A 57067-nucleotide genomic window follows, 5' to 3' on the forward strand; every position below is an offset into this window, starting at 1 on the left:
TATCCTTGATGAAAACCTGCTCCAGAGTGCTCAGGACCTCAGACTGGGGGTGAAGGTTCACCTTCCAACAGGACAACCACCCTAAGCACACAGCCAAGACAACGCAGGAGTGGCTTCAGGACAAGCCTCTGAATGTCCTTGAGTGGCCCAGCAAGAGCCCGGACTTGAACCCGATCGAACATCTCTGGAAAGACCTGAAAATACAGTGGCTTGCGAAAGTATTCACCCCCCTTGGCATTTTTCCTATTTTGTTGCCTTACAACCTGGAATTAAAATGGATTTTTGGGGGGTTTGTATCATTTGATTTACACAACATGCCTACCACTTTGAAGATGCAAAATATATTTTCTTGTGAAACAAACAAGAAATAAGACAAAAAAACAGAACTTGAGGGTGCATAACTATTCACCCCCCCAAAGTCAATACTTTGCAGAGCCACCTTTTGCAGCAATTACAGCTGCAAGTCTCTTGGGGTATGTCTCTATAAGCTTGGCACATCTAGCCACTGGGATTTTTTCCCATTCTTCAAGGCAAAACTGCTCCAGCTCCTTCAAGTTGGATGGGTTCCGCTGGTGTACAGTGGGGAAATAAAGTATTTAGTCAGCCACCAATTGTGCAAGTCTTCCCATTTAAAAAGATGAGAGAGGCCTGTAATTTTCATCATAGGTACACGTCAACTATGACAGACAAATTGAGAGAAAAAAATTCCAGAAAATCACATTGTAGGATTTTTAATGAATTTATTTGCAAATTATGGTGGAAAATAAGTATTTGGTCACCTACAAACAAGCAAGACTTCTGGCTCTCACAGACCTGTAACTTCTTCTTTATGAGGCTCCTCTGTCCTCCACTCGTTACCTGTATTAATGGCACCTGTTTGAACTTGTTATCAGTATAAAAGACACCTGTCCACAACCTCAAACAGTCACACTCCAAACTCCACTATGGCCAAGACCAAAGAGCTGTCAAAGGACACCAGAAACAAAATTGTAGACCTGCACCAGGCTGGGAAGACTGAATCTGCAATAGGTAAGCAGCTTGGTTTGAAGAAATCAACTGTGGGAGCAATTATTCTGAAATGGAAGACATACAAGACCACTGATAATCTCCCTTGATCTGGGGCTCCACGCAAGATCTCACCCCGTGGGGTCAAAATGATCACAAGAACGGTGAGCAAAAATCCCAGAACCACACGTGGGGACCTAGTGAATGACCTGCAGAGAGCTGGGACCAAAGTAACAAAGCCTACCATCAGTAACACACTACGCCGCCAGGGACTCAAATACTGCAGTGCCAGACGTGTCCCCCTGCTTAAGCCAGTTCATGTCCAGACCCGTCTGAAGTTTGCTAGAGTGCATTTGGATGATCCAGAAGAGGATTGGGAGAATGTCATATGGTCAGATGAAACCAAAATAGAACTTTTTGGTAAAAACTCAACTCGTCGTGTTTGGAGGACAAAGAATGCTGAGTTGCATCCAAAGAACACCATACCTACTGTGAAGCATGGGGGTGGAAACATCATGCTTTGGGGCTGTTTTTCTGCAAAGGGACCAGGACGACTGATCCGTGTAAAGGAAAGAATGAATGGGGCCATGTATCGTGAGATTTTGAGTGAAAACCTCCTTCCATCAGCAAGGGCATTGAAGATGAAACGTGGCTGGGTCTTTCAGCATGACAATGATCCCAAACACACCGCTCAGGCAACGAAGGAGTGGCTTCGTAAGAAGCATTTCAAGGTCCTGGAGTGGCTTAGCCAGTCTCCAGATCTCAACCCCATAGAAAATCTTTGGAGGGAGTTGAAAGTCCGTGTTGCCCAGCGACAGCCCCAAAACATCACTGCTCTAGAGGAGATCTGCATGGAGGAATGGGCCAAAATACCAGCAACAGTGTGTGAAAACCTTGTGAAGAGTTACAGAAAATGTTTGACCTGTGTCATTGCCAACAAAGGGTATATAACAAAGTATTGAGAAACTTTTGTTATTGACCAAATACTTATTTTCCACCATAATTTGCAAATAAATTCATTAAAAATCCTACAATGTGATTTTCTGGATTTTTTTCCCTCATTTTGTCTGTCATAGTTGACGTTTACCTATGATGAAAATTACAGGCCTCTCTCATCTTTTTAAGTGGGAGAACTTGCACAATTGGTGGCTGACTAAATACTTTTTTTCCCCACTGTACATTAATCTTTAAGTTATCCCACAGATTCTCAATTTGATTGAGGTCTGGGCTTTGACTAGGCCATGCCAAGACATTTAAATGTTTCACCTTAAACCACTCAAGTGTTGCTTTAGCAGTATGCTTAGTGTCATTGTCCTGCTGAAAGGTGAACCTCCATCCCAGTCTCAAATCTCTGGAAGACTGAAACAGGTTTCCCTCAAGAATTTCCCTGTAATAAGCGCCAGCCATCATTACTTCAATTCTGACCAGTTTCCCAGTCCTTGCTGATGAAAAACATCCCCACAGCATGATGCTGCCACCACCATGCTTCACTGTGGGGATGGTGTTCTCGGGGTGATGAGAGGTGTTGGGTTTGCACCAGACATTTTCCTTGATGGCCAAAAAGCTCTATTTTAGTTTCATCTGACCAGAGTACCTTCTTCCATATGTTTGGGGAGTCTCCCACATGGCTTTTGGTGAACACCAAACGTGTTTGCTTATTTTTGTCTTTAAGCAATGGCTTAGCTCTTTGTAGTGTACGGCTTAAAGTGGTCCTATGGACAGATTCTCAAATTTACATTTACGTCATTTAGCAGACGCTCTTATCCAGAGCGACTTACAAATTGGTGCATTCACCTTATAGCCAGTGGGATAACCACTTTTTTTTTTGGGGGGGGGGGGTAGGGGGGGGGGGGGGGGGGTAGAAGGATTACTTTATCCTATCCCAGGTGTTCCTTAAAGAGGTGGGGTTTCAAATGTCTCCGGAAGGTGGTGAGTGACTCCGCTGTCCTGGCGTCGTGAGGGAGCTTGTTCCACCATTGGGGTGCCAGAGCAGCGAACAGTTTTGACTGGGCTGAGCGGGAACTGTGCTTCAGCAGAGGTAGGGGAGCCAGCAGGCCAGAGGTGGATGAACGCAATGCCCTCGTTTGGGTGTAGGGACTGATCAGAGCCTGAAGGTACGGAGGTGCCGTTCCCCTAAAAGCTCCGTAGGCAAGCACCATGGTCTTGTAGCAGATGCGAGCTTCAACTGGAAGCCAGTGTAGTGTGCGGAGGAGCAGGGTGACGTGAGAGAACTTGGGAAGGTTGAACACCAGAAGGGCTGCGGCATTCTGGATGAGTTGTAGGGGTTTAATGGCACAGGCAGGGAGCCCAGCCAACTGCGAGTTGCAGTAATCCAGACGGGAGATGACAAGTGCCTGGATTAGGACCTGTGCTGCTTCCTGTGTAAGGCAGGGTCGTACTCTCCGAATGTTGTAGAGCATGAAACTACAGGATCGGGTCACAGCCTTGATGTTAGCGGAGAACGACAGGGTGTTGTCCAGGGTCACGCCAAGGCTCTTCGCACTCTGGGAGGAGGACACAACGGAGTTGTCAACCGTGATGGCGAGATCATGGAACGGGCAGTCCTTCCCCGGGAGGAAGAGCAGCTCCGTCTTGCCAAGGTTCAGCATGAGGTGGTGATCCGTCATCCATACTGATATGTCTGCCAGACATGCAGAGATGCGATTCGCCACCTGGTTATCAGAAGGGGGAAAGGAGAAGATTAGTTGTGTGTCGTCTGCGTAGCAATGATAGGAGAGGCCATGTGAGGATATGACAGAGCCAAGTGACTTGGTGTATAGCGAGAATAGGAGAGGGCCTAGAACTGAGTGGTGAGAGCACGTGGTGCGGAGACAGCTTCTCGCCACGCCACTTGGTAGGAGCGACCGGTCAGGTAGGACGCAATCCAAGAGTGAGCCGCGCCGGAGATGCTCAGCTTGGAGAGGGTGGAGAGGAGGATCTGATGGTTCACAGTATCAAAGGCAGCAGACAGGTCTAGAAGGACAAGAGCAGAGGAGAGAGAGTTAGGTTTAGCAGTGCGGAGAGCCTCCGTGACACAGAGAAGAGCAGTCTCAGTTGAATGACCAGTCTTGAAACCTGACTGGTTTGGATCAAGAAGGTCATTCTGAGAGAGATAGCAAGAGAGTTGGCTAAAGACGGCACGCTCAATAGTTAAGACGGCACGCTCAATAGTTTTGGAGAGAAAAGAAAGAAGGGATACTGGTCTGTAGTTGTTGACATCAGAGGGATCGAGTGTTGGTTTTTTGAAAAGGGGTGCAACTCTCGCTCTCTTGAAGACGGAAGGGACATAGCCAGCGGTCAAGGATGAGTTGATCAGCGAGGTGAGGTAAGGGAGAAGGTCACCGGAGATGGTCTGGAGAAGAGAGGAGGGGATAGGGTCAAACGGGCAGGTTGTTGGGCGGCCGGCCATCACCAATCTCTGCTGTGGAGCTTTGCAGCTCCTTCAGGATTATCTTTGGTCTCTTTGTTGCCTCTCTGATTAATGCCCTTCTTGCCTGGTCCGTGAGTTTTGGTGGGCGGCCATCTCTTGGCAGGTTTGTTGTGGTGCCATATTCATTCTATTTTTTAATACTGGATTTAATGGTGCTCCATGGAATGTTCAAAGTTCTGGATATTTTTTTATAACTCCAACCTGATCTGTACTTCTCCACAACTTTGTCCCTGATCTGTTTGGACAGGTCCTTGGTCTTCATGGTGCCACTTGCTTGGTGGTGCCCCTTGCTTAGTGGTGTTGCAGACTTTGGGTCCTTTCAGAACAGGTGTATATATACTGAGATCATTTAACAGATCATGTGACACTAAGATTGCACACAGGTGGACTTTATATAACTAATTATGTGACTTCTGAAGGTAATTGGTTGCACCAGATCTTATTTAGGGGCTTCATAGCAAAGGGGGTGAATACATACTGTACAGTCGTGGTATTGGTCTTCACAAAGTTTGCTGCTTCAGTGTTTTTAGATCTTTTTCTCAGATGTTACTATGGGATACTGAAGTATAATTACAAGCATTCCATAAGTTTTAAAGGCTTTTATTGACAATTACATTAAGTTTATGCAAAGAGTCAATATTTGCAGTGTTGACCCTTCTTTTTCAAGAACTCTGCAATCTGCCCTGGAATGTTGTCAATTAACTTCTGGGCCACATCCTGACTGATGGCAGCCCATGCTTGCATAATCAATGCTTGGAGTTTGTCAGAATTTGTGGGTTTTTGTTTGTCCACCCGCCTCTTGAGGATTGACCACAAATTCTCAATGGGATTAAGGATTAAGGTCTGGGGAGTTTCCTGGCCATGGACCCAAAATGTTGATGTTTTGTTCCCCGAGTGACTTAGTTATCACTTTTGCCTTATGGCAAGGTGCTCCATCATGCTGGAAAAGGCATTGTTCGTCAACAAACTGTTATTGGATGGTTGGGAGAAGTTGCTCTCGGAGGATGTGTTGGTACCATACTTTATTCATGGCTGTGTTCTTAGGCAGAATTGTGAGTGAGCCCACTCCCTTGGCTGAGAAGCAACCCCACACATGAATGGTCTCAGGATGCTTTACTGTTGGCCTGACACAGGACTGATGGTAGCGCTCACCTTGTCTTCTCCGGACAAGCTTTTTTACAGATGCCCCAAACAATCGGAATGGGGATTCATCAGAGAAAATGACTTTACCGCAGTCCTCAGCAGTCCAATCCCTGTACCTTTTGCAGGATATCAGTCTGTCCCTGATGTTTTTCCTGGAGAGAAGTGGCTTCCTCGCTGCCCTTCTTGACACCAGGCCATCCTCGAAAAGTATTCGCCTCACTGTGCGTGCAGAATGCCTCACACCTGCCTGCTGCCATTCCTGAGCAAGCTCTGCGCTGGTGGTGCCCCGATCCCACAGATGAATCAACTTTAGGAGATGGTCCTGGCGCTTGCTGGACTTTCTTGGGCACCCTGAAGTTTCATCACAACAATTGAACCTCTCTCCTTGAAGTCCTTGATGATCCGATAAATGGTTGATTTAGGTGCAATCTTACTAGCAGCAATATCATTGCCTGTGAATACTTTTGTGCAAAGAAAATATCTGATTTTCCATTTTAGTACCCTCAACACACAGCGTCGCCTCAAGTGGGTATACATTTGTTTTATTTGATTATTATTGATACATTATCAGAAAGCCTAAATCTTCCCCAAAAATAGGATGGAATATAAATAAATAAAAAGAATATACAATAATAAATCACCAAAATAAGTTCTATAAATATTTGTATTTTACAAAATGTCTCTAACAGTTGGAAAGGAAGAGGTTGATATAAATCCCCTCTGTTACAAACCAAATGTCTCTAACAGTTGGAAAGGAAGAGGTTGATATAAATCCCCTCTGTTACAAACCAAATGTCTCTAACAGTTGGAAAGGAAGAGGTTGATATAAATCCCCTCTGTTACAAACCAAATGTCTCTAACAGTTGGAAAGGAAGAGGTTTATATAAATCCCCTCTGTTACAAACCAAATGTCTCTAACAGTTGGAAAGGAAGAGGTTTATATAAATCCCCTCTGTTACAAACCAAATGGCTCTAACAGTTGGAGAGGAAGAGGTTGATATAAATCCCCTCTGTTACAAACCAAATGTTAGACTAGAAACATGGGGTAATAATGACTAGATGATTGTTTCCAGTGGAGATTAGTTTATGAATTGCCTGGCTTGGCTGGGGGACAGTGGATGTATAGGAATAATTCAAATTGAACTTTTAACAGGCTTTACCTGCGATTTTCTAACGGCTATCAACAAATCAGAATCCAGAATCCAAATTGACCATTTTATAATGAGGGATCTAGTCTGGATTAAACCTCATAGGAAAACAGTTTAATCATGTATAGGTTTCATTCATGTCTCTCTGTTTAATAAAATAATCTGTTTATCTTTGGCAGGAGAGAAACCAGACTCTCACTCTGACAGCGGGAAGAGTCCTTCAGGGAATCCAGACCCAGAGATTCCCAAACCAGCGACACAACACAACTGCTCCCAGTGTGGAACGAGTTTTAAGTGGTTATGTAAGCTCAAAGAACATGAGAAAACACACACAGGAGAAAAGCTCTTCCAATGCTCCCAGTGTGAAAAGAGATTTACCAGGTTAGGAAATCTGAAAAGGCATGAAGGAATAGCGCACACCGGAGAAAAACCCTACCACTGCTCTCAGTTAGGGTATCTGCAAAACCATGAGAAAATACACTCTGGAGAGAAGCCTTACCCCTGTTCCCACTGTGGAAATAGTTTTACACGGTTAAGGCACCTGAAAGAGCATGAGAAAACACACACAGGAGAGAAGCCTTTCCAATGCTCCCAGTGTGGAAAGGGTTTTATAGCGTTAGGGCACCTGAAAGCGCATGAGAGAATACACACAGGAGAGAAGCCTTTCCAATGCTCCCAGTGTGGAAAGAGTTTTAACCAGTCATCACATCTGAAAGAGCATGAGAGAACACACACAGGAGAGAAGCCTTTCCAATGCTCCCAGTGTGGAAAGGGTTTTATAGCGTTAGGGCGCCTGAAAGCGCATGAGAGAATACACACAGGAGAGAAGCCTTTCCAATGCTCCCAGTGTGGAAAGAGTTTTACACGGTTGGGGAACCTGAATGAACATCAAACAATACACACAGGAGAGAAGCCTCACCATTGCTCCCACTGTGGAAAGAGTTTTGGCCGGATAGGGAGCCTTAAAGAGCATGAAAGGACACATACAGGAGAAAAGCCTTTCCAATGTTCCCAGTGTGGAATGAGTTTCACCCATTTAGTGAACCTGAAAAATCATGAAGGAATACACACAGGAGTGGAGAAGACCTACCACTGCTCTCAGTGTGGAAAGAGTTTTACCCAGTTATGGAACCTGAAGAAACATAAGAGAATACACTCTGGAGAGAAGCCTTACCTCTGTTCACATTGTGGAAATCAATTTAGGTGGTCATGGGACCTGAAGGAGCATGAGAGGACACACACACGGGAGAAATCTTAACATTGCTCCTTGTGCGGAAAGGATTTTACAAAGTTAGGGAACCTAAAAGAGCATAAGAAGTAACACACAGGAGAAAAGCCTTACCAATGCTCCCTGTGTGGAAATACTTTTACCCAATTAGGAGGCCTGAAATATCACAAGAGGACACACACACAAAAAAATACCTACCACTGTTCTCAGTGTCAAAAGACATTTACCCTGTTAGGGAACCTGAAAAAACATGAGAGAATAGACACACTCAGGTGAGGATAAGACCGTCCACTGCTCCCAGTGTGGAAACAGTATAGGTCAGTTAGGGAACCTGAAAGAGCATAAAAAACATACAGCAGAGAAGCCGTAAGACTGCTCTAGTTGTGGAAAGACATTTTCCCAGTCAGAGGACCTGAAATCACATGACAGAATAGAGGATGTGTTGTGAAATGTGTGTTTTATTTATGCCACATGAAATCATATTGTTTAAATGAAATCATATATTGATGGAACACAATTATGAACCCTTAGGTGTTCATTTTAATATGATTTGGATATTTTCAAATGTTAATTATAAATGGATGAGTAGAATGTGTATTTTCTTTATTCTAAGCTTAACCTCTCATGGGCGTGGCCAAAGAGCTCTATTTTCATGTCATCAGACCACGCCTCCGATTCTAATCCAAGTGCCAATGCCGTTTAGCAAACTCCATTCGTTTACAATTTGTTGGATGACGGTAGTGCGTTTTGGCATCAAAATAAGGATGCAGAAGCAGAAAAGAACCCCAAACCTACTGTCAAATATGGTGGTAGATCTCTGATGTTATGGGGCTATTCTGCTTCCACTGGTCCTGGGGCCCTTGTTAAGGTCAATGGCATCATCAACTCTACCAAGTACCAGAACATTTTAGCCAAAACACCTGTTTGCCTCTGCCAGGAGGCTGAAACTTGGCCTCAAGTGGATCTTCCAGCAAGACAATAAGTCCAAGCAAACATCAAAATCCATAAACAAATTACACTCCGTTCTCTCTGAGCTGTGCAGCTTTCCCAGTACTGCCGCGCAGAAGAAATACCAGCCCACGTAGAGATGCACGAGATTGAACTTCACTGAACTTTTTACTTTGGCCCGTTAGCCCGTTTCCCTCTACTGTGGGGATTGTGATTATTAGCCCCTTTCAATGCAACATACCAGAACAATCGAACTATGCAAGACTTAGTCTGTGCTTTTGTTTTAGGCAGAGAGCATCGGAGGAGGATTCAGTTGCACTGAAAAGACAGGAGCGGCCCTGAGTAGTACTTATTCTGAGATCAAAGCATGTAGCTGCACATTTGTTCATATTCTTTGCTAGTTATTGAGTTATTAGCCCAGTGCTAGCTCATTTCTGGATCAGCCATGGCGAGTGATGGCTTCCTACGTGTACATTTCTAGCCATCTTTGAAATGCAAGTAAGATAAAATAGCTTCTTTTATATCTTAAAGGGAGGCTTTTTTTTATTTATTTTTATTTTTGACTGTAATATATGGGTATGGGAATAATAATGAGTTTTATTTTATAAAGTGGTTTCTTGCGTCATACATTCCAACAACATTTTCAGTCACCTACTTGTCTGAAGGCTAAAAGGGTTCATGTCAAGCCCTGCATGTTTTCATAAGTCCCATGGAATGTAGCCTACATTGGACACCACACATTGGCTGCTACTGTAGGCTGAATGATAGAACAGCTATTTCCATGTTAAAATGTTATGGGATGCATTTTCTCTATGGTTTTTGATGGTAGGCCACTCTGGTAGGCCTACATTATGATCAAATAGCCACAGTAGCCTACTGGGCCACTGTTAAAACTGGAACTTAAAGCGGATACAGCCTCAGTGTTCACAGTAAACGCGCGGCGCAACGTTAAAGTTTGCACTCAGCAGACCTAAACTTTGCTCAGTGCCTACATTTTTTGGAGGTAACTTGCTCTGGTGAGAAGCCTTACCATTCTAATGTGGAAAGAGTTTTAACCAGTTTAGACCATTTTAAAATTACACGAGAGGACACAGGAGAAAAGCCCTACCACTGCTCCCAGTGTGAAGCGTTTCACCCAGTTACAGCAACTACAATCACAATACAGGACACACACACAGGACAATCTACCACTGCTCTCATTGTGGAAAGACATTTTCCCAGTCAGAGGACCTGAAATCACACGAGAGGATAGGGAGGCTGTGTTCTGACTTATGTTTTTGACTGAGAATGAATGTTTTTGTTTATGCCACATTAAATCATATTGTTTATGGTTATACCTTTCTATCTAATTTTTGATTGAGAATTGATGTTGTATATATGAAAGCTTGCTCAAAAATAGGCCAACATTTTGTTTGTCATCTCAAGACATGGTCATATCTAAATTCATATAAAGTATATTTTATTATTATGAACTTAGTGATTGGATACAAGAATAACCCTTAAATGTTGTTTATTATGGATATTGCCCGTCAGTGTCGTTTTGATATTGGAAAAAAATTAAATCCTCATCAATCTACACACAATACCCCATAATGACAAAAAACAGAAATACCTTATTTACATAAGTATTCAGACACTTTGCTATGAGACTCGAAATTGAGCTCAGATGCATCCTGTTTCCATTGATCATCCTTGAGATGTTTCTACAACTTGATTGGAGCCCACCTGTGGTAAATTCAATTGATTGGACATGATTTGGAAAGGCACACACCTGTTTATATAAGGTCCCATAGTTGACAGTGTATGTCAGAGCAAAAACCAAGCCATGAGATCGAAGGAATTGTCCGTTGAGCTCCGAAACAGGATTGTGTCGAGGCACAGATCTGGGGAAGGGTACCAAAACATTTCTGCATGATTTGAAGATCCCCAAGAACACAGTGGCCTCCATCATTCTTAAATGGAATAAGTTTGGAACCACCAAGACTCTTCCTAGAGCAAACTGAGCAATCAGGGGAGAAGGGCCTTGGTCAGGGAGGTGACCAATCAGGGGAGAAGGGCCTTGGTCAGGGAGGTGACCAACAACCCGATGGTCACTCTGACATGGTGGTGTCAGCATCATGCTGTGGGGATGTTTTTCAGTGGCAGGGACTGGGAGACTAGTCAGGATCGAGGGAAAGATGAACAGAGCAAAGTACAGAGAGATCCTTGATGAAAACCTGGTCCAAACCGCCCGGCCAAACTGAGCAATCGGGGGAGAAGGGCCTTGGTCGGGGAGGTCACCAAGAGCTCCATAGTTCCTCTGTGGAGATGGGAGAACCTTCCAGAAGGACAACCAATTCTGCAGCACTCCACCAACCAGGCCTTTATGGTAGAGTGGCCAGACGGAAGCCGCTCCTCCGTAAAAGGCACACGACAGCCCGCTTGGAGTTTGCCAAAAGTCACCTAAAGACTCTCAGACCATGAGAAACAAGATTCTCTGGTCTGATGAAAACAAGATTGAACTCTTTGGTCTGAATGCCAAGCGTCAAGTCTGGAAGAAACCTCCCACCATCCCTACGGTGAAGCATGGTGGTGTCAGCATCATTCTGTGGGGATGTTTTTCAGTGGCAGGGAGACTAGTCAGGATCGAGGGAAAGATGAACGGAGCAAATTACTGAGATATCCTTGATGAAAACCTGCTCCAGAGTGCTCAGGACCTCAGACTGGGGGTGAAGGTTCACCTTCCAACAGGACAACCACCCTAAGCACACAGCCAAGACAACGCAGGAGTGGCTTCAGGACAAGCCTCTGAATGTCCTTGAGTGGCCCAGCAAGAGCCCGGACTTGAACCCGATCGAACATCTCTTTAAAGACCTGAAAATACAGTGGCTTGCGAAAGTATTCACCCCCCTTGGCATTTTTCCTATTTTGTTGCCTTACAACCTGGAATTAAAATGGATTTTTGGGGGGTTTGTATCATTTGATTTACACAACATGCCTACCACTTTGAAGATGCAAAATATATTTTCTTGTGAAACAAACAAGAAATAAGACAAAAAAACAGAACTTGAGGGTGCATAACTATTCACCCCCCCAAAGTCAATACTTTGCAGAGCCACCTTTTGCAGCAATTACAGCTGCAAGTCTCTTGGGGTATGTCTCTATAAGCTTGGCACATCTAGCCACTGGGATTTTTTCCCATTCTTCAAGGCAAAACTGCTCCAACTCCTTCAAGTTGGATGGGTTCCGCTGGTGTACAGTGGGGAAAAAAAGTATTTAGTCAGCCACCAATTGTGCAAGTCTTCCCACTTAAAAAGATGAGAGAGGCCTGTAATTTTCATCATAGGTACACGTCAACTATGACAGACAAATTGAGAGAGAAAAATTCCAGAAAATCACATTGTAGTATTTTTAATGAATTTATTTGCAAATTATGGTGGAAAATAAGTATTTGGTCACCTACAAACAAGCAAGACTTCTGGCTCTCACAGACCTGTAACTTCTTCTTTATGAGGCTCCTCTGTCCTCCACTCGTTACCTGTATTAATGGCACCTGTTTGAACTTGTTATCAGTATAAAAGACACCTGTCCACAACCTCAAACAGTCACACTCCAAACTCCACTATGGCCAAGACCAAAGAGCTGTCAAAGGACACCAGAAACAAAATTGTAGACCTGCACCAGGCTGGGAAGACTGAATCTGCAATAGGTAAGCAGCTTGGTTTGAAGAAATCAACTGTGGGAGCAATTATTTTGAAATGGAAGACATACAAGACCACTGATAATCTCCCTTGATCTGGGGCTCCACGCAAGATCTCACCCCGTGGGGTCAAAATGATCACAAGAACGGTGAGCAAAAATCCCAGAACCACACGTGGGGACCTAGTGAATGACCTGCAGAGAGCTGGGACCAAAGTAACAAAGCCTACCATCAGTAACACACTACGCCGCCAGGGACTCAAATACTGCAGTGCCAGACGTGTCCCCCTGCTTAAGCCAGTTCATGTCCAGACCCGTCTGAAGTTTGCTAGAGTGCATTTGGATGATCCAGAAGAGGATTGGGAGAATGTCATATGGTCAGATGAAACCAAAATATTACTTTTTGGTAAAAACTCAACTCGTCGTGTTTGGAGGACAAAGAATGCTGAGTTGCATCCAAAGAACACCATACCTACTGTGAAGCATGGGGGTGGAAACATCATGCTTTGGGGCTGTTTTTCTGCAAAGGGACCAGAACGACTGATCCGTGTAAAGGAAAGAATGAATGGGGCCATGTATCGTGAGATTTTGAGTGAAAACCTCCTTCCATCAGCAAGGGCATTGAAGATGAAACGTGGCTGGGTCTTTCAGCATGACAATGATCCCAAACACACCGCTCAGGCAACGAAGGAGTGGCTTCGTAAGAAGCATTTCAAGGTCCTGGAGTGGCTTAGCCAGTCTCCAGATCTCAACCCCATAGAAAATCTTTGGAGGGAGTTGAAAGTCCGTGTTGCCCAGCGACAGCCCCAAAACATCACTGCTCTAGAGGAGATCTGCATGGAGGAATGGGCCAAAATACCAGCAACAGTGTGTGAAAACCTTGTGAAGAGTTACAGAAAACGTTTGACCTGTGTCATTGCCAACAAAGGGTATATAACAAAGTATTGAGAAACTTTTGTTATTGACCAAATACTTATTTTCCACCATAATTTGCAAATAAATTCATTAAAAATCCTACAATGTGATTTTCTGGATTTTTTTTCCTCATTTTGTCTGTCATAGTTGACGTGTACCTATGATGAAAATTACAGGCCTCTCTCATCTTTTTAAGTGGGAGAACTTGCACAATTGGTGGCTGACTAAATACTTTTTTTCCCCACTGTACATTAATCTTTAAGTTATCCCACAGATTCTCAATTTGATTGAGGTCTGGGCTTTGACTAGGCCATGCCAAGACATTTAAATGTTTCACCTTAAACCACTCAAGTGTTGCTTTAGCAGTATGCTTAGTGTCATTGTCCTGCTGAAAGGTGAACCTCCATCCCAGTCTCAAATCTCTGGAAGACTGAAACAGGTTTCCCTCAAGAATTTCCCTGTAATAAGCGCCAGCCATCATTACTTCAATTCTGACCAGTTTCCCAGTCCTTGCTGATGAAAAACATCCCCACAGCATGATGCTGCCACCACCATGCTTCACTGTGGGGATGGTGTTCTCGGGGTGATGAGAGGTGTTGGGTTTGCACCAGACATTTTCCTTGATGGCCAAAAAGCTCTATTTTAGTTTCATCTGACCAGAGTACCTTCTTCCATATGTTTGGGGAGTCTCCCACATGGCTTTTGGTGAACACCAAACGTGTTTGCTTATTTTTGTCTTTAAGCAATGGCTTAGCTCTTTGTAGTGTATGGCTTAAAGTGGTCCTATGGACAGATTCTCAAATTTACATTTATGTCATTTAGCAGACGCTCTTATCCAGAGCGACTTACAAATTGGTGCATTCACCTTATAGCCAGTGGGATAACCACTTTTTTTTTGGGGGGGGGGGGGGTTAGAAGGATTACTTTATCCTATCCCAGGTGTTCCTTAAAGAGGTGGGGTTTCAAATGTCTCCGGAAGGTGGTGAGTGACTCCGCTGTCCTGGCGTCGTGAGGGAGCTTGTTCCACCATTGGGGTGCCAGAGCAGCGAACAGTTTTGACTGGGCTGAGCGGGAACTGTGCTTCAGCAGAGGTAGGGGAGCCAGCAGGCCAGAGGTGGATGAACGCAATGCCCTCGTTTGGGTGTAGGGACTGATCAGAGCCTGAAGGTACGGAGGTGCCGTTCCCCTCAAAGCTCCGTAGGCAAGCACCATGGACTTGTAGCAGATGCGAGCTTCAACTGGAAGCCAGTGTTGTGTGCGGAGGAGCAGGGTGACGTGAGAGAACTTGGGAAGGTTGAACACCAGACGGGCTGCGGCATTCTGGATGAGTTGTAGGGGTTTAATGGCACAGGCAGGGAGCCCAGCCAACTGCGAGTTGCAGTAATCCAGACGGGAGATGACAAGTGCCTGGATTAGGACCTGTGCTGCTTCCTGTGTAAGGCAGGGTCGTACTCTCCGAATGTTGTAGAGCATGAAACTACAGGATCGGGTCACAGCCTTGATGTTAGCGGAGAACGACAGGGTGTTGTCCAGGGTCACGCCAAGGCTCTTCGCACTCTGGGAGGAGGACACAACAGAGTTGTCAACCGTGATGGCGAGATCATGGACGGGCAGTCCTTCCCCGGGAGGAAGAGCAGCTCCGTCTTGCCAAGGTTCAGCATGAGGTGGTGATCCGTCATCCATACTGATATGTCTGCCAGACATGCAGAGATGCGATTCGCCACCTGGTTATCAGAAGGGGGAAAGGAGAAGATTAGTTGTGTGTCGTCTGCGTAGCAATGATAGGAGAGGCCATGTGAGGATATGACAGAGCCAAGTGACTTGGTGTATAGCGAGAATAGGAGAGGGCCTAGAACTGAGTGGTGAGAGCACGTGGTGCGGAGACAGCTTCTCGCCACGCCACTTGGTAGGAGCGACCGGTCAGGTAGGACGCAATCCAAGAGTGAGCCGCGCCGGAGATGCCCAGCTCGGAGAGGGTGGAGAGGAGGATCTGATGGTTCACAGTATCAAAGGCAGCAGACAGGTCTAGAAGGACAAGAGCAGAGGAGAGAGAGTTAGGTTTAGCAGTGCGGAGAGCCTCCGTGACACAGAGAAGAGCAGTCTCAGTTGAATGACCAGTCTTGAAACCTGACTGGTTTGGATCAAGAAGGTCATTCTGAGAGAGATAGCAAGAGAGTTGGCTAAAGACGGCACGCTCAATAGTTTTGGAGAGAAAAGAAAGAAGGGATACTGGTCTGTAGTTGTTGACATCAGAGGGATCGAGTGTTGGTTTTTTGAAAAGGGGTGCAACTCTCGCTCTCTTGAAGACGGAAGGGACATAGCCAGCGGTCAAGGATGAGTTGATCAGCGAGGTGAGGTAAGGGAGAAGGTCACCGGAGATGGTCTGGAGAAGAGAGGAGGGGATAGGGTCAAACGGGCAGGTTGTTGGGCGGCCGGCCATCACCAATCTCTGCTGTGGAGCTTTGCAGCTCCTTCAGGATTATCTTTGGTCTCTTTGTTGCCTCTCTGATTAATGCCCTTCTTGCCTGGTCCGTGAGTTTTGGTGGGCGGCCATCTCTTGGCAGGTTTGTTGTGGTGCCATATTCATTCTATTTTTTAATACTGGATTTAATGGTGCTCCATGGAATGTTCAAAGTTCTGGATATTTTTTTATAACTCCAACCTGATCTGTACTTCTCCACAACTTTGTCCCTGATCTGTTTGGACAGGTCCTTGGTCTTCATGGTGCCACTTGCTTGGTGGTGCCCCTTGCTTAGTGGTGTTGCAGACTTTGGGTCCTTTCAGAACAGGTGTATATATACTGAGATCATTTAATAGATCATGTGACACTAAGATTGCACACAGGTGGACTTTATATAACTAATTATGTGACTTCTGAAGGTAATTGGTTGCACCAGATCTTATTTAGGGGCTTCATAGCAAAGGGGGTGAATACATACTGTACAGTCGTGGTATTGGTCTTCACAAAGTTTGCTGCTTCAGTGTTTTTAGATCTTTTTCTCAGATGTTACTATGGGATACTGAAGTATAATTACAAGCATTCCATAAGTTTTAAAGGCTTTTATTGACAATTACATTAAGTTTATGCAAAGAGTCAATATTTGCAGTGTTGACCCTTCTTTTTCAAGAACTCTGCAATCTGCCCTGGAGTGTTGTCAATTAACTTCTGGGCCACATCCTGACTGATGGCAGCCCATGCTTGCATAATCAATGCTTGGAGTTTGTCAGAATTTGTGGGTTTTTGTTTGTCCACCCGCCTCTTGAGGATTGACCACAAATTCTCAATGGGATTAAGGATTAAGGTCTGGGGAGTTTCCTGGCCATGGACCCAAAATGTTGATGTTTCGTTCCCCGAGTGACTTAGTTATCACTTTTGCCTTATGGCAAGGTGCTCCATCATGCTGGAAAAGGCATTGTTCGTCAACAAACTGTTATTGGATGGTTGGGAGAAGTTGCTCTCGGAGGATGTGTTGGTACCATACTTTATTCATGGCTGTGTTCTTAGGCAGAATTGTGAGTGAGCCCACTCCCTTGGCTGAGAAGCAACCCCACACATGAATGGTCTCAGGATGCTTTACTGTTGGCCTGACACAGGACTGATGGTAGCGCTCACCTTGTCTTCTCCGGACAAGCTTTTTTACAGATGCCCCAAACAATCGGAATGGGGATTCATCAGAGAAAATGACTTTACCGCAGTCCTCAGCAGTCCAATCCCTGTACCTTTTGCAGGATATCAGTCTGTCCCTGATGTTTTTCCTGGAGAGAAGTGGCTTCCTCGCTGCCCTTCTTGACACCAGGCCATCCTCGAAAAGTATTCGCCTCACTGTGCGTGCAGAATGCCTCACACCTGCCTGCTGCCATTCCTGAGCAAGCTCTGCGCTGGTGGTGCCCCGATCCCACAGATGAATCAACTTTAGGAGATGGTCCTGGCGCTTGCTGGACTTTCTTGGGCACCCTGAAGTTTCATCACAACAATTGAACCTCTCTCCTTGAAGTCCTTGATGATCCGATAAATGGTTGATTTAGGTGCAATCTTACTAGCAGCAATATCATTGCCTGTGAATACTTTTGTGCAAAGAAAATATCTGATTTTCCATTTTAGTACCCTCAACACACAGCGTCGCCTCAAGTGGGTTTACATTTGTTTTATTTGATTATTATTGATACATTATCAGAAAGCCTAAATCTTCCCCAAAAATAGGATGGAATATAAATAAATAAAAAGAATATACAATAATAAATCACCAAAATAAGTTCTATAAATATTTGTATTTTACAAAATGGCTCTAACAGTTGGAAAGGAAGAGGTTGATATAAATCCCCTCTGTTACAAACCAAATGTTAGACTAGAAACATGGGGTAATAATGACTAGATGATTGGTTCCAGTGGAGATTAGTTTATGAATTGCCTGGCTTGGCTGGGGGACAGTGGATGTATAGGGATAATTCAAATGGAACTTTTAACAGGCTTTACCTGCGATTTTCTAACGGCTATCAACAAATCAGAATCCAGAATCCAAATTGACCATTTTATAATGAGGGATCTAGTCTGGATTAAACCTCATAGGAAAACAGTTTAATCATGTATAGGTTTCATTCATGTCTCTCTGTTTAATAAAATAATCTGTTTATCTTTGGCAGGAGAGAAACCAGACTCTCACTCTGACAGCGGGAAGAGTCCTTCAGGGAATCCAGACCCAGAGATTCCCAAACCAGCGACACAACACAACTGCTCCCAGTGTGGAACGAGTTTTAAGTGGTTATATAAGCTCAAAGAGCATGAGAAAACACACAGGAGAAAAGCTCTTCCAATGCTCCCAGTGTGAAAAGAGATTTACCCGGTTAGGAAATCTGAAAAGGCATGAAGGAGTAATACACACCGGAGAAAAACCCTACCACTGCTCTCAGTTAGGGGATCTGCAAAACCATGAGAAAATACACTCTGGAGAGAAGCCTTACCCCTGTTCCCACTGTGGAAATAGTTTTACACGGTTAAGGCACCTGAAAGAGCATGAGAGGATACACACAGGAGAGAAGCCTTTCCAATGCTCCCAGTGTGGAAAGGGTTTTATAGCGTTAGGGCGCCTGAAAGCGCATGAGAGAATACACACAGGAGAGAAGCCTTTCCAATGCTCCCAGTGTGGAAAGAGTTTTAACCAGTCATCACATCTGAAAGAGCATGAGAGAACACACACAGGAGAGAAGCCTTTCCAATGCTCCCAGTGTGGAAAGGGTTTTATAGCATTAGGGCGCCTGAAAGCGCATGAGAGGATACACACAGGAGAGAAGCCTTTCCAATGCTCCCAGTGTGGAAAGGGTTTTACATGGTTAAGGCACCTGAAAGAGCATGAAAGAATACACTCTGGAGAGAACCCTTACCTCTGTTCCCATTGTGGAAATCATTTTAGGTGTTTAGGGGACCTGAAGGAGCATGAGAGGACACACACAGGAGAGAAACCGTACCATTGCTCCCTGTGTGGAAATGATTTTACCAAGTTAGGGAACCTCAAAGAACATGAGAGGAAACACACAGGAGAAAAGCCTTACCACTGCTCCCAGTGTGGAAAGAGATTTTCAAGATCACCGGACCTTAAAAAGCACGAGAGGACACACACAGGAGAAAAGCCTTACCACTGCTCCCAGTGTGGAAAGAGTTTTGCTGACTTAGATAGCCTGAACATACATAAGATAATACACTCTAAAGAGAAACCTTACCATTGTTCCCAGTGTGGAAAAAGTTTTACCAAGCTTGGGAACTTGAAAAGGCATGAGAACATACACACACAGGGGAGGATAAGCTCACGGTTTGGAAAGAGTTTTAGTCAGGGAACCTAATTGTGGAAAGACGTTTTCCCAGACAGAGGACCTGAATTCACATGACAGAATAGAGAGGCTGTGTTCTGACTGATGTTTGACTGTTATTTTATGCCACATTAAATCATATTGTTTATATGAAATCTTACTCAAAAATAGGCTTACTTTTGTTTTAGTTTTTTTCCTCTGGAGACATGATCATGTCTAAAATCAAATTATAATTAAAACATTTTTAATGATGGATTTGGGATTGATTGAATTCAACTATAAACCCTTCATGTCCATTATATGGTTTGGATATTTTAAAATGTAAATTATTAATTGGATGAATAATGGATCTATAAGCAACGATTTTACATTTAAACAGGTTCTCCAGCACAAAATGTGTATCAGCCAATTAAAATCGTTGATGAACTGAAGTTCCACAATTTTTTTCATACTAAACGCAGCTCAGTACTGTTACACCATGTAGGAGCAGTTTGGACCTACTCAGTACTGGTACACCATGTAGGAGCAGTTTGGACCTACTCAGTACTGGTACACCATGTAGGAGCAGTTTGGACCTACTCAGTACTGGTACACCATGTAGGAGCAGTTTGGACCTACTCAGTACTGTTACACCATGTAGGAGCAGTTTGGACCTACTCAGTACTGGTACACCGTGTAGGAGCAGGTTGGACCTAGCTGCCTTAGTATGGGAGGTTGTTTTAAATTCTCACTCATTAAAGATATTCATTAATCAACACATGCTTCTCTTTGTACGTCTCAATATAATATTATTTAATGAAATAAATGAAAAATCAACTTTTTGTCTCAAAATAAAATGAACATTTCCCTTGACTGTGTTACCCTTCCCACCCAGCAGATGGCGATGTGCCTGTTTCAGGCGATGCTGCCAGTGTGACGTAAAATCTAGTGGACGGGACGCTTCTTCAACAACAACAACAACAACAGCTAGTCAGCCACCTTCATAGCCAAAAAACATTGAAGCTCTTTTCACTCTTTCGGTGTATATTAGCCACTGTGTTTTAAACACACTTGTCGTATCTACTTGCTAGTTACCCTATTTAATATTTACGTTGTTGTTAGTCAGCTAGCTGGCTGGGTAAATTAGCAGTAGCCTAGTCACTAATGCTAACTAGCTAGCTAGCTAACATCCCCGACCATGAGCTCACTAAGCTACTCTCCTCCTGCTAAAGAAGAGGAGGTCTGCTGGACGGAGAAAGAAGCTCTGGGGCTGAACATTGTCGTGAAAGAGGAGAAGGAAGAGGAGGATGTTACAGTAAAAAAAGAAGTAGAGGTTGAGGCTGTTACCGTGAAAGAAGAAGAGAACGACGTTAAATTGACCGAAGATGAAGAAGCTTTTAGATTGAAAGAGGAGGAGGATGTCACAGTGAAAGAAGAGGGAGACGCGTTCAGAGTGAAAGAGGAGGAGGGGGAGATGACTGTCGCAGTGAAAGAAGAGGAAGACATTTTTCGAATAAAGGAAGAGGGGGAGATTACTGTCACATTGGAAGAAGAAGAAGAGACTGGAGATCTGATTAACAACAGTGAGTAATATATTAAAAACAGGAGCACAAACTCTGCAGTTGTTGAACCGATGTGTGGTTTTAAAGGGCCATTCTAATAAAGGTCTAAACTTTAATATGTTGTTTTGTAGGAATTGTTAAACCTACAAAGAGTGGGGGGCGGCCAACAAAACGTTAATGGATCAAATGCTTCACATTATATATTTCACTACCTTTGTAAACATCTGAATATCTCTTTCTGTAGTGCTTTACTCAGTGTCTGTGCTTGACATCACATAAAAGCATAAAACAACTCGTGTGTGACTCGTGTCAAGACAAAGAAGGATCATTTTGATCTGGATTAAATTTATAAAAAAATAATTACTACAGGTTATTTAAAATCCTTAAGAGTTTATTGACGCACCCGTGCGTCAATCTAAGTAACATAATTAAAAATAATCTCCATCAAAATCCGTCAGTTGAAGCTAGAGATATTGAGACGCAGCATGGGCTGAGTCTTAATCCACCACATCTGCCTATGTTGGCCTTCTGCAACTGCGGTGGAAGGTGCCCGAGCTACAGCGATGTTTGTCAGACCATGATACATCCCGAAAATCGATCTTCTCACAAAAACGTCTGTAGCGTCCGAACGGTTTGGCCTAAAAAACTATTATGGAAAAGGGACTATTTTCTTCCGTTTTGCTCCACAACCCCCTCGTCTGAAGGTAACCCGTACAAACAAATGGAAGTAAGGGGTTAAATATTTGTCCAAAAATATTTCCTGAGTTTTCTTATATCTCCTAGATATGGGACAGACAGTGGATGAATCAAAATGACCCTCCATTGTTAAAACAGTGGATGAATCAAATGACCCTCCATCGTTAAGACAGTGGATGAATCAAATGACCCTCCATCGTTAAGACAGTGGATGAATCAAATGCGTTATTATCTAAATATTGAACAAAATGTGGGCTACAGAGAGAAACAGAATAGTTCAATTTGAAGCCATATGGCATAAAATATTACAAGCACTGTAGAAATTCAAAGGATGAGGAAGGAGAGAAAATCTGATTGTGAGACAGACAGGATGGGTGGATATGGTGGGAACATGTGGGTCTGAGCAGGTGGGATGTCAATGTTTTGTAGTAAATGTTTAGTTGTCAATTGTCTTTGTCTAAGTATGTCGTTGTAGTCAGAAAAATACAATATAATCTTTCAAAAACATAGTTATCTATTTAAAAATAAATATCCCAAGTAGAGATATTTACGGGTCCAAAAGACAGTTCGAAATTAATTTAGCCAACGAAATAATTTCTACAAAATGAAACAAAACATACATAAAGAACTGGTTTAGATTCTTAAATAGACCTACAATAATAATAATAATAAAACAAATCATAAATACGAAAATAAATAATACGAATTTGAGAAATTGCATCAAACCTGAATAGTGAGTTGAACAAAGTTCTCATCTTTTTCAGCTAAAACGTTTCTAAGAATAGAAAAATCTGTCGATGTGCCCTTGAGCAAGGCACTTAACCCTAATCAAATCATCAAATCAAATTGTATTGGCCACATGCGCCAAATACAACAGGTGCAGACATTACAGTGAAATGCTTACTTACAGCCCTTAACCAACAGTGCATTTATTTTTAATAAAAAAGTAGAATAAAACAACAAAAAAGTGTTGAGAAAAAAAGAGCAGAAGTAAAATAAAATAACAGTAGGGAGGCTATATATACAGGGGGGTACCGGTGCAGAGTCAATGTGCGGGGGCACCGGCTAGTTGAGGTAGTTGAAGTAATATGTACATGTGGGTAGAGTTAAAGTGACTATGCATAAATAATTAACAGAGTAGCAGCAGCGTAAAAAGATGGGGTGGGGGGGCAGTGCAAATAGTCCGGGTAGCCATGATTAGCTGTTCAGGAGTCTTATGGCTTGGGGGTAGAAGCTGTTGAGAAGCCTTTTGGACCTAGACTTGACACTCCGGTACCGCTTGCCGTGCGGTAGCAGAGAGAACAGTCTATGACTAGGGTGGCTGGAGTCTTTCACAATTTTGAGGGCCTTCCTCTGTAAGTCGCTCTGGATAAGAGCATCTGCTAAAATGACTAAAAAAATAATAATAACAAAAATAAACCATTCCCCTTGTCGGCTTCTTTTCACTATAATCTTTCTCCTCTACCTGTCGTTTTAGTATAAGGAAAAAGGCCTCCATCTTCGCAATGAACAGTAACCTAGGCCAAGGCTCCATTCACTCGCTCCCTCTCTCTCCTCAGCAGCAGGCGCACGTGACGTGAGCAGCCGGAACCAGTTTCAGCTGGACATAAGCTGTACGTTTTATGGTGTTGCAATGGTCTGAAACAGATAACAAGCTCCACGCGGTCATCAGGAGGGGTCCAGTCGGTAAATACATTTTAATACCCCAGACTCATGGCAATTATATCAGATCCAAGACAAAAGTCAGAATTTAGGACCCGGATCCCGGGTCGGATCTAGGAATTCCGGGTCTGTTAGAATTATGCAGACCTCTAGCACCAACTCTGTAAAGTACAAATGAACAATAAAAGGGGACATGAATAGCCATGCTAGCCCAATGACGACGTGTGCAGAGAAAAGTACAGCCACTAGCTAGCATGTACAGCATTCACAAATCAACAGATACAAAGTTAATGACTGAAATTAATACATATCACAATATCATGGTGGGAAACCATTATAAAACACTGGTAGTAATATCAGGAATGGAACTATTCAGATTCTGGAACTATTTAGATTCTGGAACTATACAGATTCTGGAACTATACAGATTCTGGAACTATACAGATTCTGGAACTATACAGATTCTGGAATTATTTAGATTCTGGAACTATACAGATTCTGGAACTATTTAGATTCTGTAACTATTCAGATTCTGGAACTATACAGATTCTGGAACTATTTCGATTCTGGAACTATTTCGATTCTGGAACTATTCAGATTCTGGAACTATTCAGATTCTGGAACTATACAGATTCTGGAACTATACAGATTCTGGAACTATTCAGATTCTGGAACTATACAGATTCTGGAACTATACAGATTCTGGAACTATACAGATTCTGGAACTATTCAGATTCTGGAACTATTCAGATTCTGGAACTATTCAGATTCTGGAACTATACAGATTCTGGAACTATTCAGATTCTGGAACTATTTAGATTCTGGAACTATTTAGATTCTGGAACTATACAGATTCTGGAACTATTCAGATTCTGGAACTATTTAGATTCTGGGGAATTATATCAAATGAAATTCAACACATGGACTGTTTCAACGTATTTCTGAAGTCTCCAAAAAAACAAACATTTCAATTTATTATACTAAAAATGTCAAGGGTTTGTCACACAGTTCCTTAACTGTTTAATGGTAAAGCAAGCATGTATCCAGGTAAGCATTGACAGATTCCAATGGCAAACATAAAGATGGCAGAACAATTCAATGTGCCAATAAATCAGCACAATAAACTTTTTTTATTTCTTTATTTTTGGGGCGTCTTGAAGCTAAAGTTGTTAATGACGATACTAAATAAGGAGTAACGTGGAGGAATGTCCAATACGGCCAATTTAGCAAAAAAAGGAATTAGTGGTAAGTGCAGAGGGCTGCCATCTTTACGCGTCTCCGCCATTGATATTGATGGTATAAAGGTACAAATATTATGAAAATTATAAAAATCTTGAAATCAGTCATGACAAATAAAGGGACATTCCGTATACAAATAAACACTTTCCATCCAATGGTATACACAATAAGCATTTATATATTATTCTAGACACGTTCAATACCTGTATATTCAACAATAAACCAACCAAAATATCTACTAATACATTTTCTTTCTGATACAAAAATGTTTCTAATAATCCTGTTTACGTGGACACATCTGCCTGATGGCACTCTGATCAATTATGTACCATTCTAGCCCCATCTTAACTTAACCCCTTATGTACCATTCTAGACCCATCTTAACTTAACCCCTTATGTACCATTCTAGACCCATCTTAACTTAACCCCTTATGTACCATTCTAGACCCATCTTAACTTAACCCCTTATGTACCATTCTAGCCCCATCTTAATTTAACCCCTTATGTACCATTCTAGCCCCATCTTAACTTAACCCCTTATGTACCATTCTAGCCCCATCTTAACTTAACCCCTTATGTACCATTCTAGCCCCATCTTAACTTAACCCCTTATGTACCATTCTAGCACCATCTTACAGGCATTACCCATGAATCATGACTATCAACCAATCACCATCCAGGATCCAAATTTATGGTTTTATAATGAGGGATCTAGTCTGGATTAAACCTCATAGGAAGAAGAGCAGGAGATTGCATTTAGATATCTCACTGTTTAACTAAATACTCTGTCTTTGGCAGGAGAGAGACCAGACTCTCACTCTGACAGACGCAAGAAGAGTTCTTCGGGGGAACCAGACCCAGAGACGGCCAAACCAGTGAGACGACACCACTGCTCCCAGTGTAGTTTGAGTTTTAAGTGGTTATGGAAGCTGAAACAGCATGAGGGGACACACACATGGGAGAAACCACACCCCTGCTCCCAGTGTGGAAAGAGATTTACCCAGTTAGGGAGCCTGAAAAAGCATAAAGGAATACACACAGGAGAAAAGCCTTTCCAATGTTCCCAGTGTGGAAATAGATTTTCAGGTTTACAGCACCTAAAATCACATGAGATGACGCACACAGGGGAGAAACCACACCATTGTGCCCTGTGTGGAAAGGATTTTACCCAGTTAGGGAACCTAAAAAAACATGAGATGAAACACACAGGCGAAAAGCCTTTCCAATGTTCCCAGTGTGGAAAAAGATTTTCACGATCACAGGAACTAAAATCACATGAGAGGACACACACGGGGGATAAACCACACCACTGCTCCCATTGTGGAAAGGGTTTTACCCAGTTAGGGAGCCTGAACAAACATAAGAGAATACACTCTGGAGAAAAGCCTTACCACTGCGCCCAGTGTGGAAAGCGTTTTACCCAGTTAGGGAGCCTGAACAACCATAAAATAATACACACAGAAGAAAAGCCTTTCCAATGTTCCCAGTGTGGAAAGAGATTTTCACGATCACATGACCTAAAATCACACAAGAGGACGCACACAGGGGAGAAACCGCACCACTGCTCCCATTGTGAAAAGAGTTTTACCCAGTTAGGAAGCCTGAACAAACATAAGAAGAGAATACACTCTGGAGAGAAATCTTAACATACTTTCCTGGACAGAGGACCTTAAATCACATGAGAGAATAGAGAGGCTGTGTTCTGACTTATTTATTTATTTTTTATGATATAGTCCCCTGTAGCTCAACTGGTAGAGCATGGCACTTGCAACGCCAGGGTTGTGGGATCTTTTCCCACGGGGGGCCAGTATGAAAATGTATTGACTCACTAACTGTAAGGATAAGAGCATCTGCTAAAATGACTAAAATGTAAAAAATATGAAATCTTACTCAGAAATAGGCTTACTTTTGTTTGAATTTTTTCCTCTCGAGACATGATCACGTCTAAAATCAAATTACAATTTTAAAAAGTTTAATTTGGATTGATGGAATACAAGTACTGTATGAACCCTCAGATGTTCATTATATGATTTGGATATTTAAAACATGTAAATGATTAAATTGATGAATCCAATGTGTATTTCTTGATTTTAACCTTGAAACCTCTTTAAGTTAGTTATTGTGTTTCGTTGACTTCATCTGTGTTCTAGTTTTCAAGCTAAAGATGGATGGAAACTACTGTGTTCTGACTTATGTTTTTTATTTTTAGTAATGAAATCATGTTTATATGAAAAATAGGCTTTTACTTTTGTTTTAGTTTCCTCTCAAGAATGTCTCAAATCAATTTACTATTTTTATTAATAATTTGGATTGATAGAATACGAGTACTGTATGAACCGTCAGATGGTCATTATATGATTTTGATATTAAAAATTTTAAATAATAAAATAGATTAGTAGAATGTGTATTTCTTGATTTTAACCTTGAAATCTCATGAATGTAGTTGTTGTGTTTCATTGAGTTAATTTGTGTAGTCTTCTCTTCAAGCTAAAGGTGTATGAAAATTTGATTACGTTGTTCTGATAACGTTGACAATTTTTTGACATGAAGAACACTCACTACCTCATGAATGTTCCCAAAAGTATTATTCCATCATGTAAGAGGTGCTGATTGTATAAAGCATTTTATTAATGCAACTTATTTTTTAATATAAATCTGAAAATAAATAGCATGTGGAACGCCATTAGTGAATGTTCATTATATATATATATTATTATATTATATACATCCATGTATTGTTACAGTGGCTTGTGAAAGTATTCACCCCATCCCCCCCCCCCCCCCCCCCCTTGGCATTTTTCCTATTTTTTTTGCCTTACAACCTGGAATACAAATTGATTTTTTGGGGGGTTGTATCATTTGACTTACACAGCATGCCTACCACTTTGAAGATGCAAAATAAGTTTTGGGGTGAAACAAACAAGAAATAAGACAAAAGATTCTCGATTGGATTGAGGTCTGGGCTTTGACTAGGCCATTCCAAGACATTTAAATGTTTCCCCTTAAACCACTCGAGTGTTGCTTTAGCAGTATGCTTAGGGTCATTGTCCTGCTGGAAGTTGAACCTCCGTCCCAGTCTCAAATCTCTAGAAGACTGAAACAGGTTTCCCTCAAGAATGTCCCTGTATTTAGCGCCATTCATCATTCCTTCAATTCTGACCAGTTTCCCAGTCCCTGCCAATGAAAAACATGAATGAATGGTGTTCTCGGGGTGATGAGAGGTGTTGGGTTTGCGCCAGACATAGCGTTTTCCTTGATGGACAAAAACCTAAATTTTAGTCTCATCTGACCAGAGTACCTTCTTCCATATGTTTGGGGAGTCTCCCACATGTATTTTGGCGAATACCAAACGTGTTTGCTTATTTTCTTCTTTAAGCAATGGCTTTTTTCTGGCCACTCTTCCGTAAAGCCCAGCTCTTGGAATGTATGGCTTAAAGTGGTCCTATGGACAAATACTACAATCTCCACTGTGGAGCTTTGCAGCTCCTTCAGGGTTATCTCTGGTCTCTTTGTTGCCTCTCTGATTAATGCCCTCCTTGCCTGGTCCGTGAGTTTTGGTGGGCGGCCCTCTCTTGACAGGTTTGTTGTGGTGCCATATTCTTTCCATTTTTTAATAACGGATTTAATGGTGCTCCGTGGGATGTTCAAAGTTTCAGATTTTTTTTATAACCCAACCCTGATCTGTACTTCTCCACAACTTTGTCCCTGACCTGTTTGGAGAGCTCCTTGGTCTTCATGGTGCCGCTTGCTAGGTGGTGCCCCTTGCTTAGTGGTGTTGCAGACTCTGGGACCTTTCAGAACAGGTATATATACTGAGATCATGTGACAGATCATGTGACACTTAGATTGCACACAGGTGGACTTTATTTAACTAATTATGTGACTTATGAAGGTAATTGGTTGCACCAGATCTTATTTAGGGGCTTCATAGCAAAGGGGGTGAATACATATGCACGCACCACTTTTCCGTTATTTATTTGTTAGAATTATTTGAAACAAGTTATATTTTTCATTCCACTTTACCAATTTGGACTATTTTGTGTATGTCCATTACATGAAATCCAAATAAAAATCAATTTAAATTACAGGTTGTAATTCAACAAAATAGGAAAAATGCCAACGGGGATGAATAATTTTGCAAGGCACTGTACGTGTTAGACCTAAATGCTTATTATCTGTCTGTTTGACTGAATGAATCAGAAATTGCCTAAATACAGATGTGTAGTAGATGTTAAGTTTGATTTAAATTCTCACTCATTAAAAATGTTCACTAATCAACACATGCTTCTCTTTATACATCTCAATATAATATTGTTAGCTACTTAGTTAAATGGAGAAAAAAACAAAACAGTATTGTCCCATCGCTGCAACTCCCATACGGACTCGGGAGAGGCGAAGGTCGAGAGCCATGCGTCCTCTGAAACACGACCCCCGCCAAGCCGCACTGCTTCGTGACACATTGCTCGCTTAACCAGGAAGCCAGCCGCACCAATGTTTCAGAGGAAACGCCATACAACTGGCGACCATGTCAGCATGCATGCGCCCGGCCCGCCACAGGAATCGCTAGAGCGCGATGGGACAAGGACATCCCGGCCGGCCTAATCCGGACGACACTGGGCCAATTGTGCGCCGCGTCATGGGTCTCCCGGTCGCGGCCGGCTGCGACACAGCCCGGGATCGAACCCGGGTCTGTAGTGACGCCTCAAGCACTGCGATGCAGTGCCTTACAACGCTGCACCGGAAATGAATAGCTTTTCCATCAACTTCCGGGTCAGTAGCTTCAGCCCAACATCACACACACACACACACACACACACACACACACACACACACACACACACACACACACACACACACACACACACACACACACACACACACACACACACACACACACACACACACACACACACACACACACACACACACACCAACTGGCACTCACAAGTGCCTGAATGATTTATTGCCACAATTGCTTCATATACACATAAAACCTGCATCACAAACATAGAAAACACAGGAGACTCTTTACAGTTCACACCTGGGTCTCACACATTATGGAAAATATAAAATACTTACAAATATCTGAGGTGAGCTTGATACCAAAAGAGGCAATCTGCAGTTGCTACATCCATTTGTGGACTTATAAATGAATGATATATACCCATTTCATTCTTGAAGAATATAATTTATAAATGCCTCATGAGCTTAGTCCAACTGTCGTACCCCGTCAGCACCCAAAATATAAGCTTGTTTTATACCAATGTTTGTAAACAAAGTAAATGTAAACAAACACTGTAAAACCTTAAAACATGGTTAAAACCAATCATTGTGATATCATGGATGGTCAATCCTTGCATCTGTCTATGAATTTGAGTGGTTACATTTCTCCAGGGTTGTCCCTGAGCTTTTCACCGAAACAGTGGCGGGGAACTTGTTTTTGCTGCTGATTGCCCCTTTTAAAGGTACCATTCCATTGGTTCCAAAAGGAGAGAATAATATATTTATAAGTATTGGACATAAACAATAATAAATGACCTCAACTGCGTTACCCACTCCTGTCAGCAGATGGCGATGTGCGTCTTTCAGGCGATGCTGTCAGAGTGTGACGTATAATCTAGTGGACGGAACGCTTCTTCAACAACAGCTAGTCAGACACCTCGGTAGCTTGTTAGCTTCAAGCTCTTAGACGCTTTCGTGTATATTATCCAGTGTGTTTTAAAAGCACCCCTGTCACCTTATGTCGTATAGCTAGCTAGTTACCCCTTGAATTTAATATTTATGTTGCTATAGCTAGCTAATGCTAACATCTCCGACCATGAGCTCACTAAGCTACTATCCTCCTGCTAAACAAGAGGAGGTCTGCTGGACGGAGACAGAGGGTCTTTGGCTGAACATTGTCGTGAAAGAGGAGAAGGATGAGGAAGATGTCACAGTAAAACAAGAAGTAGAGGGTGAGGCTGTTACCGTGAAAGAAGAAGTGAAAGACGTTACAGTGAAAGAAGAGGAAGAAGCGTTAAGAGTGAAAAGAGAAGAGAATATTACCGTGAAAGAAGAGGATGCCGTTTTTGGAGTGAAGAGGGAGGGAGAGATAACTGTCACATTGAAGGAGGAGGAGGAAGAGACTGAAGGTCTAATTAACACCAGTAAGTGCTGTCTTAAAAATAGTATCACTAACTGTTGTTGAACTGAGACGTGGTTTTAAAACGCCATTCAACTGAAGTGATACATGTGATTATGTTCTTTTTTTAATGTAGAAATTGTAAAAACGATATTAAGTAGCCTAATAATGGACTGAAGGAGCCGTTTGAACCAGAATCTGGGCTTACAGGAGACGTTCAATATGGAGATCCTCCTTTTCAAGCTTAATAATGTCAAAATACGTTCTGGACTAAGCAAAGAATGGAGTTTCGCTGAGCAACTATGATCAGTACTGCTGTCCCACCGGTATGTACTCCCAAAAAAGGTTTAAATAAAAAGTTACAAGCAACCAAAATAATACCTTAAATACCTTGTCTGGAAATAAGTGTTGTTTTTGAGCCCCAAATCCACCTCTTCTGCACCCAGGAGGATACAATTGAGATCTTCCCTGTATGTAGCCTCTGCTTCCAGGCTGATGAGGTGAAAGCCTGGTGGACACTTTACTCAGTACTTTGTTGAAGCACCTTTGGCAGCGATTACAGCCTCGAGTCTTCTTGGGTATGACGCTACAAGCTTGGCACACCTGTATTTGGGGAGTTTCTCCATTCTTCTCTGCAGATCCTCTCAAGCTCTGTCAGGTTGGATGGGGAGTGTCGCTGCACAGCTATTTTCAGGTCTCTCCAGAGATATTAGATCGGGTTCAAGTCCGGGCTCTGGCTGGGCCACTCAAGGACATTCAGAGACTTGTCCCAAAGCCACTCCTGCGTTGTCTTGGCTGTGTGCTTAGGGTCGTTGTCCTGCTGGAAGGTGAACCTTTGCCCCAGTCTGAGGTCCTGAGTGCTCTAGAGAAGGTTTTCATCAAGGATCTCTCTGTACTTTGCTCTGTTCATCTTTCCCTCGATCCTGATAGTCTCCCAGTCCCTGCCGCTGAAAAACATCCCCACAGCATGATACTGCCACCACCAAGTTTCGCCGTAGGAATGGTGCCAGGTTTCCTCCAGACATGACGCTTGGCATTCAGGCCAAAGAGTTCAATCTTGTTTCTCATGGTCTGAGAGTCCTTAAGGTGCCTTTTGGCAAACTCCAAGCGGGCTGTCATGTGCCTTTGACTGAGGAGTGGCTTCTGTCTGGCCACTCTACCGCAAAGGCCTGATTGGTGGAGTGCTGCAGAGATGGTTGTCCTTCTGGAAGGATCTCCCATCTCCACAGAGGAGCTCAGTCAGAGTGACCATCAGGCCCTTCTTCCCCGATTGCTCAGTTGCATTTTAAAATAAGGCTGTAACAAAATGTGGAAAAAGTCAAGGGGTCTGAATACTTTCCGAATGCACTGTATTATTATCAGCCTATAACATGACATTATCTATTATTATAGAGCTCTGATCAGCCTATAAACATGATCTATTATTATAGAGCTCTGATCAGCCTAAAACATGGCATTATCTATTATTATAGAGCTCTGCTCAGCCTATAAACATGACATTATCTATTATTATAGAGCTCTGCTCAGCCTATAAACATGACATTATCTATTATTATAGAGCTCTGATCAGCCTATAAACATGACATTATCTATTATTAAAGAGCTCTGCTCAGCCTATAAACATGACATTATCTATTATTATAGAGCTCTGATCAGCCTATAAACATGACATTATCTATTATTATAGAGCTCTGACCAGCCTATAAACATGACATTATCTATTATTATAGAGCTCTGATCAGCCTATAAACATGACATTATCTATTATTATAGAGCTCTGCTCAGCCTATCTATTATTATAGAGCTCTGATCAGCCTATAACATGACATTATCTATTATTATAGAGCTCTGATCAGCCTATAAACATAACATTATCTATTATTATAGAGCTCTGCTCAGCCTATCTATTATTATAGAGCTCTGATCAGCCTATAAACATGACATTATCTATTATTATAGAGCTCTGATCAGCCTATAAACATGACATTCCATGAGAGCAAGATTAGATTTGAAGCTCTACATCATCTCAAGTTTATTTTGTATTATGTTGTGAAGACTGACCTCAGGCTATTGTGGGATATAGTCTGGATTAAACCTCATAGGAAGACGGTTTTAGCATGTGGAGGTTTCATTCAGGTCGCTGTTTAGCTAAATGATATGTCTGTCTTTGGCAGGAGAGAGACCAGACTCTCACTCTGACAGCGGGAAGAGTCCTTCAGGGGAACCAGATCCAGAGACGGCCAAACCAGAGAGACGACATCAGTGCTCCCACTGTGAAAAGAGTTTTACTCATTTAGGGAGTCTGAAAATGCACGAGAGAATACATACAGGAGAAAGGCCTTACCACTGCTCCCACTGTGGAAAGAGTTTTACTCAGTTAGGGGCCCTGGTTGGGCATGAGAGAACACACACAGGAGAGAAGCCTTATCACTGTTCCCACTGTGGAAAGAGTTTTACTCATTTAGGGAGTGTGAAAATGCACGAGAGAATACATACAGGAGAAAAGCCTTACAACTGCTCCCACTGTGGAAAGAGTTTTACTCAGTTAGGGGCCCTGGTTGGGCATGAGAGAACACACACAGGAGAGAAGCCTTATCACTGTTCCCACTGTGGAAAGAGTTTTATGTGGTATGGGAGCCTGAATGAGCATGAGAGGACACACACAGGAGAAAGGCCCTACCAATGTTCCCAGTGTGAAAACAGTTTTACCCATCAAGGGAGCCTGAAAGTGCATGAGAGGACACACACAGGAGAAAAGCCCTACCAATGTTCCCAGTGTGAAAAGAGTTTTACCCGATCATGGGGCCTGAAAAAGCATGAGAGAACACACACAGGAGAAAAGCCCTACCAACATACTAAAACACAGGAGGAGAAGACATACCACTGCTCTCATTGTGGAAAGACATTTTCCCAGTCAGAGGACCTGAAATCCCATGAGAGAATAGAGAGGCTGTGTTCGGACTTGTGTTTTTGATAAAAAATGCTAGCTAGTTTCGTCAACAACAACAACAGCTAGTCAGCCACTTTGGTAGCTTGCTAGACAACATAGCCGAAACATTATAGCTCTTGGGATTATTTCGGTGTATATTACTCACTGTGTTTAAGAAAATACATGTTGTATAGATAGTTACTCCATTTATTTCATATGTAAGTTACTAATCAGCTGGCTGAATAGCTAGAATAGCCTAACACTAGACTAGTAGCTCATCTTAACTAGCTAACATCCTCCTATCTGGCTAAGTAACACTAGGCTAATGCTAACAAGCTAGCTAACATCCTCCTATCTGGCTAAGTAACACTAGGCTAATGCTAACTAGCTAGCTAACATCCTCCTATCTGGCTAAGTAACACTAGGCTAATGCTAACTAGCTAGCGAACATCCTCCTATCTGGCTAAGTAACACTAGGCTAATGCTAACTAGCTAGCTAACATCCCCGACCATGAGCTCACTAAGCTACTCCCCTCCTGCTAAAGAAGAGGAGGTCTGCTGGATGGAGAAAGAGGGTCTGTGGCTGAACATTGTTGTGAAAGAGGAGAAGGAAGAGGAGGATGTCACAGTGAAAGAAGAAGAAGAAGAGAGAGAGGAGGATGCCGTTCTTGGAGTGAAGGAGGAGGGAGAGATAACTGTCATGTTGGAAGAGGAGAAGGAAACAGTACTTACTTGAGGGAGTGTGCAATTGGCATGCTGACTGCAGGAATGTCCACCAGAGCTGTTGCCAGAGAATTTAATGTCAATTTCTCTACCATAAGCCGATCCCACAGACCACGTGTAACCACACCAGCCCAGGACATCCACATCCGGCTTGTTCACTTAAGGGATCGTCTGAGATCAGCCGCCCGAACAGCTGATGAAACTGAGGAGTATTTCTGTCTGTAATAAAGTCCTTTTGTGTGGAAAAAACTAATTCTGATTGGCTGGACCTGGCTCCCCAGTGGGTGGACCTATGCCCTCCCAGGCCCACCCATAGCTGCACCCCTCCCCAGTGGGTGGACCTATGCCCTCCCAGGCCCACCCATAGCTGCACCCCTCCCCAGTGGGTGGACCTATGCCCTCCCAGGCCCACCCATAGCTGCACCCCTCCCCAGTCATGTGAAATCCATAGATTAGGGCCTTATTCATTTATTTCCATTGACTGATTTCCTTATATATATATTAACTGTAACTCAGTAAAATCTTTGAAATTGTTGCATGTTGCATTTATATTTTTGTTCAGTGTACTTTTTATGAGAAAATGTGCAAGAATTGAAGGTGCCAACAAATGTTATAGTCATCATAAGAGTATTTTGCTGTCATAATACAAACAAATCTGCTCCTCCTCGATTAACTTCACTCTTTTCAGCTTCTGCCCACCACCTAATAACACAACCACACCACAGATAGAACAATGAGCCAGATATTTCACCTGATGTATAAATGTTAAGCATCCGGTTGACGTTTCCACTCACTACCAAATATGGTGATGAGAGGAAGCCCAGTGGCGGGAGAAGATGGAGATCGAGTGAGACATTCTGCACATTTTCTCCTCGATTAAACATTTAATCTCAATACAGTTTTATGTTTCCAAAACTTGAATCTATAATAAACACAGTGGTCTAGGTTTTGTAGACTTTACCCTTTGCCACTGTAAAAAATTTTTAAAAAAAATAAAGGGCGAATTGCCTGCCGTTCTGTACTTTTTGGACTCTGATCTGGATTACTGATCTCTGCCTGCCCTAACACTGCCTGCCGTTCTGTACTTTTTGGACTCTGATCTGGATTACTGATCTCTGCCTGCCCTTGACCTGTTGTTTACCTGCCCCCTGATTTTGTAATAACCTTTTGTTACTTCGACAATGTCAACATCTGGGTCTTCTCCTGAAACGTGATACAGTGAATGGGAGTATATTTAGGTGGTTTAAATCATTAACTTTCCTGCTAACCTTCTAAAACTTGACGGTGCCAAAATCTTGCCAATGCATTCATTATTCTACTAACTATGACTGAGTGTGAGACATGTTTTCCATAATGTACAGTACCAGTCTAAAGTTTGGACACCTATTCATTCAAGGGTTTTCCTTTATTTTCACTATTTTATTTACATTGTAGAATAATAGTGAAGATGTCAAAACTATGAAATAACACATATGGAATCATGTAGTAACCAAAAAAGTGTTAAACGAAGTCGGGGGAGAAGGGCCTTGGTCAGGGAGGTGACCAAGAAAACAATGGTCACTCTGACAGAGTTCCAGAGTTCCTCTGTGGAGATGGGAGAACCTTCCAGAAGGACAACCATCTCTGCAGTACTCCACCAATCAGGCCTTTATGGTAGAGTGGCCAGACGGAAGCCAATCCTCAGTAAAATGCACATGACAGCCTGCTTGGAGTTTGCCAAATGGCACCTAAAGGACTCTCAGACCATGAGAAACAAGATTATCTGGTCTGATGAAACCAAGATTGAACTCTTTGGCCTGAATGCGAAATGTCACGTCTGGGGGAAACCAGGCACCATCCCTACAGTGATGCATGGTGGTGGCAGCATCATGCTGTGGGGATATTTTTCAGCGACAGGGACTGGGAGACTAGTCAGGATTGAAGGAAAGATGAACGGAGCAAAGTACAGAGAGATCCTTGATGAAAACCTGCTCCAGAGCACTCAGGACCTCAGACTGGGGGGCGAAGGTTCACCTTCCAACCGGACAACGACCCTAAGCACACAGCCAAGACAACGCAGGAGCGGCTTCGGGACACTTCTCTGAATGTCCTTGAGTAGCCCAGCCAGTCCGGACTTGAATCCGATCAAACATCTCTGGAGAGACCTGAAAATAGCTGTGCAGCGAAGCTCTCCATCCAACCTAACAGAGCTTGAGAGGATCTGCAGAGAAGAATGGGAGAAACTCCCCAAATACAGGTGTGCCAAGCATGTAGCGTCATACCCAAGAAGACTTGAGGCTGTAATCGCTGCCAAAGGTGCTTCAACAAAGTACTGAGTAAAGGGTCTGAATGCTTATGTACATTTCATATTTCACTTTGTATTCTTTATACATTTGCCAAAAATTCTAAAAACCAGTTTTTGCTTTGTCGTTATGTGGTATTGTGTGTGTGTGTGTTTATTGATGAGGGATAAAAAACAATTGAATCCATTTTAGAACAAGGCTGTAACGTAACAATGTGGAAAAGTGAAGGGGTCTGAATACTTTCCGACTGCACTGTATATGAAGTGCCATGGAGGGCACAATATTACAATGTTGCAGTCCAGAAAAGAGAGCATTACCATCTCTGCCAAAAGCCTGGGCCTCTGATGGAGATTGTAGAACCATAGGCTCCTCTGGACCGTAAACCCTCCCAGAACCCATAGGCTCCTCTGGACCGTACCTCTCCCAGAACCCATAGGCTCCTCTGGACCGTACCTCTCCCAGAACCCATAGGCTCCTCTGGACCATACCTCTCCCAGAACCCATAGGCTCCTCTGGACCGTACCTCTCCCAGAACCCATAGGCTCCTCTGGACCGTACCTCTCCCAGAACCCATAGGCTCCTCTGGACCGTACCTCTCCCAGAACCCATAGGCTCCTCTGGACCGTATATATGAAGCGATGTATGTAGAAAAGTTATTCAAGCAACCTTTTTCAGCGAGCGGTTGATTGGACTGGTAGTGGACGAAGTGCACACTGTTGTTCACCGGTTAGTCTATATTTCAGTCTACATGTTCAGATGAACTACTGACTAGCTATTGCCGCTAGCTAGCTGTATCATTCATCCTACTTTACTATCAACTGGATAGCTGTATCATTCATCCTACTTTAAAATCAACTGGCTAGCTGTATCTATCATTCATCCTACTTTACTATCAACTGGCCAGCTGTATCATTCATCCTACTTTACTATCAACTGGCTAGCTGTATCATTCATCCTACTTTACTATCAACTGGCTAGCTGTATCTATCATTCATCCTACTTTACTATCAACTGGCCAGCTGTATAATTCATCCTACATTACTATCAACTGGCTAGCTGTATCATTCATCCTACTTTACTATCAACTGCCCAGCTGTATCATTCATCCTACTTTACTATCAACTGGCCAGCTGCATTTCATCATACTTTACTATCAACTGGCTAGCTGCATCATTCATCCTACTTTACTATCAACTGGCCAGCTGTATCTATCATTCATCCTACTTTACTATCAACTGGCCAGCTGCATCATTCATCCTACTTTACTATCAACTGGCTAGCTGCATCTATCATTCATCCTACTTCGCTATCAACTGGCCAGCTGCATCATTCATCCTACTTTACTATCAACTGGCCAGCATGTATATATCATTCATCCTGCTTTACTATCAACTGGCCAGCTGCATCATTCATCCTACTTCGCTATCAACTGGCCAGCTGTATCATTCATACTACTTTACTATCAACTGGCTAGCTGTATCTATCATTCAGCCTACTTTACTATCAACTGCCCAGCTGTATCATTCATCCTACTTTACTATCAACTGGCTAGCTGTATCATTCATCCTATTTACTATCAACTGGCCAGCTGCATCATTCATCCTACTTTACTATCAACTGGCTAGCTGCATCATTCATCCTACTTTACTATCAACTGGCTAGCTGTATCTATCATTCATCCTACTTTACTATCAACTGGCTAGCTGCATCATTCATCCTACTTTACTATCAACTGGCCAGCTGTATCATTCATCCTACTTTACTATCAACTGGTCAGCTGCATCATTGATCCTACTTTACTATCAACTGGCCAGCTGTATCATTCATCCAACTTTACTATCAACTGGCCAGCTGCATCATTCATCCTACTTTACTATCAACTGGCTAGCTGCATCATTCATCCTACTGTACTATGAACTGGCCAGCTGCATCATTCATTCTACTTTACTATCAACTGGCTAGCTGCATCATTCATCCTACTTTACTATCAACTGGCCAGCATGTATATATCATTCATCCTACTTTACTATCAACTGGCCAGCTGCATCATTCATCCTACTTTACTATCAACTGGCTAGCTGCATCATTCATCCTACTTTACTATCAACTGGCCAGCATGTATATATCATTCATTCTACTTTACCATCAACTGGCCAGCTGCATCATTCATCATACTTTACTATGAACTGGCTAGCTGCATCATTCATCCTACTTTACTATCAACTGGCCAGCTGCATCATTCATCCTACTTTACTATCAACTGGCTAGCTGCATCATTCATCCTACTTTACTATCAACTGGCTAGCTGTATCTATCATTCATCCTACTTTACTATCAACTGGCTAGCTGCATCATTCATCCTACTTTACTATCAACTGGCCAGCTGCATCATTCATCCTACTTTACTATCAACTGGCTAGCTGCATCATTCATCCTACTTTACTATCAACTGGCCAGCATGTATATATCATTCATTCTACTTTACCATCAACTGGCCAGCTGCATCATTCATCCTACTTTACTATGAACTGGCTAGCTGCATCATTCATCCTACTTTACTATCAACTGGCCAGCTGCATCATTCATCCTACTTTACTATCAACTGGCTAGCTGCATCATTCATCCTACTTTACTATCAACTGGCCAGCTGCATCATTCATCCTACTTTACTATCAACTGGCTAGCTGCATCATTCATCCTACTTTACTATCAACCGGCCAGCATGTATACATCATTCATCCTACTTTACTATCAACTGGCCAGCTGCATCATTCATCCTACTTTACTATCAACTGGCTAGTTGCATCATTCATCCTACTTTACTATCAACTGGCAAGCTGCATCATTCATCCTACTTTACTATCAACTGGCCAGCATGTATATATCATTCATTCTACTTTACCATCAACTGGCCAGCTGCATCATTCATCCTACTTTACTATGAACTGGCTAGCTGCATCATTCATCCCACTTTACTATCAACTGGCTAGCTGTATCTATCATTCATCCTACTTTACTATCAACTGGCTAGCTGCATCATTCATCCCACTTTACTATCAACTGGCTAGCTGTATCTATCATTCATCCTACTTTACTATCAACTGGCTAGCTGCATCATTCACCCTACTTTACTATCAACTGGCTGGCTGTATCTATCATTCATCCTACTTTATTATCAACTGGCTAGCTGTATCTATCATTCATTCTACTTTACTATCAACTGGCTAGCTGTATCTATCATTCATCCTACTTTACTATCAACTGGCTAGCTGCATCTATCATTCATCCTACTTCGCTATCAACTGGCCAGCTGCATCATTCATCCTACTTTACTATCAACTGTCCAGCTGTATCATTCATTCTACTTTACTATCAACTGGCCAGCTGCATCATTCATCCTACTTTACTATCAACTGGCTAGCTGCATCATTCATCCTACTTTACTATCAACCGGCCAGCATGTATACATCATTCATCCTACTTTACTATCAACTGGCCAGCTGCATCATTCATCCTACTTTACTATCAACTGGCTAGTTGCATCATTCATCCTACTTTACTATCAACTGGCAAGCTGTATCTATATTTCATTCTACTTTACTATCAACTGGCCAGCTGCATCATTCATTCTACTTTACTATCAACTGGCTAGCTGCATCATTCATCCTACGTTACTATCAACTGGCCAGCATGTATATATCATTCATCCTACTTTACTATCAACTGGCCAGCTGCATCATTCATCCTACTTTACTATCAACTGGCCAGCATGTATATATCATTCATTCTACTTTACTATCAACTGGCCAGCTGCATCATTCATCCTACTTTACTATCAACTGGCTAGCTGCATCATTCATCCTACTTTACTATCAACTGGCCAGCTGTATCTATCTTTCATGCTACTTTACTATCAACTGGCCAGCTGCATCATTCATCCTACTTTACTATCAACTGGCTAGCTGCATCATTCATCCTACTTTACTATCAACTGGCTAGCTGTATCTATCATTCATCCTACTTTATTATCAACTGGCTAGCTGTATCTATCATTCATTCTACTTTACTATCAACTGGCTAGCTGTATCTATCATTCATCCTACTTTACTATTAACTGGCTAGCTGCATCATTCATCCTACTTCACTATCAAATGGCCAGCTGTATCATTCATTCTACTTTACTATCAACTGGCCAGCTGCATCATTCATTCTACTTTACTATCAACTGGCCAGCTGTATCTATCATTCATCCTACTTTACTATCAACTGGCTAGCTGTATCTATCATTTATCCTACTTTACTATCAACTGGCCAGCTGCATCATTCATTCTACTTTACTATCAACTGGCCAGCTGTATCATTCATTCTACTTTACTATCAACTGGCCAGCTGCATCATTCATCCTACTTTACTATCAACAAGGTACAGTACAGAAGCTAACACAAGGATATGGATGCATCTCAATAGTCTGAACCCAAGGTTATGGGTGCATCTCAATTGTCTGAACCCAAGGTTATGGATGCATCTCAATAGTCTGAACCCAAGGTTATGGATGCATCTCAATAGTCTGAACCCAAGGTTATGGGTGCATCTCAATAGTCTGAACCCAAGGTTATGGATGCATCTCAATAGTCTGAACCCAAGGTTATGGATGCATCTCAATAGTCTGAACCCAAGGTTATGGGTGCATCTCAATTGTCTGAACCCAAGGATATGCATGCATCTCAATAGTCTGAACCCAAGGATATGGATGCATCTCAATTGTCTGAACCCAAGGATATGGATGCATCTCAATAGTCTGAACCCAAGGTTATGGATGCATCTCAATAGTCTGAACCCAAGGTTATGGATGCATCTCAATAGTCTGAACCCAAGGTTATGGATGCATCTCAATAGTCTGAACCCAAGGTTATGGGTGCATCTCAATAGTCTGAACCCAAGGATATGGGTGCATCTCAATAGTCTGAACCCAAGGTTATGTAAATCATTAATATTGATTAGGGGGGGAAATCGTGGTAAGGTGTAACACAACTCATTTCAGAGCCTGGATTTTCCCCCTGATTAGGCTAATATCCATATCACGCTGAAATCAATAGAACAGGGGGAAAATGGTTGGGGCGGCGCACCATTGGCCCAGCGTCGTCCAGGGTAGGGGAGGGAATGGCCAGCAGGGATGTAGCTCAGTTGGTAGAGCATGGCGTTTGCAACGCCAGGGTTGTGGGTTCGATTCCCACGGGGGGCCAGTATGAAAAATACAAAAATAATGTATGCACCTGTAAGTTGCTCTGGATAAGAGCGTCTGCTAAATGACAAAAAATGTAAAATGTAAATGGTTCTACATTGTAAAATTCATTAAAATACTCATACAACAATGTTAAAACATTGTGACATTATTTAATTGATATCATGAAACAACTCCTTCATGTATGTACTTTCTGATGTTTAATCAGAGTTCTTTTAGCAGCGTATCTCTTGCCACATTGATCACAGCTATAAGGTTTCTCTCCAGTGTGTGTTCTCAAATGTACCATCAGGTTGCTTGATCGACTAAAACTCTTCCCACATTGATCACAGCTATAAGGTTTCTCTCCTGTGTGTGTTCTCAAATGTATCATCAGGCTGCTTGATCGACTAAAACTCTTCCCACATTGATCACAGCTATAAGGCTTCTCTCCTGTGTGTGTTCTCTGGTGTGATTCTGTTCTGAAATGTACCTTCATGTTGCTTGAGTAAGTAAAACTTTTCCCACATTGATCGCAGCTACATAGTTTCTCTCCTGTGTGTGTTCTCTGGTGGATAGTCAGACTGGTAGATGAAGTAAAATTCTTCCCACATTGATCGCAGCTATAAGGTTTCTCTCCTGTGTGTGTTCTCAAATGTACCTTCAGGCAGCTTGCGTAAGTAAAACTCTTCCCACATTGATTACAGCTATACGGTTTCTCTCCTGTATGGATTCTCGTATGTCTTTTAAGGGCTGTTGAAGAGTTGAATATCTTCCCACAGTCAGAGCAGCAGTGAGATTTCTTCCCTGTGGGTTTCCGCTGGTGTTTCTTGAGATGTTCTGATCTGGAGGGACTCTTCTCTGCCTCTTCAGCTTCATGATGTTGTTGAGGCTCCCCAGAGGATCTACGATAGTCACGTCTCTCTTCTGTGTGAACGACAAAGTCAGACAGATGGTTAAAGGCCCACAACAGCAGAAATAATGTTTATTTGAGGTAAAAGGTGATGCCCAGAGCGTACCCATGAAGCTGTACAACAATTGACATCTGTTAAATTAAATTAAATTATTTGACAATTGTCTTAAGACAGTCAAGTGAGCAATAATAGTAATATCTTGTCTTGTTTTCACATTAGTAGTAACATCGATGATTGTAGGCTAGAAATATTAATACACACAAAACATATGAACAAAATCATCCACTGTGAAAGTTGATACTTGCAGGCCCTTCATATGTAGGCTATGAGCAGCACTTCGTTAAATTGATCAAATCAGTTATTGTTTTCTTGATCAAACCGTGAGCAACACCTGTCAAACTCATTTCTCTCAAAACACAGGGATGTCGATTCACACGGGACTAGTATTACCAGAGGACCTTGGAGTTCGCCAAAAAACAGTAGGTTATTCTGGCTTGAATTGTTACTCTCCTGCCATGTAAAAATGACTGCCATGGCAGATTCAGACGGGACTAAAATTACAGATGTGGTGTTTTGTGCTTGTGCATATAATTACATTCAGAACCGCGGACAGCGACAGTATCCAAAGCGGGAGAAAGTACATTTGTTATAAAATAATATTAGATTTATTAGTGTTGCATCATTTTTTTGTACATAATATAACCATATACAATTTATGTATCACATGTCTTAGAGCGATGGACTGTGCCATCTCCGTGGCCTCCACAAAGTCTTGTGCACCAGCTGTTCCGGGACGACTGTATGATCACTCTCTCCTTAGCCGATGTGAGTAAGACCTTTAACCCCTGTAAATCTAAGCCGTTGGGGGAGGGGGGCTAAACTGACATATGGAATTGTTTTAAGATGGTCGTACTATGGATTACTTAAATTACTTAGATTGAAGCAAATTTGCGTCAATTGACTCCAAGGGGGTTAAACAGGTTAATCTTCACAGACAGATTACCAGGACGCGTACTCAGAGCATGCACTGACCAGCTGGCAAGAGTCTTCACTGACGTTTTAAAACGTCTCCCTGACCGCGTCTGTAATACCTACATGTTTCAAGCAGAGGCATTAATATGGAGTTGGTCCCCCCTTTGCTGCTATAACAGCCTCCACTCTTCTAGGAAGGCTTTCCACTAGATGTTGGAACATTGCTGCGGGGACTTGCTTCCATTCAGCCACAAGAGCTTTAGTTAGGTCGGGCACTGACGTTGGGCAATTAGGCCTGGCTCGCAGTCGGCCTTCCAATTCATCCCAAAGGTGTTCGATGGGGTTGAGGTCAGGGCTCTGTGCAGGCAAGTCAAGTTCTTCCACACCGATCTCGACAAACCATTTCTGTTTGGACTTCGCTTTACGCACAGGGGCATTGTCATGCTGAAACAGGAAAGGGCCTTCCCCAAACTGTTGCCACAAAGTTGGAAGCACAGAATCGTCTAGAATGTCACTGTATGCTGTAGCGTTAAGATTTCCCTTCACTGGAACTAAGGGGACCGAACCATGAATAACAGCCCCAGGCCATTATTCCTCCTCCACCAAACATTACAGTTGGCACTATGCATTGGGGCAGGTAGTGTTCTCCGGGCGTCCGCTAAACCCAGATTCGTCCGTCGGATTGATCACTCCAGAGAACGCCTTTCTACTGCTCCAGAGTCCAATGGCAGCGAGCTTTACACCACTCCAGCCGACACTTGGCATTAAGCATGGTGATCTGGGCCTTGTGTGCGGCTGCTCGGCCATGGAAGCCCATTTCATGAAGCTCCCGACTAACAGTTATTTATTTATTTTGGGGGGGGGAATGGATCAGCTTAATATTGCAGATAGATTGTATCTTCTATCAATGTAATTGTCTGCATCACTTCCAATCCCCCATGTTTTTTTTAAAGTTTTATATATATATTCCCCTTTATTACTTTTCAACCCCACCATCCTTTCCCTACTTGGAGTAAATTAGTGAACAACAATGCCCAGGCCTCTACTTCCGGTCTATACTTACTATCTACACCTTATGGACAGAGTTAATTTTACAATAATTGTATATATATATATAGATATATATATATATTTATTTATGTGTTTTTTTTTTTTTTTTGGCTCCTGAACTTCTTCTACTCTCAACCTCTCCGATCATTTTCATGATGTCCATCCGGTTTGCTTCTAAATGCCATATCTTTCTAACTGTGCTCTTTCCCAAAAGCTCCCAACATACAACCTATATACTTATTATGGACACAGTATGCTTACATTATTAGCTATCTTTGTTATTATTTGTTGTTATTTGTTATTAGTCCCATCCTTCAACTCTATTCAATACCTCCCATCTATCTCTTAACACCATCCATATAGGATTTCTATTTGCCATATATATTTCAACCGTACTGTGATGTTTTACAAAAGTTCTGAAGCTTTCTATTCTCATTGCTTCTACAGATTGTGAATTAAAAATAAACATTTTTGCTAAAAGTATTATTATATTATTGATTGATTGACTATGACTTTTCAGATCACCCAGTAATGCTATCTGCAAGGTTAGTTACAGGTAAATATTGCAATCCTTTAGCCATTCCTGGACCTGTGTCCAAAAACAAGCTACAAATGGACAGAACCAAAACAAATGATCTAATGATTCTGTCTCTTCACAGCAAAATCTGCAGAGCTGGGAAGATTGTATCCCCCATATAAATAACATTCTATTGGTAGCAATAATTTTATATAATAATTTAAATTGAAAGATTCTAATTTTTGAATCCGGTGTCGTTTTGCGTGTCAGTTCATAAACACTATGCCATGGGATCGGTACGTCAAAGATCTCTTCCCAACTATTTTGCAATCTATATGGGACGGCTGACTAACAGTTATTCTGCTGACGTTGCTTCCAGAGGCAGTTTGGAACGCGCTTCAGCACTCGGCGGGCCCGTTCTGTGAGCTTGTGTGGCCTACCACTTCGCGCTTCAGCCGTTGTTGCTCCTAGCATCTCTGTCGACAAAACAGCCTATCGACCAAACAATCGACCAGTCGACTAGGGTCAGCCCTAATAAAAATGAAAATACATTTGCAGAATATTATACAATGACTTATCAACAGCTCCAACAATTTGACCCCCACAGGAAAGCCTCACTGGCAGATATAGAAATACCCATAAACTGGATAGCCATTGATTCTTTAAGAATATAACTTTTAAAATCCTCAAATGTTTCAACAGTCTTACCCCATCAGAAACCAAAACATAAGCTCATATAACGCCACTGTTTGTAAACAAACACTGTTTAGTCTCAATTTGGTTAAAACTGTGATTTTGACCTTATGGACGGCCAGTCCTTGTATTCATAGTGTAGTGAATTCCAGGGGGTAGCCCTGAGCTGGACTCAAACCTGGGTCCAGAGACTGTCAAGCCAACACCTTATAACGATTAGTTACCGGAGTGTAACTCCAGTTCTATGAGTGGAGCTCCGCCCCATAGGGGAGCTCTGCTCCTAGTGGTTTACCCTCTGCCCTAAGGCAGCAACAGCCTGAGACAAAATTATGCACACACCTACAGCCAATAGGAGTACAGGTGTCCCTATAAGAGGGGATGCCTCCCCTCAATCAGCCTCCCGAGATATTTTTCTTCAGCGAGACTAGAGAGGGTCGGCAGGGCCTTAAGTCCTATGGGGCTCCGCTCCGCTCCACTCATAGAACTGGAGTTACACTCCGGTAACTAATCGTTCTATATCGTGGAGCTCCGCCCCATAGGGAAGCTCTGCTCCTAGTGGTTTAAGGCGGAGCGTAGCGCTCCAAAATGTACTCCCTGCCGAGCCTAACACTTCCCATCGAAACGAGAAAGTCAGGCCGCAATGGCTGCAACCGAGTCCCGCAGTACTGCAACTAAAAACCCCTACGGGCGTCACAATATACCGCGTCATCGGTTAAAAGACCCGCCCCACCTAGTCCAATGGCAATGCCAATGACTAGTGGGCAGATCACCAGAATAGAAGCCATACTAATCTGTACTAGCAGATAGATGTGCCTCAATATCCTGTGAAAACACTACCGACCACTAATGGAATGACATCAAGTGTCACTCTACATTGTGAACGCGGTAGACCGCCTCACTCACTCAATGGAATCCCAGAGATTAGTGGGCAGGAACAAAAACATGAGTCATACTAACTGAACAAGCAGATAGATGACCTCACATTCTGTTAATCAACGCATGCCTCTACTGTACTGACCCTGTCAGTCAGGATTCATGCCACAAAATATGTTTTCTTATCCAAAGCGGACCTGATGGAAACCCTGTCCATAGTCCTGCTTTTCCCTCTCTTCCTAGCTCAAGATCTCCCTTCAGCTATGCTGAGTACAGACCGAGCCAAAGAGTTAGAAAACACATCTGTCAAAAACACGTCTTCCTAACCAAAGCGGACCTGATGGAAACCTGTGTCCACAGTCCTGCTTCTCCTCTCTTTCTTGCTCAAAATCTCCCTTCAGCCACGCTGAGTACAGATCGAGCCAGAGAATTAGAAGACATATCTAAGAGATAGAAACTGATAAATGGAGACGGCGTCGACCAGGATGCTGCTCTACAGATATCCTCTACTCCTGTTCCTCTGAAAAGGGCAGTAGAAGCCGCTACTCCACGAGTGGAGTGAGCTCTGATACCCTGAGGCAATTTCCGCCCTGCTACCTCATAAGCTGTCTCAATGCCTTCACAAAGCCAGTGAGACAACCTCTGTTTTGAAAGTGGTCTACCTAGTGCAGCCGCACCGTGACACACAAACAACTGAGGCGATGACCTAATCGCTGCTGTGCGCTCTACGTAACACGCCAAAGTGTGTACCGGGCACAGGCGATGGAGCTTTTCCTCACTCCTCTCTCTATGAGGAGGAGGAGAAAAATCCCACAGCTCCACGGTCTGTGACCTATATGAACTCTTAATAACCTTCGGCACAAATGCCGGGTTAGGACGTAACACTGCTCTGCTCAGGTCACCATTGATGGCCAAGCAGTCAGGTCCCGTTGAAAGAGCACACAAATCACTGACCCGCTTAGCTGTAGTCAAAGCGAGCAACAGTGCTGTCTTTATAGACAGCATCTTGAGGGGTATTTGATTCAATGGCTCGAACGGCGACTTACATAGCGCTTCGAGTACCAAAGCCAAATCCCACTGAGGAAGCGTGACTCTAGGTGTTGGCCTAAGTCGCCGCGTTCCTAATAGGAAGCGTTTCACTAGAGGGTGGCTAAAGACATTGTCTCTGCCAAACCCCTCATGACAAGCTGAAATCGCTGCTGCAAACACTCTAATCGTGGCAGGCGATTTTTGCTTATCAAACATGAGCTGTAGAAAAGAGAGAATACTCTCCACCTGACAGCTCATGGGGTCCACACCTTGTGTGACACACCATCGTGAAAACACGTTCCATCTACTGGCATACATCTTAGAAGTGGAACTGGCACGTGAAACCTGTATGGTCCTGATCACTGCATCAGATAACCCACGGCGCTCTAGCCTGTCCCTCTCAGCAGCCAGGCCTTCAGTGGTTGGCCGATTATGGGCAATTTCCCTATCGTGCCAGCTGCCTGAGACAAAGCGTCCCGTCGATGTGGAATTGGCCAAGGTGGCGCAGTCAACATCTGACTCATCTCCGTAAACCAAGGAGCCCCCGGGCGATCGGGCGCTATCAGTATCACTGACAGCCCCCCTGACCTCACCCTGGCTAGCAGTGGGAGAATGCAGGACAGCGGAGGGAATGCATACAGGAGAACTCTCGACCATGGTTGGTGCGCAAAGGCGTCCCTTCCCAGTGGCGGTTCGTCCTGTTCCCTCAGAGAGAACCACAGAGGACATTGCGCGTTCACGCGTGACGCGAATAGGTCCACCTCGGCTCTCGTCCTGCGCATGTGCAGGAGTCCCAGCGGAACCACAGAGTGGGCTGACGACATGAGACCCAAAAGTGACATGATCGACAGCGCCGTCACCGTGTGATTCGGACGACACTTCCTTAGGGCTAGCAGGGCGCCATCCCCAGCAAGCGATTGCGTCATCTTAGGTGACTGCAATTCGCTATCAGAGCCCTTCACTACAGTACTCCTAGAAGTCTGTAGTATGAGGTCTCTATGAGGTAAAACAAGGCGGTGCCTTGATACCTTCTTAACTTTCACCTCCTGTGTGCGTTCAGCTCTGCACCTCTGGTGGGCTGAACTACGCTCAGTGTGGTGAGTATTAGCGCGTTCAGAAAGAAGTGGGGGCGCCGATACACTGGGAACCTTCGTCACGTGGTAATCGGGCCCTCCGTGAACGCAGCATGGGTCTGAATCGCACTAACCGAGACCTTAGTCTGCGATAGTGCGCCATCCCCAACTAGCGGCTGCGTCATCATGTCTCCTGACAGACTGCAGCCTGCTATGAGAGGCACTCACTACAGTACTCCTTGGAGTCTGTAATGTGAGGTCTCTTTGAGATAAACCAAGACGGCGTCTAGGTATTATTCCTCCTTTCACCTCCTGTGTGCGTTCAGCTCTGCACCTCTGGTGGGCTGAACTACACTCAGTCTGGTGAGACTGGGCGCGTTCAGAAAAAGGTGGGGGCGCCGATACACTGGGCACCTTCGTGACCGTGGTAATCGGGCCCTTCTTGAACGCAGCATGGGTCTGGGTCGTACTAACAGAGACCTTAGTCTGTGATAGTGCGCCATCCCCAATGTGGTTATTATCAGCGCGTTCTGAGAGAAACGGGGGCGCCGATACGTTGGTTACGCCCGTAACCGTAGTAATCAGGCCCTCCGTGAACGCAGCACGGGTCTGAACTGCACTGACTGAGGCGTTAGCCTGAGAAAGAGCGCCGTCCCGAATAGCGGTCGCGTCATCATGCCATTATCTGGCTGAGACTGCAGCCTGCTATGTGAGACACTCACTACAGCACTCCTAGGAGTCTGTAAAGTGAGGTCTTTATAAGGTACACTTAATACCTTTTATATACCTGCCTTATGTGTGCATTCAGCAACGCACCATGGTGGGCTGAGCTGCACTCATAGTGGTAAGAGAGAGAGCGAGAGTGAGGAAGGTCGAACGCTCTCGGATGTATTATGGAAAAGGGGCTCTTTTTTGACAGTGTCAAGTAGAGCCAACTCTTTATTACACACATCAACAAAAAACATTCTCCTCCATACACTCAACGGTAGAGTGGGGGGGGGACAGTGGGCTCGGTCACAGCAGGCGCTGTGCCGTCTTCCGTTCTCTCCCCCTCGCCTGTCATAAACGGCGTCTCTTCTGGCCGCCCTTCGGGTGATGCCAGGATGACGCTTTAATGACCTCTCTCGCTGCAGGGGGGGGCGAGGCCCGCTCCCTTGCTGCTGGAGGCCGCCGTCTGACGCCAAGCTGTAGCGAGAGTAACGGCCGCCCTTCCTCATATCCACTTCCGGATTGGAGGGAATGGGGGGCAGCTTAATCTCCCGCTGTTTAGCAGCCCACTCAATGAGACCTGAGAATTCAGGCACAGAGAGGCTGTGGCGTCATCATCCAGGGATGTAATGACCTCACAATTTCCCGAAGGAAAAGGGGTGTTAAACATCTGGGTCAGTGTAATGAATTGTTCCAATATAATATTCATTTCTTCCCCAATAGCCCTGTCATCTCCTGAGTCAGCGCCTTCAGATGATGCCTCAGAAGCTGAGACTAACACTGATAGCACATCCTCAAGAGGAATATCCTCCCTAAAAATGCCCAACGCTGCTTCCACTCCTTCAAAAAGGAGGGCGCATAGTGGGGGATTAATGAAGCTGTCCCTGGCGTGCTGTGTCCCTCAACCCACGAAACATATGTCGGGGGGGTCGACAGCCGCCAAGGGGAACAGCGACATTGAGCTCTGAAAAGATCTTTTGTTAAATACTTACCCTATGGATAAGCTTGGTGTGCTCATTGTAGGACGACGTCGATGATCTGGAAAATCGACTGCATTTTCTTCGTCCTGAGTCTTCTCTTCGTCTCTTCTTGGCTTCTTCCGTCTAGTCCAGTCGCTGAAGAAAAAGGGAGGCTGATTGAGGGGAGGCATCCCCTCTTATAGGGACACCTGTACTCCTATTGGCTGTAGGTGTGTGCATAATTTTGTCTCAGGCTGCTGCTGCCTTAGGGCAGAGGGTAAACCACTAGGAGCAGAGCTCCCCTATGGGGCGGAGCTCCACGATATAGAACTGTTATACCAAGATGTCTGAACTTCTTGATGAGGTCGCTAGGTTTTGGGTTAAGGTTGCTACAATAGCTTTCTCTATGAATTTGAGAGTGGTTACATTTCTCCAGCCACCATCCCTCAGCTGTTTACCAAACCAAGTCTCTCTGGGCAGCCATTTTGTTGCTGTTTAAATCCTAGGTTGTTCCTTTAAAAAAGCCACATCAATCAATCAACCAATCTGCAGTTCAAACAATAACAAAGCTGTCATTCTGCCACTGTTTTGGTAGTAAGATGATGATGGGGCTGGAGAAATGTAACTACTCTCACATTCATAGACAGACCTATGGATGCAAGGACTGACCATCCATGATATCAACATTATAGTTTTAACCATGTTGAGGCGATACAGTGTTGGTTTACATTTACATTGTTACTAAACATTGGAGTAAAAAAAGCTTATTTTAGGTTCTGATGGGGTACGACAGTTGAACTAAGCTCATGAGGCATGTGTTATATTCTTCAAGAATCAATGGCTATATATACATAATTTAAAAGTCCAAATATGGATGTAGCAACTGCAGATTCCCCCTTTAACACCACACATCAGTTCAACAACTGCAGAGTTTGTGCCTCTGTTTTTAAGACAGTACTTACTAGTGTTAATCAGGGCTCGGTTTCTCAAAAATATCTTACTGCTAAGTTCATCATTAGAACCATTGGATGCCTTAAGATGCCTTTGGGAAACCGGAACCAGATATCCAGTTTCCTCCTCTTCTTCCTCCTTCTTCCTCCTCCTTTTTCGATGTGACAGTCATCTCCCCCTCCTCCTCTTTCACTCCAAAAACGGGAGCCTCCTCTTCTTTCACTGTAACATCCTCCTCCTCTTTCACTCTGAACGCGTCTTCCTCTTCTTTCACTGTAACATCCTCCTCCTCTTTCACTCTGAACGCGTCTTCCTCTTCTTTCACTGTAACATCTTTCTCTTCTTCTTTCACGGTAACAGCCTCACCCTCTACTTGTTTTTGTATTGTAACATCCTCCTCTTCCTCCTCCTCTTTCACTAGAGCTTCTTTCTCCGTCCAGCAGACCTCCTCTTCTTTAGCAGGAGGAGAGTAGCTTAGTGAGCTCATGGTCGGGGATGTTAGCTAGCTAGGCTAGTGCTAACTTAACCAGCCAGCTAGCTGACCAATAACAACAACACCGTAAATATGAAATTAAATGAGATAACTAACTAGACGACAGGAGTAGGTTTAAAACACAGTGGCTAATATACACAAAAGCGTCTAAGGAGCTTTATTGGTTCGGCTATTTTGGCTAGCAAGCTACCGAGGTGTCTGACTAACTGTTGCTGCTGTTGAAAGAAGCGTCCCGTCCACTAGATTATACGTCACACTAGCAGCGTAGCCTTAAAGCCCCACATCGCCATCTGCTGACTGGAGTGGGTAACGAAGTTGAGTAAAATGTAGATTTAATTTTCAGACAAAAGGTTAAAGGGTAGGAAGCATGAGTTTTTACTCACCAATGTAACAACACAGTGTGGTTAAAGACTTAGGAACTTAGTTGTAGTCACGATCTGGTTACCTATTAAGTTCAAACAGTTATGTTTTTGCTTTATTACATATTTATTAACTTATTTCCGGATATCTTCTAAACTACCCACAATGCACTATTTCTCAACGTCATATGGGGGATCTACTCTGTGCTACCGAGTTTGTATACTAGCTCGGAAGCTAGCTCAAGCTGGCTAACGTTAGCCACGCCTCATGTTTTTCATGCACTGTGTGGTTTTGTTATCTAGTGGGAACCCGTTAACACGGTTCGGCTCTGGTACCTTCTTGCCGTGGGCTCAAAAGAAAAGAGAAAATCAGACCTGCTTGTTCCTTTTTGTTTTGTTAACTTTTCAGTAGGGATCTTAGGTTTGATACCGGAGCTACAAGGAATGCGTTGAAATCCCTAAGCAGTATACTTCAAAGCAGTGTGCCGATTCCTGTATCACTTTGATAAATATGATAAAAATTACAGACCTCTACATGCTTTGTAAGTAGGAAAACCTGCAAAATCGGCAGTGTATGTATCAAATACTTGTTCTCCCCACTGTATATACATGTGTAAAAGACACCTAGGTCTCAATATATTTTCCCATGACTGTGTTTTTGTATTTTAATGAGTATATGTTTGAGAACAAGTATTTGATACACTGCCGATTTTTCAGGTTTTCCTACTTACAAAGCATGTAGAGGTCTGTAATTTTTATCATAGGTACACTTCAACTGTGAGAGGCGGAATCTAAAAAAAAAATCCAGAAAATCACATTGTATGATTTTTAAGTAATTAATTTGCATTTTATTGCATGACATTGGTGGTCCTCTGTAGCTCAATTGGTAGAGCACGGCGCTTGTAACGCCAGGGTAGTGGGTTCGATCCCCGGGACCACCCATACGTAAAAATGTATGCACACATGAGTGTAAGTCGCTTTGGATAAAAGCGTCTGCTAAATGGCATATTATATTATTATAATAACGCCAATATTCCTCTTATAAACACTCAACCAGGAAGCAGTCTAACACCCCCCTGTATATAGCCTCCCTACTGTTATTTTATTTTACTTCTGCTCTTTTTTTCCCCCTCAACACTTTTTTTGTTGTTGTTGTTTTATTTTACTTTTTTATTTAAAAATAAATGCGTTGTTGGTTAAGGGCTGTATGTAAGCATTTCACGGAAATGTCCACACCTGTTGTATTCGGGCGCATGTGGCAAATAAAATTTGATTTGATTACTCCTGGTGACTTTCCAGACTTCATTGAGGTGATGGCTGTTCTCATATCAGATTCTAGTATAGGAGCATCCAAATCCTTTATTTGATCTGGGGACACCCCCTGGGGAAAAAAAGGCATTCAATTTAACTGGGTCTAAGTTACATTCAGACTTATATAAAGAGTCCAATAAAAGTCATAAAACACATTGTTAATATCTTTTGTACCAGTCAGTACCTCCACACTTCCACTTTTGATAGCTGGTGTTACAAAACTGGCATCTTTTTTGTTTAAATTGTCCAGCCAATAACGGACCTGTTCTTTCACCACTTTCATCAAAGCAGAAACATATTCAGCCTTTTTTGTTACAGATCTCACGTCATTGAAACTTCAGATCACAGACTTGTTTCAATTGGGATTTTTCCTCGGATAACTATTTTTTCCCAACTCTTTAAATGTGAGACTTTAGTTTTTTCCAACTCTTTCTCCATTTTCCCTTTTCTTTCTGCTGGTGTGTGCTATTATTGTGCCCCTAACATAAGCTTTAGTCCTTCCAAGTCACCTCTCTCTTCTCCCGATACGTTCCCTTCTGCAGCCGCCAGTACTCTCTCTCCAGATCCCTGAGAAAGCGGATGATGATCGGTCTAAGGCGGCTGATTCTCCCGTGGTATTGTTGCTAGGGAACGGTGGACTCCGTTGAAGCTCGGATTTGTCCAGATCCACCCCAAGAGCTTCCCACATAATTCGTCTCACGCATTCCCGCGGCCTGCTATCCTCCAGACCCTCCTTGACCCCTAAAAGTCTACAGAGCTAGAACGTTAGCCGCTGCGCTAGCGATTGTGCTACGTGTGTTGAAGCTGAAATCAACGCAGACATTGTTGAAAAATTTAGATAAAACAAAACAAAAAAATCCCTCAAAAACAATGATACTAAATTGACTATTCTATCGAACTTTTGAGGAAACTGGGAGGGTTTTATCGGGAGGCTCATTTCAGACCACCACCTTGCTTCCCAACATCCCGTGACTCAAGAGTTGTGTTTATTTTAATGGTCGAGCGAGAGTTGGTCACCATCTGGATGTCACAGTGACTTACCAATTAGTTCCTTCCGCTTTCAAGACAACTGGGGAATCGGTCATTCTGACAATTCTGACTTGAACACTCATAGAAACATTTCCTTGGTTTCCCCACTTGGAAAATATCGGAATCGACCAACAGGAAGCTCTACACAACAAACTTCCATACACTTTAACTATGAGGTTCCGAGTTCTCTTGAAAGCACGTTACTGATTTCAGGAGCAGGAAGACGAGCCGTGCGAACGACCATTACACCTAATAAAATACCAAATCACCGGTGTTCGAGGTGCATGCCGGCCTGAGGTGCTTCCCACTGGGCAGCTGTATCACGGTGTCGCCGGCGGTAGTTAACGTGGCCAAATGTTTTCCTCCAAGTTGTAAGCAGCACAACAGCCTGCACGGCTAGTCTGTGTTTCACTGTGTCCTTAGCCCCGGCCTGCCGAGCACTGCTTTACGCCGAGGGAATGTAGCTAGCTGGCTAACCTCGTCCCACACTGCGTGGAAGTGTCTGGGAACGAGATTACTAGCTAGCTAGCACAAGCTAGTGTAGCCAGAGAGGAAGAGAGAGAACCAACTCACGGGAATATCTCTCCTTCCAGCAGATGGAGTTTTTGTATGGAGGTCTGTGAGCTGGTCCAAGTTGGCCAACAAAAGGAATGGCTTATTTGCAACGTGAGGTTTACTTGATCGAATAGAAGATTCGTAATGCTTAAGTTGTTCTGAGTGTACTGATAAGTAGGACATGTGACACACTCTAACCTGGTGGTCCCTGCACGCACGACCCACGTGGAGTTCCAGGTCTCCGGCAGCCTCTGGAACTGCCGTTCTGCGGCCAACAAGGCAGAGTTCATCTCAGCCTATGCTACCCTCCAGTCCCTCGACTTCTTGCCGCTGACGGAAACATGGATTACCACTGAAAACACTGCTACTCCTACTGCTCTCTCCTCATCTGACCATGTGTTCTCGCATACCCCGAGAGCATCTGGTCAGCGGGGTGGTGGCACAGGAATCCTCATCTCTCCCAAGTGGACATTCTCTCTTTCTCCCCTGACCCATCTGTCTATCTCCTCATTTGAATTCCATGGTGTCACAGTCACTAGCCAATTCAAGCTTATTCCTTATCATTTATCGCCCTCCAGGTTCCCTTGGAGAGTTCATCAATGAGCTTGACAAGTTCCTTTCCTGAGGATGGCTCACCCCTCACAGTTCTGGGTGACTTTAGCCTCCCTACGTCTACCTTTGACTCATTTCTCGCTGCCTCCTTCTTTCCACTCCTCTCCTCTTTTGACCTCACCCTCTCACCATCCCCCCCTACTCACAAGGCAGGCAATACGCTTGACCTCATCTTTACTAGATGCTGTTCTTCTACTAATCTCACTGCAACTCCCCTCCAAGTCTCCGACCACTACTTTGTATCCTTTTCTCTCTCGCTCTCCTCCAACACTACTCACTCTGCCCCTACTCATATGGTAATGCGCCGTAGCAACCTTCGCTCTGTCTCTCCCACTACTCTCTCCTCTTCCATCCTATCATCTCTTCCCTCTGCTCAATCCTTCTCCCTCCAATCTCCTGATTCTGCCTCCTCAACCCTCATCTCCTCCCTTTCTGCATCCTTTGACTCTCTATGTCCCCTATCCTCCCGGCCGGCTCGGTCCTACCCTCCTGCTCCGTGGCTTGACGACTCATTGCGAGCTCACAGAACAGGGCTCCGGGCAGCCGAGCGGAAATTGAGGAAAAATAGACTCCCTGCGGACCTGGCATCTTTTCACTCCCTCCTCTCTACATTTTCTTCCTCTGTTTCTGCTGCTAAAGCCACTTTCCACCACTCTAAATTCCAAGCATCTGCCTCTAACCCTAGGAAGCTCTTTGCCACCTTCTCCTCCCTGCTGAATCCCCCCCCCCCCCCCCTGTCTCTGTGGATGACTTCGTCAACCATTTTGAAAAGAAGGTTGACGACATCCGATCCTCGTTTGTTAAGTCAAATGACACCGCTGGTCCTGCTCACACTGCCCTACCCTATGCTTTGACTTCTTTCTCCCCTCTCTCTCCAGATGAAATCTTGCGACTTGTGACGGCCTGCCGCCCAACAACCTGCCCGCTTGACCCTATCCCCTCCTCTCTTCTCCAGACCATTTCCGGAGACCTTCTCCCTTACCTCACCTCGCTCATCAACTCATCCTTGACTGCTGGCTTTGTCCCTTCCGTCTTCAAGAGAGCGAGAGTTGCACCCCTTCTCAAAAAACCTACACTCGATCCCTCCGATGTCAACAACTACAGACCAGTATCCCTTCTTTCTTTTCTCTCCAAAACTCTTGAGCGTGCCGTCTTTAGCCAACTCTCTTGCTATCTCTCTCAGAACGACCTTCTTGATCCAAACCAGTCAGGTTTCAAGACTGGTCATTCAACTGAGACTGCTCTTCTCTGTGTCACG

General features: G+C 43.5%; 2 protein-coding genes across 2 annotated transcripts; both read left to right on the plus strand.

Moving 5' to 3' along the window:
* Nucleotides 1-20474: 20474 nt before the first annotated feature.
* On the plus strand, nucleotides 20475-26123 carry LOC311124841 (uncharacterized protein; the record flags this gene model as incomplete). The annotated part of the gene is made up of 2 exons (XM_084198945.1): nucleotides 20475-20859; nucleotides 25234-26123. 2 exons carry the CDS (start codon nucleotides 20475-20477, stop codon nucleotides 26079-26081), a joined length of 1233 nt encoding a protein of 410 aa, XP_084055071.1. The 3' UTR covers nucleotides 26082-26123.
* A 4055-nt stretch (nucleotides 26124-30178) lies between these two features.
* Nucleotides 30179-33659, plus strand: LOC311124842 (uncharacterized protein). The gene is made up of 2 exons (XM_084198946.1): nucleotides 30179-30581; nucleotides 32731-33659. Exons 1-2 carry the CDS (start codon nucleotides 30236-30238, stop codon nucleotides 33528-33530), a joined length of 1146 nt encoding a protein of 381 aa, XP_084055072.1. The 5' UTR covers nucleotides 30179-30235; the 3' UTR covers nucleotides 33531-33659.
* Nucleotides 33660-57067: the final 23408 nt, after the last annotated feature.

This window comes from Coregonus lavaretus (genome assembly GCF_964263955.1).
Source record: "Coregonus lavaretus genome assembly, contig: HAP1_SCAFFOLD_106, whole genome shotgun sequence".
Lineage (NCBI taxonomy): Eukaryota > Metazoa > Chordata > Actinopteri > Salmoniformes > Salmonidae > Coregonus > Coregonus lavaretus.

Bases quoted from the DNA above. Each gene is read 5' to 3' on its own strand.
- LOC311124842 (XM_084198946.1), top strand. From the start codon at position 30,236: ATGCTAACATCTCCGACCATGAGCTCACTAAGCTACTATCCTCCTGCT. The intron at 30,582-32,730 runs GTAAGTGCTGTC...TGTCTTTGGCAG, and splicing joins TGAAGGTCTAATTAACACCA to GAGAGAGACCAGACTCTCAC.